We start from the raw sequence: 67,739 nt of genomic DNA, 5'->3' as shown, positions 1-67,739 counted from the left end.
TCTTATAAGATAGCTTTAAAAATGAGCAAAGCAGAAATTGACAGAACAAGAACTTGACATCAATCACCATTGTGGAAGATGCTAGCCCACTTCTCCCTATCATTGACAGACCAAGCAGAAAAAACATGCTATGAAATGAAGGCTATGAAATGTAGTTAGCAAGTATTATTGAATGTTAATTTATATAGTTTTTTGAACATGAATTGAAGAATACGCATTCATTTCAAGCTTCCATGGAACATTTGTGAAAATTAACCATATGCCACCAAGCAAGCCACAACAAATGTTAACGATTAAAATTATATAGATCACCTTCTATGGTTATATTGCTTAACTTATAAACAGACAACAGAAAAATGATGCATTATTAACATATTTGGAATTAAGATGCTTAACTTTCATATAACCTGAAAGTCAGAGATGAAATTATAACATTGAACTGAAAGGTAATATTAAATATCACACATTAAAATTTGCGACATGCAGTTAAAATAGTATTTAGAAGAAAATTTATAGCCCTAACTTCATACTTTGGAAAATAAGAAACTGAAATTAATGATTTGCTCATCTCAAGTTAATAAAAAGTGCAGCAAAATAAACCCAAAGAAAGAGAAGGAAGGAAATAATAAAGGGTAGAAATTAATGAGAGAACAAACATACAGTAGAAGATCTACAAAGACAACAAAACACTAGTTAACTCTTAATTACAGAGAAAAAACTGATGGTTACAGAGTAGGCGTGTGGTTTGGGGAAACAGGATGGGAATTAAGGAGCACACTTGTTGTGATGAGCACTGGGTGTTGTATGGAAGTGCTGAATCACAATATTGTACACCTGAAACTAATATAACACTGTACGTTAACCAACTGGAATTAAAATAATTTACATGAATTTAAAGTAAAACAAAATAAAATGCTAAGGAACTTGATAAATTTCTGCTGAGATTGATCAAGAGAAAGGAAAGGTACAAATAATATAATACCAAGAATGGAAGAAGGAGGATATAACTCCACAAGCTGCCAGATATCCATAAGATAGTGATGGGGTATTATAAACAAATTTATACCAACATATTTCAAATTTTATACTGGACAGATTCCTAGAAAAATATGTCTTACTAGTATTGACTCAAGAAGATATAGAAAACATGGATAGCCCTATAATCATTAAAGATGTTAAATGAGTAGTATATAAGTTGGGATCTACTCAGGGAATAAAAGCCACAGGTTATTTGAACCAAGAGAATTTAAAAGAAAGAGTTGTTAACCAGGTATAAAGTCATTAACAAAGTAACTGAAAGAGATCCTTTTAGATATGGAGGAAGTAACAATGCAGCTGCCACCCTAAAGTTGGGGAAACAAAGGGAAGAGGTTGGGGTTATTAAAATTCAGTGACTTAGAGGAGGGGCCTCATAAAGGTGAAACTCAGACCTCTCGCTAATGAGGAGGTACTGTTAGCCTGGAGCAGGTGTTACTCAGTTTGGAGGAAGAGCCCCCAGGGATGGAAACCAGACTTCCTAAGAGGAAGTCCAGGACTCCCTGAGAGGAGCCTGCTTCTGCCTCTGCCTATGTGTCTGCCTTTCTCTCCTCTCTCTCTCTCTCTCTCTCTCTCTCTCTCTCATGAATAAGTAAATACAATCTTAAAAAAAAAAAAAAAAAAAAAAGAGGGAGCCCAGGCTGGCTGGTGCTAGTGTCTTTGGGCTGTGTGTGAGGAGCATGAAGAAGGTGGTTCTGCAAGTGTTGGACACACTTCAAACTGGGCTCAGCTGTTGTTTTAGGAAGACCTGCTAGGTGACTCTCACAGGAAAAGCAAGCTGCTGGGAATCAAGTAAGAAGCAGATAAAAAGTAGCCAGCCCTTTTTGCCTCCCCTTGCCTCCTATTGCTCCCCTAGTGCCCCCTACTGCAGAACCTAACATGGCACCAGCTGACCAAGCTGCAATATGGAGTCCCAGGTCCCCCATCAAAGTAGAGTATAGGCGGGTGGGTTTAGAGCTGGGGAGACAATACTTTCTGTGGCATAGTCCTTCCCGTTGGCTTCTTGGTATTCACACTCACCATTACACCTACATTTGACTTTTAGGCAACAAGAAAATAACTCTATTTCCATCTAACATGATGCAACTATCTTTCACGCAAATAAAGACATTCTTAATTTCTCCCCAAAATGAGAAGATACAAAGTCTCAATGGTCTGTATTCGTGTCTGGTCAACTAATAACTTCTCAAATCCAATTACAGTCCCGCCTGAATATTCTGTTACCTAAATATGAAATTGGAAATTTAACTTCCACAAAAGTTACATAAAATAATAATGGGAAGGGAGGGACAGAGAAGAAGTGGTTAATGCACACACACACACACACACACACATTATAGAGCATGCAAGGAAGAAAATATTCACAGTTGATTCAGTCTGTTTCTGTGATTTGTCATGAGGCTGTGGTTGACATTTGTAATTTCTTCTTCCACTCTTCATTCTACATACTCTCTGTTCTCAACTAGCTAATGGTCTTTACCTCTGAGGTGCCCTAAATCTTCATTTCTGAAGTCTCTGAATTCTTAGTGGTCCTGCCTTTTGGAATGCTGTAGCTTTCCATTCATTTTTACAATGGGACATGGAAGTACTAAGAGGCATCCCAGAACATCCTCGGAGTTTCAGATAGAGTCCCCTCCACCTCCACTGTGTAGCAGCAAACAAATTTCACCTTGTAACCAAGATCAGTTACCTCGGGCGGTAGAGTAGCCCCTTTCTTCTCCTCTTGGTTTAGTGGAAGAAAGACTCAAAATGACTAGTAGCAGTCCCAACTTCCAATGTAATGGAACTATACTTGTGCCTTTTGGTAGAAGCATTCTTCTCTTAGGAAGCAAGACTTTCAAACCTACAGAGCTCGGAGTTGTGGGGAGGGAAGTGAAAATTCTGCAAGCAGGTTACTAGGTGTAATAGTGAGAGGACTCACTCCTATTTCTATCTCTTAATTCCTGGACTCATATATTCCAGTGATGAGAGAGAAAGTACCATATATAGGTTTTCAACCCAAAGCAAAAACTGCACCCTGTAAGATGAAACTCCATCCTTTAAAGCTCTTCTGCCTGGAAGCCTGGAAGATTTTCTTTTTATTCTCTAAGATCGTGCATTTTACCAGGATGTGCCCTCACATGTGACTTTCTCATCAATCCAGATAGAACTCAGCAAGCCTCTCAATCAGTTGATAGATATATTTTCCTCAGCTCAGGAAGATTTTCTTCTAGTATTCAATTAAGACTTTTCCCCCATCTGTTCATGCTTGTCTCCATCTGGAGCAGCTATTATATGTTCATTAGATCTCCTGGTTTTGTTCACTATGTCTCTTTTCCCTCATAAATTACATTTTTTAAAAAAACCTTTCTTCTCCATGTTTTTGAGGTATTTCCTGCATGTCATCTTTAGAGTCACTAATTGGGTCTCAGTAATCTTTAATTAACCTGCTGAAGTTTTTAGTTAAAAATCATGTTTTCTGCTCCAAGAAGTTGTGTGTGTGTGTGTGAGAGAGAGAGAGAGAGAGAGCATGTACATGCAGCACTTGAATTTTAGATTTCATTTTTAAACTCAGTAGTTCCATTTCACTAGGCATATTAATTCTCAACTGCTCGTATAAGAAATAACCACAAAGTGACCATAACACAACATGAATGTATTATCATACAGTTCTGGAGGTCAGAAGACCAAAATACATTTCACTGGGCTAAAATCAAGATGTCAGTTTCCTTCTGGGGGTTGCAAGGGGAGAATCCACTTCCTTGCCTTTTCTAGCTTCTGGAGACCACAAACATTCCTTGGCTCATGGCCCCTTTCTCTATGGTCAAGGCCTATCACTCTTAACTTCTGATGCTGTCATCCCATCTCTTTCTTCTGCCTCTGATTCTCTTGCCTCCGTCTTATAAAGACCCTTGTGACTACACCTGGCACTTCTGGATAATTCAGGATAATATTCCCATCTTAAAATCCTTAGCATAATCACATTTGCAAAGTCCCTTTGGCTACACCAGGCAACATATTCGAAGGTTCTGAGGCTGGGATGTGAACATCTTTGGAGGGGTGGGGCTTTATTCAGTCTGCTACATCAGCCATGTGTTCTAACTGTTCAATTTGATGTTCTTCCCTCTGGCTGCAGGGATGCCTCGTTAACTTCCTCAGTCAGCCTGTTGGGACTCAGGTCTGACTGTTGGAATACTCTTTTTCTTTTTCCTGTTGGAATACTCTTAAAGGCAGGAGTCCAGCAAGTGGTGAAAAGCAGAGGAGTTGTACACCCTGTGTGCCAGTGTTTCAAGGGTGGGGTCTGGCACTCAGCTCACCTCCCACAAATTCCAGGAGGAAGCCTCTTTACAAGTGTCTCCCAGCCATGAGTCAGAGCAGACATTCAGATCATTGAATATTCTCATATACTTCTTTAAAGTTATTGTAATATTGTCCTTTAAGATTGCTTAATCTGTAGTGACTTCATGCGTTGATTTTGCTGGCTTACTTCCTTAGCATTTGATTTCCTTGTAGGTTTTGGGAATTCTGGTTTACAGAGTTATTTTCAAAGGAAACTGTTCTGTTTTTGTATCTTCTTTTTTCCTTTCCTCTCCTCCCCCCCCCTCTGCCCCTGGCCCAATTGCTCTCTCTGGTCTTCATTTTTCAGTTGCTGGGTCTTTCAGGCCCTCCGTCTTGATCTCACTTCACAGAGGGTAGTTCAGGTGGTTACTGTTCTGCGGTTACATCAGGCTGTGACTGATCCAGTTATAGAGCAGCGGGAGGTTGGCATAGCTCCTGGTCTTTTATACTCCCTTACCCCCCAGGCTTCCCGATCTTCTTCTCACAGGCAGGGGGCAATCCATCCAAGACCCAAGACCTCAAACAGTGAGCCTGGGCTCTGTCTTCCATTTTGTGAGCAACCCCGGAGGCAAAACAGCTTGTTTCTTGGTTGAATTTCCTTCCAAGTATCTAAGCATCGCTGATTTTCTCTTCTCCATCTATTCTCGGTCTTTCAGATCTTTCTTTTCTATGACTTCTCTTCCTTTCTCTTCCTAATTATGGGTTCACTGATTTTTTATTTTTTACTATCATCTTGGAGGGATCTCTAGAGACAAACGGCTGGATGCATGTGGTCACCTCATCAACTTCAACTGGATGTCCAAACTATCATTTAAAACTTTATTCTTGGGGCAGCCCAGGTGGCTCAGCGGTTTAGCACCGCCTTCAGGCCAGGGCCTGATCCTGGAGACCCAGGATCGAGTCCCACGTCGGGCTCCCTGAATGGAGCCTGCTTCTCCCTCTGCCTCTGTGTGTGTGTGTGTGTGTGTGTGTGTGTGATGAATAAATAAAATCTTAAAAAAAAAACTTTATTCTTCAGGGGCTCCTGGGAGGCTCAGTAAGTTAGGCATCCAACTCTTGGTTTCAGCTCAGGTCATGACCTCAAGGTTGTGGGATGGAGCCCCCGTGTTTGCTTAGTGAGGGATCTGCTTGTGGATTATCTCCTTCTCCCTCTGTCCCTCCCTCCGCTTGTACACTCTCTCTAAAAACAAAAAAATCTTTATTAAAAAATAAAACCTTGGGGATCCCTGGGTGGCACAGCAGTTTAGCGCCTGCTTTTGGCCCAGGGCGTGATCCTGGAGACCCGGGATCGAGTCCCACGTTGGGCTCCCGGTGTATGGAGCCTGCTTCTCCCTTTGCCTGTGTCTCTGCCTCTCTCTCTCTCTCTCTCTCTGTGACTATCATAAATAAATAAAAATTAAAAAATTTTTAAAAAATAAAACCTCTATTCTTCAGCCTGCATATATTTTGGTTTAGAATATATTGGAAAAAAGGTTTCATTAGCAGATTTAACAAGGGATGGAGAGACAGGAAGAATTGCAGGTGATTCTACATTGCTAGCCTAAGGGACTAGAGTTTAAGAATCCAGGATAGTGGGACGCCTGGGTGGCTCAGCAGTTGAGTGTCTGCCTTTGGCTCAGGGCCTGATCCTGGATTCTTGGGATCAGGTCCCACATCAGGCTCCTTGCATGGAGCCTGCTTCTTATCCTTCTGCCTGTGTCTCTGCCTCTCTTTCTGTGTCTCTCATGAATAAATAAATAAAATCTTAAAAAAAAAAAAGAATCCAGGATAGTGAAACAGATTTTGGAGGAAAAGACAGGGAAGTGAGACTAGGAGCTTGAGACAGAAGGAAAGGAGGACACACACACACACACACAGATAGTAAATAGGGGTCCAGACTTCGTGTCGTTCAAGGCCTTTAGTGATGGGGTAGGAGGAAGAAGGAATGTCAATCGAGCAGTTTGCTATGAGAGGCATCGCTATAAAAACAGAGTTTCAAGAAAGGGAAGATCAACCCTTTCAAGTGCCACACATGGGCCCGCAGAAAAGGATCAGCCACATTTTGGATTCAGCTCTGGGCTTCTCTCACTAGGACATTCCTCTGTGAACTCTTGTGCTTGAAAGTCATTGACTGGCTTAAGAGGAGGCTCAAAGCAGAAAAGCACTGTGACTTGGCTTAGAAATTGCTCTTGGGCAAATCCACAAATGCTCAGTCCCTTTATATCTGCTTACTCCAGAAGCTGACAATTGGATTTTCCCTTTCTCTGTGCATTGGTCCAAATGGACAGTGTTCCTGGGTATTTTGGGTTTTCAGACTCATCTTCCAGCCCCAGTAGAGTGTTGTAATAGTTCACAACACAAGGTCTGGTGTAGATCAAGTTTCTCCAGCAGCAAGAGCCAAACCTACCAGGGGCAGGGAGACTGCCATCAGAATGGCTCCTATATTGGGGCAATAAGGCCACTGGCTAACAAGACACCTGTTTCTGGCCAGGAGCCAGATACCTGGTGCTGTTCATGGTCCTGAACTACATCTGCTGGTCTCTATTGCACAGTTATTCCACTTTCCACTGGGGCAGTGGTGACTCCTATTTAACTCACCCCAGGACTTGGGAATCAGGAGAGCAAGGAGTGAGAGAGAGAAGAGAAAAGGGCAGACCAAGTCCTTTGGAAAATCCTGCTGCTGAGACATTTCCAGAGAGAGGAAAATGGGATTTTTTTTCCCTTGCAATAATCATTTACAAAGTTTTACAGTCTCCAAGATCTCTGTTGGGAAGCATACAACCTCACCATTTCTCTCTGATGATAAGTTTATAGATGATGATGGAAACACAGGACTGTGAGCTCCTGGAGTTCAGATTCCATGTTGGATTCCCTTGCCAGTGATAGGGTAGGTGTACAGTAGGTGTTCAGTAAGCACTGGTTGAATTGAGAAAATGTTGGGTGTAAGAGACAGAGCCTAGACTAGGTACTCAAGTTTTGCTTTCATCCCTGCCCTGAAGGAGGGCAAAGGGGTTAACATTTTAGATTTACCTATGTCAGTCATTTTAAATTAGGTTCTTTAATTTAATCCCCATGGGAGACTTATCACGAATTTTTCAGTCAAGAATCAGGCTCACAGAGGCAAGCCTCCTGAGTGAGATCCCATTGCTCTTGTGGTGAGTCTAGCGCTCGAACTCAGATCTTGCTGACCCCAAAGGCCATATTTTCCCTACCACCATTGGCTATTTTCTTCTTGTGCAAAGAAAGACACAAACTTTACAAGGGAAAGATGGGCTTGCGATCTGTACGAGGATCTTGTTTAACGTCTGGAGATTGTGTCAAAGGTTAGAAAACGGATTTTGTGATGGTAACTATTGCTCATCAGGTTTTGGAAACAGAAGCTTAGGTCTAAGGTTAAGAAGGGGAAAGAGATGAGCTCAAACCTCAGCAGGACCCAGGATTTCTTCCCTATCTCAGTGCCTCATGTGTGTTCCAGCTTTGGTCAGCAAAAGTAGGGAGTAATTCCAAAGACAGAAGAAGTCATTAGGAGAGCCCATAAAGACACAACAGATCTGGTGTGGGAACAAGATACAGGTCAGGTGATGCAGTGTAAGGCTTGGTCTGACTTGCAGCTGAATGGTTTTCTTCAGGTCCTGGAAGAATCAGGTTGGCAGCCCTCCCACCCCCCGCCGGCTTTAATCAGATCCAGAGATGCAGCCAGCCCTCCCCTCATAGCACTGGGGAACAGAGTTTTTTCCAGTCAGCTGAGGGCTTATCCTGATTCCACACAATCTGCTTGAGTGTTGGTTTTTCACTCATTAGACAACATTGACCCGTCACCCTTAAGAACCGTTGTCTCATGAAAGGTATACTTCGAGGAAGATGTCAAGATGTCTTCCAAAGGACCTGTCAACTCTTTGAAGTACTTACTGAGCCAGGGTCCCCTTTTGCTGCCATCTCCCCTCCTCCCACACACTGGTGGGCTCCTCAGCCTCCCATGATTCATTGGACCAGGTGTGGACACCTGATGCAAGCTGCACCAATCAGAGTCTCTATTCTGGAGATTGAGTCATGTGAGGCAGTGGATCTTCTAGGTCAGCTTTGGCTACCAGACCTGGAAGGTCAGGGAGACCTGGGGCTGAGGGAGCCATTTAGGGACATGATAGGCCTTGTGCATAGACAACCATGACAGCCCTTGTGCAAACAGAGAAACCAGACCAATGAGGGGATGGAAGGAAGGAGCTGAAGAAGGAGAAACAAACAAGCAGCAGGAGGCAGGCAGAGGCGTTGTCATGGTGAGGGCAGCCTGCAGGGGACACTGACATCGTGGGGCTGGTGCTAGGTCAGCACAGACTGCAGAGCCACGGCATAGCAGAAGCTTCCAGCCCTCTCCCTGAGATTTACTGACCTCATTTATTCCGACAGGAACGGATGAAGGAGAGGGTGTTTTGTTTTGTTTTGTTTGCAACGAATGGGATCAGGTATTGGATACTTGAAGCATCCTCGTAGGCCGCAGTTCCTCAAAGTTTTCACAGCACAGATCACCAATTTGTACCCAAAAAGTGGAGTTTCATCAACGACTTTAAATGACAAGATAAGCCAGTGCTTTAAGCCTGAAGACCAGTTTCATATCAGTGAGGTCTGCCTCGCACCCTCCCGCTCTCCTCGCTCCAGCTCTGCAGGCCTTCAGCTACCAGGGCAGGGGCGGAGCAATCAGTGGGGCCACCCCCTACCACACCGTGATTGGCTCAGAAGTGGACATGTGACCAAAGTCCATCCAATCAGTGTGAATCTCAGGTCTTTGGCTGGGAATTTGGGGTTGGTCTGGATGGCGAGGGGTGAACGTGTGGGGTTTGGTCCTGCTGTAGCACTTTTCTACCACAAGGGAAGCTGCTCTGAAAAGAAGCCAACGCAAGGAGGAGGACAGAGCCAAGGCACCTGCAGCGAAATGGAGCCAGAGCCCTGACATCACAAATGATCTAATTAGTTCCATTTATTGCTTAATCCACTTGGAACTGGCTTCTATCATCCCTGGCTGAAAGCAGACTGACCTGTACACTACCTGCTTTTGCTCACAGCGGGCCAAAAAGATGTGCATTTAACTCTGCTAGGATTAGATGATATTCGTTATTTTTCTTATTACTTCCTTTAACCCCGAATCAAGGTCCCGATGCATTTTGTTGACCATCAACTCTTTTCTGTAGGTAAAGCAGTGCGTGGAGCAACCTCTTTTATTCACAGAACCGAGCCCTTCCTTGTGGCAGCCACGGCTCCTTCAGCTCTGGCACTGATCCCAAAGTACCATTTCTAGCGCATGACTCACAAAATAAATAACCTATAAATGAAAGGCCTCTTATCATACTTTGGCACGACAAACAAAATGCCAAGCCAGGCAGCATTTTTCCTTCACGTTTGAGCCCCATATGTGCCAAGGGCTTGCTTCATACCCCTCACATGAGGATTTTGGCTTTCTCCAAAGCCAAGCATCTACTAGCATGTGCATGCACTGATTGCTTTTCCACCATGTGTGTTCCTAATGTTGCATAATGTCCAACTGTGTTATCTGATAAGGGAGTTTTGTCAATAGGCCTCTTTGCTTTCTCTACATGCATAACCTTTATCATTATTTTTGCAGCTGGTTTACAGGCTTCTTGGTAATTGTACGACTGACTTTTCTGTGCATTTGTTAATAGGGCAGCAATTTAGAATGATGCCCCTGTAGCTCTGGCCTCCTCTGTATCTTTAGTAACAAGACCTTACATTAGAAAGCATTATTTTGGGTTTGTTCTGGGAAAACCGGACTGGTTGCTTTGGGGAGAGAGAACAGAAAACACTTTTTGTGGCTTCAGACTACTATTTATCCCAGTTTTAATGTTACTGGTAATATATTGAGGACTAGGGGCAGATACATTGCTGGTGCAATAAATGAAAATTTCCAAAATTTCCCATTGGACCTGTCCTCACAATTTTCATTTACAGCTACGTGCGTACAATCATTCCTCAAGAATTTGCTTGTCCTGAAATGCATGGTACCATATTTCTTCGATACACTGGAGAACTGCTTATTCATGATGTGTACTGTGTTCTTCTGAGGATTTATGTTGCCATTTTCATCATTAATTTACAATTGGAAGAACCTGTTTGGGCCATTGATTTGTTTTTGTGAACTGGAGATATAATGCAACAGAATAGTAACCGCAGGAATTCAAAAATAGCAAACATAACTTGCCAGCCAGAAGCCCTATGTCAGTCTGATCCGAGTTCAATTAGGAAAGGGCAATATGCCTCTCCCACTTGGTCATTTCTTAGGTTTATTTTTATTCCTAATTTTCTGAAACTTCACAATGGCGGTTTTGGGGTGTGTGTGTGTGTGTATGTGAGAGAGAGAGAGTAAGAGAGAGAGAGGTGAGTGGGGAGGGGGAGGTGAAAACAGATGAATAAGACCCGCAAGTCTGAAAAAATGTATCAGGCAGTGCCTGCTGGCTAAGTCCACTGAGTAACAGACCTGATTTCAGCTCAGGTTATGATCTCAGGATCACAAGACGGAGCCCCACGTGGGGCTCCATGCTCAATGGGGAGTCTACTTGTCTCTCTCCCTCCTCCTCGGCCCTTCCCCCCTCCTTCACACGCTCACTTTCTCTCTCTCTAAAGTGAATAAATCATTTAAAAAAGATTTTATTTATTTATTTGACACATACACACAGAGCGAGCACAAGCAGGCAGAGCAGCAGTTAGAGGGAGAGGGACAAGCAGGCTCCCCACTGAGCAAGGAGCCTGACATGGGGCTCAATCCCAGGACCCTGGAATCATAACCTGAGTTGAAGGCAGATGCTCAACCTACTGAGCTACCCAAGTCCCCTGAATGAATAAATCTTTAAAATATAAATAAATAAATAAATAAATAAATAAATAAATAAATAAATATATATAGAGAGAGAGAGAGAGAGAAAGAGAGAGAGGAGAGAGGGAAGGAAGGAGGGTAAGGTTGTGAGACCATTAATTATTTGTGTTCAACTCTTTCCCTCCGTTCTGGCTTTTTGCTTTTTCACGGCCAGGAGGAGGTGGTAGGTAAGGTGTGGAAGGAACATTCTAGGCAAATGGATGCTTTGTGCCTGAGCCAACTCATACCTGTGCTGAAGTAGGACACAGAAGTTCACTTCTGCGGGGTTGTGACCCTCTGTCCTCTTAAGTAGAGATAGGAGAGAAAAATAACCTAGAAATAATGACAAATGTTTCCTCTTTCCAATGATCACACCTCTGTCCTTTTCCTTCGCTGATTTATTGTCTCAGACCTTCACCAGGAAGCTGGCTTCGCCCCGGTGGTGAGAGATGTGAGGGCCATCCGTGCTGCTTGGGAACATTCTCGCTTTTCTTCTTCTGTCACTTGGCGGAGTTCCATTTCCCCACACCTTTGGTTTCAGGTGTGCGCGGGAGGTTTGCTTTGGCCAATGAAATGTGAGCAAAAATGACGCATCTCTTCCAGGTGGAAGCTTGAGGAGCCGGGGAGCCATGTGCTGCGTCCCTGCCAAGTTGTTGAGCAGTGTTCGACTCAGCACCCCTATCTCCACGAGGACTAGGGGACAGAGTGTCCCCCACCGCCCACCGCGGGCAGTTAACATGAACAGGAAAAAGAATTCGTTGTTTCAAGCCACTGAGACCTTAAGGATTGTAGTTCCTGCGGTGTAGACCGAACCTGGGGAGGGTGGGGTGGAGTGCACGTATAGGTAGAGAGACCGTGGATCCCTTGGCCAGATTTGCTTCCAGAAGGCTGACCCTGATGGGCAGCGCTCCAAAGCCCTCTTTTTTTTTTTTTTTTTTTTTTTTTTTTTTTTTTTTTTTACAGAGGACACCCGTATATTTTCAAGGCCAGTCGCCTTCCTTGCATCTTCTGTTTGCCAGTCACACACCAAGAATCTGGAACATTCTCAGTAGACGGCTTTATTGGTATGGGTTTTCAACAAACAGAAATAAGCCCAACAGCGTTTAAAACAAAACAAAACTGAACAGAATAGTGGCCTCCGGTCCCCCGCGGTACTGAAAAGACAAAGATCTTCACTTCGAGAGGTTTCCGGTGCGCGGCGCCGCTGCGCGCCCGCCCAGCCCCCGACCCCGCCGCGCCCGCCGCCGCCGGGGGCCCGGGCTCGGCGCGCACTGCGGGGTCCCGGGGGCGCGCGGAGGGCGGCGGGCGGGGCGGGGCGGGGAGCGGACACGCCCACCGGCACGCGCGCCCCCGCCTCGCCATCGCCCCCTGCCGGCGGCGGCCGGAGCCGGCTGCGCGGTGCGGGGGCGGGGCAGGCTGACCGCGCGGCCCGCGTCCAAGGCCGGTTCGGAGGCGCCCGGGCCGATCCGAGCCGAACCGAGACTGCGCGTTGTTAGCCTTTAACGAATGCGACAGCTATGAAAAATTGAGGGCTGTTGCACTCTTTTGAAAACGAGATGCCTCGCAGGCAGGACACACGGACGCCCTTACCGTCACTGGGACATTAGAAGGGAGGCGAGGTTCTGTGGATGGGACAAGGCAGAGAATGAGTCCCCGGAGAAGGAGCGATCACAGCTCTCCAGGGTAAACCTGAACACGCAGAGGATCTGGAAAATGAAAGCGGGGTTGCTCTCCGAGCTGTGCCAAGCCCCTTCCCTGCAGACCACTAGTTTGTCACCCTGCGCAAGGAGCTCTGGGTTGCAGGAGTGTCGAGGCAGGGGAAGGACCTGACACCCAGAACGATCCGCGGAGAGAAGCGGCTTTATTGGCCTTGGCAACCAACCAGCTGAGTGGGGTTTTCAGGCTGAATGTGTCATGCAGGGTTTTCAAACAATTTGCATGTTTTCCAGCTGCTTTCAATCGCCCCCCAACCCTCCTGCTCATTAAATAGTGGAAAACATTTTAATAGGCCCAAACCATGTGGGTTTAATTTTTTTTTCTTACAAGCCTCAACTGTGCTCCCTCCACCTTGTGTTTTTGGTTGTCCTTTTTTTTGTTGTTTTGTTTTCAAAGCGTTTAAACATTTTTGTCCATTTGACATCAGTTTAATGGCTTATTTTCTAGTAGCGGCTTCTAAAAATCAGATCCACTTAAACTTGTGCGCACATCTCTTCCTTGTTTCCTCTTTCACAGCATCAAAATACTTCACGACTCCTTCTGATGTGGGAATTGGTGAAAATGATCATTCTTGGGGCCTAAGGAAATCTGACATCTCGGAAACTTGTTTCATAGGTTCGCAATTTTCGTTTCATTTCATTCCATTCAAATTTCAGATTTGGGCTAGTTTCATCTTGCCCAGTATTTCTTTTGGCAAATGATTCAATTTGCTCTTTTCAGGAATTTGTAAACTCCTTTGCCAATTTTCACAACTAGTAGTTTGTCACCAGCATTCTGCTATGATTATGTCCCCTACTAACTTGAGAGTTTTAACACAAAGTATAGTTCGACAGAGCTGGGGACATTTAGGGAGGCATTGCTAACAAAATGCAGTTTTCATCATAAGATATATTTACTACTGGCCATCAGTGTTGTTTGCTTGACAACTTGACTAAGTGACATTCTTAAGATTAAGTTCTCATTTTTCCCTTGTTACAGATTCTAATATTGCACATGTAGGGACCTCAGAATGCCTCACCCCCTATAGGTTCTTGAGAGATACCACTTCTCACATGGCATGGCTAATTTTCGGGGCACTGTAATGTACTGTGAACTCATGATTGTTTTGTCTTAGATTTGCCTTCATACTCACTTGAAATCCAGAATCCCATCCAAAATACATAAGTACTTGGGTAGCCCGGGTGGCTCAGCGGTTTAGCACCTGCCTTCCGCCCAGGACGTGATCCTGGATCGAGTCCCACATCGGGCTCCCTGCATGGAGCCTGCTTCTCCCTCCGCCTGTGTCTCTGCCTCTCTCTCTCTCTGTCTCTCATGAATAAATAAATAAAATTTTTAAATAAAAAAAGTAGTGAGATGGGAGAATGAGAATGATCCCCCTGGAGGTAGATTATTCTTCCTTTTAATATTATAGCTGTTAATAGTAGAAAGTACAAAGTAAATATAGTTAAAACATTTTGTTCTACAAGTTGTTAGCCTCTTAAAAATACAACGGCTACTAAAAATTGAGTACCATGTATGCTTAAGGAACATTGGTGCCACTGTTTTGGAAATGAGATATTGTACCATAAATGCAACTGAACTAGATCTTAGTTCACAAGTGAATGTGGTTAACAAACGAGTAAAGTAAACAATAGCTTTTTACCAAAAACATGATTTCATTCTGAATAATGCAATGTGATCAAATCTGGTCATCCAGAAATCTGTTATTTTTCTTTATACAGAAAGTATGTAGTCTGGATTTTTAAATTGTTTTAATTTGTTATTTTTTAAAAGATTTTATTTATTTATTCATGAGAGACACACAGAGAGAGGCAGAGACACAGGCAGAGGGAGAAGCAGGCTCCTCGCAGGGAGCCCGATATGGGACTCCATCCCAGGACCCCAGGATTGCGACCTGAGCCGAAGGCAGATGCTCAACTGCTGAGCCACCCAGGTGTGGATTTTTTAAAAAATGAGTTTGATGCCCTTCATTCAAGGGAAACTAATCCACAGTGCCTCTGAAGTGATGGAGGAGTCTGCCCTGAGATGTTTTTTAAAAAGCAGACATTTTAAGTCCTACATGTCTTTGCTGTCAATCTCTAGTGGACAAAATTTTTTTTTCCAGCAATCTCTTGGGTTTCTTTAAGATATATTACCTAAGCAGTGGAGAAACCATATTGCTTTTGTCTATAAGACTGCTTCTAGGGCAGCCCGGGTGGCTTGGCGGTTTAGCGCCGCCTTCGGCCCAGGGCATGATCCTGGAGACCGCAGGGAGCCTGCTTCTCCCTCTGCCTGTGTCTCTGCCTCTCTCTCTCTCTCTGTGTGTCTCATGAATAAAAAAAATAATAATAAAATAAAATAAATAAAAAATAAAAATCTTAAAAAAAAAAGACTGCTTCTACCTATCAGGGTTTATCTTGTACATGATACTCTGAGAAGTAGGAATGTATGGTCCTATTTTGTATACTTTTAAATTATTAATATGACATATATAATATGCGTAGTATCGATGTTTACCATCTCCCAAAAGTAAAAATATGTTACAAAATGTTCTTTGATCATTTGGACTAAGTAGTGGCACTTGGGTCAGGATTACTTTTTCAATTCCATTTAACAGACAGCCTATCTTTAATCAGTACAACTTGCAAAATTTCCAAGTCTATTTGTGTATGCAACAGAATACTCTATAATTGTCACACTCTGAATTTATGGTTCTTGCTCCCTATGTGTCTGAGAAGAAAGACCCAAAAGGGATTTATTTTTCTTAGGAGAATGAGTCAGAAATTTTGGGCTAAAAGAGTTGAAACTACTGTTAGATAACAGTGCCTACTATCCTATTCTTCCAAAATTTGCGATAGTGGGACTGACTTTTGTATATTTTGCATGGTGGCTGAATAAAATTGGGTAGCTAATTCTACAATCCTACATGCCTTCTAAATATATTTTTAAAAATAGAATGGAATTCATTATTGTAAATTTAGACTTGCAGACACGAAGTAGAAACTGTCCTGCAGGTTTCCTTAACAGGTGACATTTTGCCAGGGGCTGAGGAGAGGAAGAAGGGAGAGTCAGTTTGTAATGGGCCAGAGTTTCGGTTTGGGATGATGAAAAGGATCTGGAGACAGTGGTGATGGTTGCACAGCCAACCATGTGAATGTGCTTAAAGCCATTGAATTGTCCTATTCAGAATGAGATATTTTGTGTGTTTTTTTTTAAAACACACACACACACACACACACACACACACAAGACCTTCTGTGTCCTGGCTTCCATGCCAGGACAGCCTCATCTCCACCCCTCTTGGCCCCAAGGTCACCTACCAGCAGCATCCGGGATTCCTGGCCACTGGCTCCCACACCCTGCTTCTGCCTGCTTCCCCATCTTTGCTCTACTCTGCTTCTGGTCTGCAAGGCCCTCCTCTCCCTTTTCATCTGGCTCGTCCCCCACCTTTCTGAATTAGGAAGTGGACAGCTGGGAGTCACATGGCTTTTGAAAATCAGCTTTGGGAATCCATCTGGAATTGAGTCCTCCCCCTCTGCTCTTGTTATCCTCAATTCAGTAGATACCTGGGTAGGTTCTGGGGACCCTGGAATTCTTGCTTGGGGGTGGGGGGCAGACACTGTGATGCCAGCTTCCCCCTTGTTCAGAAGCCCCTCCCGGGTGCCTCACCATCCCCCACTTTCAGTGGAGAGAGAACAAGGCTCAAATCTGTCCGGGTGTCAGGGTCCTGAGAAGTCTCAGTGATCATGGGGGAAAACTACCAACTGAATCTTTGTGTCCCCCTAAAATTCATATGTTGAAATCCTATACCTGCCCCCATGTGATGGTACCAGGAAGGTGAGGCTCTGGGAGGTTTTAAGATTAGATGAGGTCATGAGCGTAGAGTCCTCATCATCGATAGAATCAGTGTCCTCATAAGAATCACAGAGAGCTTACTTCCTCTTTCTGCTGTCTGCCAGGTAAGGGCATGGAAGAGGGTCCCCACTAGAACCCAACCATGCTGGCATCCTGATCTCAAACTTCCAGCCTCCAGAACCATGAGAAATACATTTCTGTTGTTTATAAGCCACTCAGTCTGTGGTGCTTTCTTACAGCAGCCCAAACTGATGAAGACAAGAGGGGAAAATAATGCAATCTTAGCATAATGGAATTTAAAGAATTTGCAATCATGAGCATGGACTCAGTGCTAAGCCAGGCCCATCTTTCTCCTGGATCCTTCAAAACTGAGGTCTGGATGACACCTGGCTTTGAAGGGATCAGCACCAGCAAGGCTGGCCTGACATCAACCTGTGGTCACTGTAGCCCGAAGCACATGTGGGTAATGCTCTCTCTGTTCATGGACCTGGAAGCGTTTAAAGTAGAAGCAAAACTATTTTTGATCCAAAAGATCCAAGGAGACAGAAAAATGGTAGCACATTCTGTCTAGGTGAATGTGGCTTCTGTTCATCAATTTCTGGCTCCCATGGCTGGGGCCACCAGGCTCTAAGGAGGAGCCCCAGAACCCCCATCTTCTGGGGTGCTGACTGGAGTGCAGAATCCTTGACCTCTTGCTTCTGTGGGAGGTGCCACCTGGAGCTAGGGCAGCACTTGCCAGAGGGTTGCTCCCCACATTTGCAGCAGCTCTTGTAGACTGAAGGGTGGCTCACAGTGGTTGGGGGGGCCTATTTCTAAGATTGTACTTGTAACGGGTTCTATCACCGGTGAGATCCTGCGAGGAAATGGGGACTTCAGGAGATTTTTCTTTTTTTTTAAAGATTCAAAAATTTATTTGTTCATAAGAGACACACACACACACAGAGAGAGAGAGACAGAGACAGAGATACAGGCAGAGGGAGAAGCAGGCTCCATGCAGGGAGCCCAATGTGGGACTCGATCACGGGACTCCAGGATCACAGCTGGGCTGAAGGCAGGCACTAAACTGCTGAGCCACCTGGGCTGCCTGAGATTTTTCTTTCTTCCTGACTTCCACGACTGTGAGAACAACAGTCACTCCTTGTGGTCAATTTGAAGAGCAGACATAAGTTGTAACAGAAAACGCTCCATATTAGCTCCTACAGAGAGCGAACATTTTAATTTAATTTTTTTATTTGTTTAAATGTTTTATTTTATGCCGAACTTACAGAAAGTTGTATATAAAGAGTATCCATATGCTCCTCATGCAAATTTGCATATTGTGAACATGTTCCCCATTGGCTTTAGCCTTGGTGTACTCTTTCCTTATCTGTTTCCTACCGTCTATGTATCTCCTTATCTATCCAACTATCTACTTCTCTGTCATTTACTCCTCATTTAGATGAAAGATTTGTATGTTGCGGTATTCAGGTGGAGCCCCATCCCTTGCCACAATACTCCTTACCAGAATATCTCTGTGAGAGAAGGGGCATGGCCACTGCTGTAGCTGGGGCGCCAGAACGCTACAGACATGATCCCAGTCCATAATGGGACAAGTGATGATCATGCACTGGGGACCACCCCACAGCCAAGTTGAGATTGGGCGGCCAGCTGGCTCAGGTGAGTCTGTGTGGGGGCTACAGCAGGTTGCCCAGAAATGCCTAGAAAGGCCATGCGGTCTCTGCAGAGGAGCAGGCACCATTACATCACTATCTCTGTCTTTTCTCTATAATTTTATGAAATAATACATTATCTGCTATGAAATTGCAGATAGCAGTGATAGGGAACATAAGGGACATGAAGGAAATGTGGTTTAAATAGACCTGGGGATCATGTGGCAAGGTACAAAGGCCAACTCTGGTCAACCAGAGGCTCCTCCTCACTCCCTATTCCCCACTCTACCGCCAGCCTGGCCTGGGAAAGGCACACAAGGGAGGGAGGGAGACAAGGCAGGGACTAGGGACTGGAAACAGCAGAGCTAAGCCAAAGGGAGAACAGGGGCCAGAAAAAGGCAGGAGAGGCCTGATGAGGGAAAATATACACAAGGGAGGGTCAGCCCCAAAGGGAGGAAGGCCCAGTAACAGGTAGGATGGGAAAGAGAGGAGCAGAGGGGCCAAGAGCATCCTCACCCCGGGGCTCTCCCAGCACCTGTGCACAGGTGGCACCAGGGCTCCCGGCCTCCCTGGGGTGCCTGCGTCCTCCCACATCCTGGGAGCTCTGTGGTGGGAGAGGAGACAGTCAGCTTCCCTGTAGGACAGAGAAGCCGCCCTACCACACGTGCCCCTGTCTGCCTCCTCGCCCTCCAGGGACTCTGAAGTTGTCCCCAGGGTCACCTACCCAGGATCCTGACCTCACGCTCAGCACAGGCTGGAATCCTCCCTCTGGGAGCTAGCTGGACACCCCCGCCGCCCCTATAGGACCACTGACCCCTGGCAACCTCCGCCTGTGCCCAGTCCCAGCTCCTGCCCATCTGCTGGGAAGACTGGAGGGGGTCTTGGCTACAAAGGGCTCAGGCAGGGAGCTCTGTGCTCAAGTCACCTTCAGAGCCAGGGCTCCGGGAACCTGCCAGGGCCCCGGCAGTGCCTGTGTGCTTCTGGCTTTGCCAGACTGTTCTCCAAGAAGGTATGCCACATTTCCACATGGTGATACTCCCACCCACAGGGAAGACAAGGCTGGTTCAGTCCTTCCCTGTGTCCCTCGGCCATCCAGCAGCACCCAGGAGCACCTACTCGGGGTCCCACCCCGGCAGGAACCTGGCATGCAAGGATGTGCTAGGTACTGTCCTGCCCTCGAGGAGATGGCAGCCTAGAGGAGACAGGAGAGGACCCAGGTGACCCCATATCTTCGTCCCACGGACCCACCCCTGCTCTGCCTGTGGACCCCAGCTGAAGGGATGCCTCAGGACCCGGCTTCCACCTTTGGTGTCCGCAGCCACCTGCTTGCTGCCAGGACCTTCACAGTCCACGCGCTGGGAGGACAGGTGTATGATTGAGAAAGGCCCACCGACGGCTTTACTCTTGTCCCTGCATGTCAGGCTGTCTGGGCCTGTCCCCGCCTGGGACCTGGCTGTGCGGGAAGTCATCGTGAAACAAGGAGGCATCACTGGCCTGTTGCACCACATGGTAACATAGGGAAGGCTTGTTGCCACCCGTCACCTATCCCTGGAAGATAAAGTCTTCTGGGGGCATCAGGTTCCTGGAGGCCCGGGGGGACGGTGGTGGGTGAAAAAAAGGAAGGTCCAGAGGGCTTTTCGGGGTCCAGGCAGGGGCTTTTTCATCTTTGTGTCTCCAGCCACGTGGAACCAGCCCGGGAAGCTTTTGTTGCCTTCGCCGGTGGCCGCTGGGCAGCCCTGCCCCGAATTCGGCTGGTCCATGTGGTCACATCTCATGCTTTTCTCTGTTGCAGTTGGGAACACGGTCACCCCTTGAGACCCAGGGGCTGCCCCTTCCATCCCTCAGGCCCTCTACGTGATGACTGTCCCCAGGCCCCGTTCCCAGGACACTGATCCTCTGTCCCCACGCCCTCTGGGCTTCTCCTCAGCCCAGGACATCAACCCCATGGGTCCAACCTGAACCCCTTCTCCTTGAGGGAGCAGCTCTAGGTGGCCAACAAGGGAGCCTCGACCTGGGTGACTCTGCTGAGCCCAGCTGTGGAAGGAGGGGCGTTCATCCAGAGTGACGTGAGCTCAGCAACTCAGGGATTGTGTACCAGAATAGTGGCCGGGATATGGCTTGGGGCTGACCTCCTCCCAAGCCGCTGGGTGGTCCTGTTCTTCCCCTGCCAGGACGCCCCAAATGCAGGAGAGCCGGGGCGGGGGTGTCACCAGGCGCCTCTCACGGCCTCAGTGGGAGAGGGCTCCAAGCAGGGTGTCAAGGGAAATCTGTCGAGGCGAACCAGAGCCTCAGCTTGCAATGCTTTGGGGATTTCCAACGACCATCTGTCCAGAATGCCAGAGCGTTTGTAAAACTCAGCGCCAGGGCTTTCTTGAGAATAGCAAACATTTGGAAAGACCCGAAGTGTGCTCCGCTAGGGGACTGGCTGGATCAAGTGGATCAGGGCTCGTGCACACGCAGAATCTCACGGGCCCTTGTGAATATTGATGGCGCCTCTCGGGATTTGAGGAGCTCGCCTTCCTCCTCTGACATACTGAGACCTGGGGGGCTGTGTAGGCCCGGCATCCGGGCGGAGGGGGGCAGGCCTCCAGGTGTGGGTCCCGCCTGGATTCCAGGGCAGGACAGGACGGCCACCACCTGCAGACCAGAGGCCGGCCCCCTCCCAGGCCCTGCCCCGACCCTCCCTTAATCCCTCGCCCCTCCTGAGCCCCGAGCTGGAGGTCAGGGGACACCCATTTTCCCGAACCTCCCAGCGGGCAGGAAACGGGGGCCCGGGGCCCAGTCGGCCAGTCTTGTGTCTATTTCTTAAGTCGGGGCGCGGGCACTGGGGGCTCACTTGCGTCACGTCAATCCTCATGTAAGGAAACTTCTAGGAAAGCATGTGAAGGGTGGGCTGATTGATCATTTGACACGGGAGTGACTGAGAGTGTGTGGTGAGTTGTCTGAAAACACAGGACAAGTGGGCTTCCTCTCTGAAAAGTAATTGTTTCCTTGGGAGCCTGTATGACTTCCTCTTCCCCTGAAGGGAGCTCCCTCCTATTTTCTTCTCATCATTGTGTCTGAGATTCGGCTATTGCTTGTGGGATCGCGTAAACCTCCACGCTTACAGAGACATCTTGGTGCCCCATTTCGGACGTTCCTCAGCTTGCCAGGCTCTGAGTTGGGGCGCATGGGCCGAGCATGGAGAGCACGAGGGTCACCTCCCGGCTCTGGCTGTGACCTCTCCCCAGAGGCTGTGTCCTCCCCTGTGGGGGGACCTGAGAGGACCCGTCCTCACTGCTGGGCGGGGTGGGAGGGTTCAAAGAGCCACTCCCAGTCCTATGAGGCATGAGGAACAGACCCTGGTGGCCAGTCAGGCTCGCTCCTGCCTGCCTCAGATCCAGTCCTTAAAGTGTATCACGCTGGGCGTGGGGGAGACCCGCTGTCAGCTCCCAGGTCACACGGTGGGTCACACTCCAGGACCCAGAACACTGGAGGCAGAAACAGCAAGAACGTGGAGGAGAGGCCCAGAGAGTCAAGGTGACCGTGGGCGTCCAGCTCCGGGGAGTACAGGGGTCCAGCTGGCTGCGGTCCTCCGACAGGAAGAGGGTACGAAGCCCAGGGTCTATGTAGGCAGGTCGGACACCTTTGTCCCTTTTTTCCCTCTTTCTCTCTTTTGATCCTTTTTTTAAAAAAAGATTTTATTTATTTGTTCATAAGAGACACACAGAGAGAAGCAGAGACACAGGCAGAGGGAGAAGAGGCTCCCTGCGGGAAGCCCGAGGTGGGACTCGATCCCAGGACCCCGGGATTACGACCCGTGCCAGTGGCAGATGCTCACCCACCGAGGCCCCCAGGCATCCCTCTTTTGATCCATTTTTAAATGTAATTTCCAAATTTTATTTGAATTATATAGATGAAATTCAACTCAATTATGTTGATAAAAAGGGTCACTAAAAATCCCACCCCTGGGGCGCCAGGGTGCCTAGTGGGTTAGGGCTCCCCCTTTGGCTCAGGGCATGGTCGCAGAGTTGGGATCGAGCCCCAGGGCGGGCTCCCTGCTCGCTGTGGAGTCTGCTTCTCCCTCTCCCTCTGCCTCTCACGCCTGCTCCTGCTCTCTCTCTATCAGATAACTTTAAAAAAAATCTTAAAAAAAATGCCAACCCAGCCCAGATGGCCAGTGACTTCAGAATACAGGTGGGGGCCGCGCTGGTTCCCGCCCGCCAGCCCCGCTGGGTGAAGAGGGCACAGCCGAGGGCCCACGACCCCACCTGGAGTCCGGACTCATGACCACTGAGACCAGGAGAGGCGTCAAGCGTCAGCTTAGCCCAGAGAGGAGAGCTGTCAGAGCGGGATAATGGAGACGGTGGAGGGGCATCGTCCAGAGGCGCACGAGGAGAGCGGGTCCCGGAGCAGACGAACGTCCAGCCAGCGCCCGGCGGGTCACCCGGCCCGGGCTCGGGGCACACGCGGGGCCTGCCGGGCCGCCCACCTGATGACAGGAGAACCTGGGGCCGCAGGGGCTGGGAGCTGCCGGGCCTGCAGGAGCTGCGGGTGCCCGACCCCCCGAGGGGCAGTGCCCGTCTCCCAGCCTGTCCAGTAGGAGGCTACGCTCCCCGAGGGCCCGGCGCGACCTCACATCCCACTGGTCCCTCGAGTCCTTGCCACCTGCAGCCCAGGGCGAGTCCCACAGACATGCTTCCCGGTGGCCCCGACCGCCTGCCGCCTAGAGCCGGCCCTGCTGGATCCGGTGCTGGATCCGGGGGGCCAGGGCTCCATGGGGACCACGGGGAGGAGCGGGCTTCCGTCTCAGCCCCGGCCTGGCCCCCGTCCCTCCCGGTCCCCCTGGTGGCCTCGCGCTGCTCCAGCCCCTCCAGCCCGGGACACGTTGGCCCTGTCACCGGCCACCACACGCTACCCGGGTCCCCCCTCTTACCGTGGAACCCCACTAGCATTCCTGCAGGTGCGACACACGGGACCTGCGAGGTCGCCTGTTACATTTATATATCGCCTGAGTTCGGTTCGTTTCCTGTCACACTGGCTACAAAGCATCATCCAGAGCCTGCGTCCCTGTGGGGAAGGAAACGGAAGGGTACCGGTGTGACGACAGACGCCTGACAAATCACGGCGACAGACAAACCCAAGCCCAAACCCAAAGTTCTGTCTGTGTCCTTGCCGCCCCCGGAGCTGGACACACCAGCCCTGAGCCCGTCCCTCTGCGCTCCTGTGGTCTGTGCCCAGGTCACCCCCTGGCTTGGAGTTCCCGGCCGTCACCCAGCACCTTTGCCACCGCCCACGATGCTGAGAGTCCACCCCTGGGCCCCCCTCCCGTCCTCCCAGACTTTGAAGGGACATCGCTGGTCCCAGCCTCAGCTCGTCCCCTCTCCGGCTGAAGGTGCACCTCCCCTCCAGTCAACCGCCCACGGCCTCCCCGGCCTGCCCTCTGACAGAGGAGGACCCCGGCTCCCTGCTGTCTCCCAGCTCCCCACCCCCAGGCCTCCCCTCGGAGCCTCGGCTTTGCCTTCGACATTCGGAACCACAAGCTGAACCCCCAGCACCTTCTGCAGTTGCAATGACCAGCGATGCAGATAGTCTGTCCCAAGGAGCAAGCAGAGATCACCCTCCTTGGGGGCTGTTGCCGAGTCACGTGTGTGTTTCCAAGACGCCCCCGAGAGTTCAAGGTCAGTGCCACCCGCTCCTGATACTCGGCAGCAGGCTCGCCCTGTGAGCCTGACTCCTCTTTGGAGCATTCCAGAAACCATCCAGGGAGCACGACAGGGTGCTGGGGAAGGGGCTCGGGTTGGGGTCAGAGACATGGTCTGGGGCCAAGGACCCTGAGGCCTGCTCATCTTGTCACTCTGGGACCTGAATGGAGCCTCCTGGGAGTGTGTCCTACACAAAGTCAGACAGACTGAGCAAATGACAGTATAGGACAGCAGTTCCTGGGAGTACGGGGTTCTCCAGTAGGTTCCAAATCACTTGTTGTCCTGCGGAAACTCAAAGTTCACAGGCTGCTGGCCTGCAGCCTTCTCTGGGTCACTGTGCTCCCCCAGGTCCTCCCCTTTGGGGTGCTGCCCCTGCCTGAGCCCCTCCCTCCCGCTCCACCGTGGTCATCTAGGTCTGACTCTCTGTCCCTCCGGATCTCAACCTACAGGGTGCCTCTCCCAGCCCCTTACAGTCTCCGTGTGCGGCTGGTGCTCCCTTGAGGCCCTGACAGGGAGGGGAGGAATCTGGGAGGGGGCCCCCCGGGACTGTCCTGCGATCTAGGAGGGACTTGTGCAGGCTCACCAGCTGCCAGGGCTCCACTTGGGGGGGGCGGGTGGAGTCCACAGAGGCCAGCGGGAGAGCGATGGCCGGCCTGTGGGGGGTCCTGCCTGGGTGCCTGTCCCTTGGGGTCTGTCTGGGTGCCCTGTGTCAGGAGGGGCGGAGCTCAGCTTCTGTGCAGGGAAGCCCTTCCCTCTGGCTCCCTCCAGGGTAGGGCATTACAGGGGTTGGGGCTGGACTCCCCCCGCCCCTCTGCCCTGCCTCCACCCAATATGGAGACTCATTTTGCTTTAAGATTTTATTTATTAATTCATCAGAGAGAGAGGCAGAGACACAGGCTCCATGCAGGGAGCCCGACGGGAGACTCGATCCCGGGTCTCCAGGATCAGGCCTGGACTGAAGGTGGCGCTAAACCGCTGAGCCCCCCCCGGGCTGCCCAGACTCCTTTTTATTCTCTTACAAGGTGCCTGCATTCCCACCAGTGCTGCTGACAATAGGATAGGCTGGCAGTGGGGAGGTTTCTATTTCAAATCCCTCCCCCCCCACCCCTCCCCTACCGCTAGGCTTAGTGATTATGACTTGCAATAGAGGGAATTCGTGTGACACTTCCCTCCTTGAGGGCCCACTACACACTGAGAGGCATTTGCAGGTTTGCAAGGGGTTGCAAGCCTTTATTTAGCTCTCTGGACATCGTGACACATTTACAGAGAAACAGTTGGTAGAAGATCCTTAATATTTCCCTGCATGGCTCTGCATCGAAAATCAATTAAAGTAATTACTTCTCTAAAAATTGAAAACTCCTCCGCGGCGTTGACTGTAATCTTAATGATGTATGTTTGGAACCTAGGACAGATTTTTCAATGAAAGGAAATCTACTCAGATTTTTTTTTTTAAAGACACTTTCTTCCGGGCCCATTGCCTTAAGCTGGTTTCCTTGGGTCAAGCTGAAGATGTTGGTGGAGGGCAAGTGGGCATTTCCTGGGAGGAAGTGTTTCCTTCTGCTGTTCACAGACGCCTCCTGAGGTCTATAGGCAGACTGAGGTCCATCCTTCAGGCTCCTTCTGCAGGTGGAGACAGGGGGGCAGAGGGGAGGTGCAACAGCCACAGGGATGGGGAAGGGAGGGGGCACCAGGAGGTGAGGGTCAGAGGAGTGTGGCCAGGGCGGGCAGGAGTGGAGCTGGCGCCCCGGAGGGAGCAGGTGACCCAGGGGAGGCTGTGAGAGGGGCCGGGAAAGACCAGGGAGACGACAGGAGGGAGAAGGGCAGCGGAGGCAGCAGGAGGGAGGGAGGACCTCACCTGGAGAATGGCCCGAAGTTGCTGAGACAATTGCTGACTCCTCCTGTCCAGATCAGCCCAGGGCTGGAAGGGTGAGTCCTGGTGGTCCACGAAGGTCTGCCAGCAGTACTCAAAGTCTGCATGGAGGCGGGGGAGGGAGGTGAGCTGGGCTCTGGGGAGGGCCAGGGGCCTCAGGGTGTCTGATCTCCGGGACAGGCTGAGCCCCTCCCCACTGCACATCTGCTGTGTCCCCTCCCCGGGGCTCCCCTCACCCCGCGGGACTCTTTCTTCAGCCTGGAACCTCAGCCACCTGACTTGTCTCCTTTCTGGAGTCTCCGTGGCACGGCCACCCACGATTCTCCCTCCCCTTCTGGACACCGGTCGCCCCTGACCTGCAGGCCCATGGCCCTCCTGTCCTGTGCCCTGCGGGCTCTGCCCACCCCCCCCCCCCGCAGGCAGCCAACAGGGGCCACCGCCAAGCATACTACTCCTGCCCACCCCTCTGTAGCACCCCCAGGCCTCTCCCTGCCCTCCGTCCCCCCAGGAGGCCCACGCTGACCTCTGAAGGTCATGATGGAGATGTGGACCCCAGCGTCGTACAGTTCGCGCAGCCCCTTCACATAGGGTCCCATGGTGTAGATGCGGGAGGCCAAGATGCTCAGGCTCACGTGTCTGTTCTTGGCCAGAAACCGAATAATCTCCTTGGCACATTTTTCGCAGGGGGTCCAGGAGAGAAAGCACGTGACCTTGTAGCTGAGCTTCTGGTCCAGGTTCCTGGAGCGGATGTGCTCCAGGAGGAACCACTCGGCATGTTGTCCCCCGCCACCCTGACACAGAAGAGGCACGGAAGGGTTCCTGCATTGGCAGTCAATACGGGGGGGGGGGGGCGGGGGGGGCGGGAGGTCCTGGCCTCAGGGAGGCCCCGCTCAGGTCCTGACCCTGGGATGTCAACGCACTATTCCCAGGATCCAGGGTCACCAGGACGGGTGGACAAGCGCAGGAGGGCAATTTCCCAGGGGCCTGGTGGGCGGTGCTCGGGACCCCCATTCTGCCTCTGCTCACTATGGCTCCGCACCTGCCTGTACCTGACGGGTGTCCCTTCAGGTGCTTGCGGTCCCACTGATCAGGGGTTTGCAGGATTTCTGGCTTTTACACCACCGCATTCAAATATGATCCAACTTGACTACTGAGTTCCAGGAGCCCCGCTAAGCTTGTGCCCAAGGGAAGGGTCTTCGGGACCCTCACGACTGGGGCCCTGCAGGCAGAGGCAGCAGAGCCACAGACAAGGGAGAGAGGAGGCCAGGTGAGCACCCAGGTCAGTGACCTGATGCCGTGGGAGTGGGTGCTTCCTCCAGGGAGGGGTCCAGCCCTGTCTGCATCCACCCACTCACCCACTCCACGCGGGTGTCGCTACCTCCACGAGCCCCAGCGCCAAGCCCTCGGCAGATACACAAGGGCTCGCTGGGGGGGGCGGGGCAGGGCTGGGCAGGGGCGCCCGGGGGGAGGTGCCTGGCTCATGGGATGAAAGTCACTGTTGGGGTCATAGGACTGCGACATGAGTCCAACCAGTCCAGGGGAGGGATTGTCTAGCAAGGACCCGGAGCAAGTCAGGTGAGCGGTAGCAGCGCAGAGATCTGGGCGGAGCGTGATGGGGACACGGGGACCGAATGGACATTCGGGGGGATGCTGGTGTGGGCAGCAGTGCCTTGGCAGGATCCCCAAGAGTGGGCGAGGGTCCCTCCAGTCCCTCTCGCTTGTGGCCAGGGGGAGCGTCGAGAGCCCACACAACTCGGGCTCTCTGGCCAGGGGCCGCCCCGGGGAAGGGGCCAGGGAAAGCTGACCCCTTGCCTGGAAGCCTTCTCCTCTGTCCTAACTCTTCCTCGGAGGCACAGCAGAAGGGGAGAGGCTGAGCCCGGGGCTTCGGGTGACAGGGACTGACGGTGTCAGGCCTTGGGCCACTGGGACTGCTTCCCAATGTGTGGCTCCAAGCCAGTGACCACCACAGAAACGGTCCCCACCTGACTCCAGGCGAGCTGTGGCTGCTGGGCCGGGACCAAGCCTGAGAGGTGCGTGGGTCCAACCCCACACCTCATGTCCACCCAGAACCTTCTACCCCCTGATGGTCCCAGTATTGGGAGGCCCTGCACACTGCAGTCAGCCTGGGCCAGTCACCTCATTTTGAACGATGTCCTTATCCTGGTCCAGAAGGACCCCAGAGCTGCCATCGCTGAGCTCCACTTGGTAGCAGAGGTAGGTCTTGGATGGGTTATGATCATTCCGGAAGTTCTGGGTGAAGGTGTTCTCATCCAGTAGGTGTCTGTGGACACAGGAGTGGGGGAGAAGCTCAAAGACTCGGGGCTCCCTTTAGGGTATTGAGCATCATCTTGCTGATGTATGTTTAGAGTCGAAGAGAGATTTTACATAAAACGTACAGATACTTTGGGGTGCCTGGGTGGCTCACGGTTGAGCGTCTGCCTTTAGCTCTGGGCATGATCACAGGGTCCTGGGATCGAGTCCCGCTTCGGGCTCCCCCCAGAAAGCCTGCCTCTCTCTCTCTGCCTGTGTGTCTGCCCCCACCCCCCGTGTCCCTCATGAAGAAATAAATAACATCTTAAGAAAAAACCCAAAGAACAGCTAGTTTGATCTTTAGAACGCTAAAGTATTGCTTATGAGCTCATTGCGTTTTGCCAGATTCTTTGGATCCTCAGCGCACGCCCTTTACCCCGGCACCCCACATGCTGGCCAGACCCACAGAGGACAGGCTTCCACTCGCTTGCTGGTGCCACCCCGCCTCCCTCTGCGACCCCTTCCGAGGGCCCCCGGGGAGGCCAGGCCAGTCCTCTGCCCGGTGCCCCACAGGAGCAGCCCGGGGCGCTCAGACCTCGCCGGGGCCTCTCCCTCTCCCCGGGCAGGCTGGCATCCCATGTCCTGGTCTCACCAGCCCATCCCCGTCCTGCCGACCCTCTCCCTGTGGTGGAGGGACACCCTGGGGATTCCCCCCTTGACGTCAAGGCCAGCCCGAGCCACACGCTGTGTCGGGGCCCGACACATGCCCACTCGGGACCATTGCCGAAAACACAACACCAGAGCCTACTCTCCTCAGATAATCACGGGATTTTCTATAAGGATGAAAATACCACGTGCCCTTTCCAAACCAAAATCCTACAGCTGGGAGGGACCTCCTGGCCCAAGGCTCACAAGTGATCCCCAGGCCCAATTCCACCTGGAATTCCAGGATCGGAGGGAGTGAGGATCGGGACCATCAGGGATGAGTCCCGGAGCCCAAGGGAAGCCGGCGGGACATCAGAGCCGGACGGGCCAGCAGGAGGGAGGCAAAGACGTGGAGGAGCCCTGGGGTCCAGGAGGAGCCCCTGGGGGTGGCGGTGCCCCATCAGGCCGCCCTGGGCAGGGGCTCAGCAGCAGGTGATGCAGGAGGCGGGGTACCTGTCCCAGTCCTCCGGGCCAGCCTCCATGTCCGCGGCCCTTCACCGCCTCTGGCTCTGTGCCGGCTGCTCCTCCACCTGGTCGCACCTGTGCTCCCCCGTCGAGGTGCTCCCCGCGGACCCAGGAGCCTTATATACCATCAGCGCTCCTGGCAGCTGCTGAGCTGGCATTACCGCGCCACACCCCTTCTCGACTTGGGCTACTACTCATGCCACCCTCATGGGTGTCGACATAGGAGGAAGTTGTCTGGGAAGTGTCCTACCCGAAGTCCCCAGGGTCAGGTTTTGGTTTCTCTGCTCTGACGGAGGCCCTACCTGGAAGCCTCAAGGAGTGACCAAGGGCAGATGAGGTCCGAGGGGGGTGCGGTCCCTCTCAGATTGAGGGACCAGCAAGGCGGGAGGCCTTGGGACCTGGACAGGCGTCGGGACCCTGGAGGGCGGCCCGGGCACAGACACAGCCCCAGAGGGCAGGCTCCTGGGCGGTGTCCCCACCCCACCCCCCAGGAGTCTCCCTTAGCAGCCAGCAGGGCCTTGGCCTGACCTGGGCTCCCCGGGGCCCTCAGGGTGAGACACCTGTGCACCTGCACACAACCTTGTCCCGGGATGGCCGGAGCGTCCGGTCTGAGAAACGGCAGCCGGACCTTCCTCCCGGGTCCTCTCCAGGCGGGAGGACAAACTCCGGCTGAGCTCTCCTTCGGAGCCCACTCCCTAGGCGCCCACCACCCACTGGATGATTGAGACATTCAGCCCCATTACCACCGCAGCAGAAATGAAAGGCTCCAGAGGGACTGGGACTTGGCCAGGGCCCCACAGGGGTCAGAAGGATGGGTGCAGGGATGCAGGGATGCGGGGACGCAGCCCTCCTCCTGGGCGGCCACCTGTGCTCTTCTGTCCACCTCCAGGCCTGGAGCGATGAAGGGGAATTTGTGTTCCGGTCCCGAGGGGACCCGGGGCCCTACCCTCGTCCCCGTGGGGCTGCCCCTCTGGCCCACTGACTCCCCCATCCTGGCTTCCCTACCCACTCCACCCCGCATCCTGGCCCAGCCTCCCTCCCTCCCTCCCTGGGGCTGTGTCTGTCCCAGGGGCCAGCGGGGCCAACCCGGGCCTGAGTCACACCTGGCTGCCTCCACCGAGAGTCGCGGGGCTGATCCCCCTCCCCGCTGTCTAGTCACATCTGAGAGTGGAAACCTTAGCACAGTGTCCCTTCCTCCTGGGGAGGACAGACAGAACGGTGACCTCCCGGGGCCTGTGTTGAGGCCCCTCCCTCATCCCTCAGCCTCTAGACCCGGTCCTCTCTAGCCCTGACCCTGGCCCCTGGGGGCCCAGGTGGTCTCTGCGGTGTCCTGCCTGGTGCCCACACTTTCCACTCACAGCCTCTGCACCCAACGGACCGCACACACCCACAGTCTCTAGCCCTCCTGAGCTGGAGCCCCCATCCCTCCCTGGACGGGGGCTGCGGAGGCCAGGCCTGGGTCCCTGAGGATTTCCCCCACCCAGTCCCCAGCTCTTGCCTTCCAGGGGGGAGGATGCGGCCCTGATGCAGGCCAAGCTCTCTTCCAGGACCCCCAGAGTTTCCTGGTCACTCACCCCCTCGAGGCAGCGCTGCTGGTCCCCCCATACCCATTGTTTCCGAGGGAGGGACCCCTATGTGTGCACGCAGCCCTGTGCTGGGGCAGGCAGTGGGTCCAGGAGCGAGAGGTCCTGCTGTATAAGCCCTGGCCCTGGAGGCCCACTGAGGGCAGCAGCCCCCCCACACACACACACACATCTGTCCCCTGCCTTCCAGGTGGCTCCTGCAGCCAGGACACCCGCATCTCAATGGGCTCAGCCTGCGGCACTGGCTCTCCTGAGCAGAGGTGCCCCTTCAACCGTCCTGGAGCGTCTGTGGGGAGACCAACGGGGCCTCCTTTACAGGAGGGTGCTTTGCTCCCACTTTCCCGGGACAGTCTCCCTAGCACTCCAGCTCCTCTGCCAGCAGCTCTGAGGTCTCAGGTTCTGGAATGTTTATCAGCACCCCGTCCTTCCCGGCTCCCCTACCCCTGCACTGTCTGCTCCGTGCCTCCGCCTGCCTGCCCCCTCTACTGCAGACGAGACTGGCTCTGCGTGTCTCCACGTCTGGAAGACCGATTTGCAGTGAGTGACCAGAGTACAGGCGGTGAGAGCATCCTCGTCCCGGGAAGACCAGAGGGCACATCCCGGCCAACAAGGTCTTGCCCTTCTCCCCAAGGTTACCTCTTGACTCACCTGTGTGAGTCTCAGATGAGGGGCAGGAGCATGAGGCCCCGCCAGCTGGGACCTGGGAGGGGGGCCTCACCTCAATGTTCTCGTCCCCCTGGTCCTTCCCGAAGGACCCCAGCCCCGCATCCTCACCCATGGCCCCCGCCCCATGTTCTCTGAAGTCTGACTTCACACAGACTTCACAGCACAGGCCCAGGGACTAGCATGCTCCCTGTCCCTGTCTCCCTGAGACATGCTCCTGAAAAGGTGGCTGTAGAGCCTGCGTGGTGACCTCTGGGTCCAGGGGAAGCGCTCGACACGACCCGTGTGGCCATGACCAAGAAGCACACAGGCAGCCAGCTGGAGGAGGGAGATCCTGTCCTCTCCGGGGAAGGACAGCCCCTCCCCCCCGAGTCAGCTCCGGAACAGAGTGAAGATGTGAAAAGATCCTTACTGGGGTTCCGCCAGAGAGAGTTCCTAGCAAAGCGTGCCAGGGTCCGAGGAGGGAAGGGAAGGGAGGGCCCGGGTCCCCGTGAGAGCTCATGTCTGCACCCCTACCTCGGGAGCCGGTGCAGGCCAGGCCAGGACTGGTCTCTGTTCTCCCGTCAGGAAAACTGGGAACAGGCTGGGCTGCCCAGGGCGGGGGACGGGGGACAGACTGGTGGTGCCAGAGAGACAGACTGGAGCCAAAGTAGCCCAGGAGGGTGCACACACGGCCCCTCGGCCTGAGTCTCTCCACCGCTCAGGCAGCAGAAGGTCCCGTTAGCATCCTGACTCCAGGCCAGGTGGCTCTGGATGAGCTCCCAGCCCTGCCCCCCTGCAGGTGGCCTCCCCTCCCTGGAGCCAGGGGACAGGACAGGCTGCCTGTGCCCAGCCCTGGGGCGAGTAGTGCTCCCTGGCTGTGTCGTGTCCCCTGTCCAGCACCTCATGGTGGTCTCTGGCTCATGGGCAGAGCTTCAACACTGGGCTCCTGGAGAGACAGGGCCCTGGGAGATAGGGGGCAGGTCTTCCTGGACCCCACCCTCTGGAAACTGTAACTGTGGGGAACCTACTCCTCCTGTCGGGACCACCAGTCCTCTTCCTGGGTTGCCCCCTATCCCCTGTGTCACTGTACCATGGATTTTTTGGTGACTTGCTTCCTGGGCCAGAGGTAGGGATGTTGTCAGAGTCCAGAATCAAAACCAAAGGTGTGATTTGATGATGCTTTTCTTCCAACAGTCACCATTTGGGGAGTTTCAACCGCTGACGTTGGTCTGAGTTCAGATATTCACTTGGATGAGTCCTTTAACCCTGGGTGGTTCCTTTTTGTCATGTCCCTGCTTGTCGAGTAGCTGTGCGGGGTGTCTAGGTCATAAAGTGGCTGGGCTCGTTTGCTCAGGCACGTGTATAGGACGGCAGATGCTTGTCTATATGTGTGTCCTGAGGTCCCAGGGATATCCTGAGTAGGGAACCACCTCTTCTAATCCACCCCTAAGGCTCACAGTCCTGAGATAGACGCAAGATGTACGGTCACCTCAGCCCTGGAGGACAAAGTAGGCTGGTCTGAGCCACAGGCTGGTGTCCCTCTCTCTTTTCCCCACAGCACATTCTCTCTGCTCAGAATCCTCCTGCTTCTGGCCCTGGCTACCAGGGTTTGCTCCAAGCCTCCTCCTGGGCTGGGCTCAGGTCCTAATTCTGCTCTGCCTGGCGATCCTCAGTACGGAAGAACAGGGCTCAATCGACTCGTGTTATTGCTCTCGTTCACTTTACCAGTGGGTACCTGCTTCAGAGAGATGCAGATACTCAAGCAGGTGAAGGCTGTGGGTGGGTCCAGTACACCCAGTTTCTTCTACTCCCAAGACAAACAACATTGTTGGGCACTCCCATACTGACCTCTGAGGAAAGTATCTGGGGGCTGTTTCTGTTTCAGGCTCTGACAACCTGATGTGATGCCAGAAAATCTGTGGCTGTCACCTGTAGTGAGCAAGAGGGGGTGCAGCTCTGTTCTCTGACAGTCCCTCCTCCTGGGGACAGAGAACAAGGCCTTGGCTGGAGGAGCTCCTGTATCCGTTCCTGGATCCATCCCACCTCCCTTTCCAGGCCCTACATTTGTACTCCATATGTGTGCAGACTTCGGAGGGGGGGACGTAAGGGTCCATGTTGGGAATCAGGGATTGGGCCTCCGTCCTGGGCTCTCAGCGGGGGGGAATCACCTGAATGTAACAAACAAAGCGTCTGGGCTTTGCCAGCCTTCACTCTGGGCTGAGCGAGCTCTCAGGCGCTCCTGGCAGTTCCTCGCCGCAGCACAGAGCTGTCCGTGTTACACACTCAGGGAAGCTGCCAGAACTCCCCAGCTCGGCTCTTCGTGTTTGTCTTCTGCTATTCTCCTCGGCGACCAGAGGGCTGCCCCCCTCCAGGCACAGGGTCTCAGCCCAGGGAGCAAGACGGCCGCACAAACCTAACACCCCAGAGATCACACGTCCTTCTGCTGGGTCACAGTGGTTACCGAGTGTGATGATGGCCCAGCAGGGACCCATCGTTTACGGTTCCTGTTGGTGTTTCCTTTGGAGACCCCGCTTGTCCTGTTGCTCTCTGAGCCTTCCTTCTCACCGACCCCTTCCTCTGGGTGGCCCGCACCCCAGCCCTTGCCCTGCTCTCTCTCTAGGCCCTTCGTTCTGGCTCTGGTCCTGCTCTGGCCACACCCCCTCACCTCTCTGCTGATGCTCATTATGTGCAACCCTGTCCTATCGCACCTGGGTGGACCCTCCCTCATGTGCTCCCCCTTGGCTCCTCCGGCATCCCCAGTGTCTGAGCTCCAGCCAGAGGCTTCCCTGCGATGTCTCAGTGGGCCTCCAGGGCCAGGGCTTATACAGCAGGACCTCTCGCTCCTGGACCCACTGCCTGCCCCAGCACAGGGCTGCGTGCACACATAGGGGTCCCTCCCTCGGAAACAATGGGTATGGGGGGACCAGCAGCGCTGCCTCGAGGGGGTGAGTGACCAGGAAACTCTGGGGGTCCTGGAAGAGAGCTTGGCCTGCATCAGGGCCGCATCCTCCCCCCTGGAAGGCAAGAGCTGGGGACTGGGTGGGGGAAATCCTCAGGGACCCAGGCCTGGCCTCCGCAGCCCCCGTCCAGGGAGGGATGGGGGCTCCAGCTCAGGAGGGCTAGAGACTGTGGGTGTGTGCGGTCCGTTGGGTGCAGAGGCTGTGAGTGGAAAGTGTGGGCACCAGGCAGGACACCGCAGAGACCACCTGGGCCCCCAGGGGCCAGGGTCAGGGCTAGAGAGGACCGGGTCTAGAGGCTGAGGGATGAGGGAGGGGCCTCAACACAGGCCCCGGGAGGTCACCGTTCTGTCTGTCCTCCCCAGGAGGAAGGGACACTGTGCTAAGGTTTCCACTCTCAGATGTGACTAGACAGCGGGGAGGGGGATCAGCCCCGCGACTCTCGGTGGAGGCAGCCAGGTGTGACTCAGGCCCGGGTTGGCCCCGCTGGCCCCTGGGACAGACACAGCCCCAGGGAGGGAGGGAGGGAGGCTGGGCCAGGATGCGGGGTGGAGTGGGTAGGGAAGCCAGGATGGGGGAGTCAGTGGGCCAGAGGGGCAGCCCCACGGGGACGAGGGTAGGGCCCCGGGTCCCCTCGGGACCGGAACACAAATTCCCCTTCATCGCTCCAGGCCTGGAGGTGGACAGAAGAGCACAGGTGGCCGCCCAGGAGGAGGGCTGCGTCCCCGCATCCCTGCATCCCTGCACCCATCCTTCTGACCCCTGTGGGGCCCTGGCCAAGTCCCAGTCCCTCTGGAGCCTTTCATTTCTGCTGCGGTGGTAATGGGGCTGAATGTCTCAATCATCCAGTGGGTGGTGGGCGCCTAGGGAGTGGGCTCCGAAGGAGAGCTCAGCCGGAGTTTGTCCTCCCGCCTGGAGAGGACCCGGGAGGAAGGTCCGGCTGCCGTTTCTCAGACCGGACGCTCCGGCCATCCCGGGACAAGGTTGTGTGCAGGTGCACAGGTGTCTCACCCTGAGGGCCCCGGGGAGCCCAGGTCAGGCCAAGGCCCTGCTGGCTGCTAAGGGAGACTCCTGGGGGGTGGGGTGGGGACACCGCCCAGGAGCCTGCCCTCTGGGGCTGTGTCTGTGCCCGGGCCGCCCTCCAGGGTCCCGACGCCTGTCCAGGTCCCAAGGCCTCCCGCCTTGCTGGTCCCTCAATCTGAGAGGGACCGCACCCCCCTCGGACCTCATCTGCCCTTGGTCACTCCTTGAGGCTTCCAGGTAGGGCCTCCGTCAGAGCAGAGAAACCAAAACCTGACCCTGGGGACTTCGGGTAGGACACTTCCCAGACAACTTCCTCCTATGTCGACACCCATGAGGGTGGCATGAGTAGTAGCCCAAGTCGAGAAGGGGTGTGGCGCGGTAATGCCAGCTCAGCAGCTGCCAGGAGCGCTGATGGTATATAAGGCTCCTGGGTCCGCGGGGAGCACCTCGACGGGGGAGCACAGGTGCGACCAGGTGGAGGAGCAGCCGGCACAGAGCCAGAGGCGGTGAAGGGCCGCGGACATGGAGGCTGGCCCGGAGGACTGGGACAGGTACCCCGCCTCCTGCATCACCTGCTGCTGAGCCCCTGCCCAGGGCGGCCTGATGGGGCACCGCCACCCCCAGGGGCTCCTCCTGGACCCCAGGGCTCCTCCACGTCTTTGCCTCCCTCCTGCTGGCCCGTCCGGCTCTGATGTCCCGCCGGCTTCCCTTGGGCTCCGGGACTCATCCCTGATGGTCCCGATCCTCACTCCCTCCGATCCTGGAATTCCAGGTGGAATTGGGCCTGGGGATCACTTGTGAGCCTTGGGCCAGGAGGTCCCTCCCAGCTGTAGGATTTTGGTTTGGAAAGGGCACGTGGTATTTTCATCCTTATAGAAAATCCCGTGATTATCTGAGGAGAGTAGGCTCTGGTGTTGTGTTTTCGGCAATGGTCCCGAGTGGGCATGTGTCGGGCCCCGACACAGCGTGTGGCTCGGGCTGGCCTTGACGTCAAGGGGGGAATCCCCAGGGTGTCCCTCCACCACAGGGAGAGGGTCGGCAGGACGGGGATGGGCTGGTGAGACCAGGACATGGGATGCCAGCCTGCCCGGGGAGAGGGAGAGGCCCCGGCGAGGTCTGAGCGCCCCGGGCTGCTCCTGTGGGGCACCGGGCAGAGGACTGGCCTGGCCTCCCCGGGGGCCCTCGGAAGGGGTCGCAGAGGGAGGCGGGGTGGCACCAGCAAGCGAGTGGAAGCCTGTCCTCTGTGGGTCTGGCCAGCATGTGGGGTGCCGGGGTAAAGGGCGTGCGCTGAGGATCCAAAGAATCTGGCAAAACGCAATGAGCTCATAAGCAATACTTTAGCGTTCTAAAGATCAAACTAGCTGTTCTTTGGGTTTTTTCTTAAGATGTTATTTATTTCTTCATGAGGGACACGGGGGGTGGGGGCAGACACACAGGCAGAGAGAGAGAGGCAGGCTTTCTGGGGGGAGCCCGAAGCGGGACTCGATCCCAGGACCCTGTGATCATGCCCAGAGCTAAAGGCAGACGCTCAACCGTGAGCCACCCAGGCGCCCCAAAGTATCTGTACGTTTTATGTAAAATCTCTCTTCGACTCTAAACATACATCAGCAAGATGATGCTCAATACCCTAAAGGGAGCCCCGAGTCTTTGAGCTTCTCCCCCACTCCTGTGTCCACAGACACCTACTGGATGAGAACACCTTCACCCAGAACTTCCGGAATGATCATAACCCATCCAAGACCTACCTCTGCTACCAAGTGGAGCTCAGCGATGGCAGCTCTGGGGTCCTTCTGGACCAGGATAAGGACATCGTTCAAAATGAGGTGACTGGCCCAGGCTGACTGCAGTGTGCAGGGCCTCCCAATACTGGGACCATCAGGGGGTAGAAGGTTCTGGGTGGACATGAGGTGTGGGGTTGGACCCACGCACCTCTCAGGCTTGGTCCCGGCCCAGCAGCCACAGCTCGCCTGGAGTCAGGTGGGGACCGTTTCTGTGGTGGTCACTGGCTTGGAGCCACACATTGGGAAGCAGTCCCAGTGGCCCAAGGCCTGACACCGTCAGTCCCTGTCACCCGAAGCCCCGGGCTCAGCCTCTCCCCTTCTGCTGTGCCTCCGAGGAAGAGTTAGGACAGAGGAGAAGGCTTCCAGGCAAGGGGTCAGCTTTCCCTGGCCCCTTCCCCGGGGCGGCCCCTGGCCAGAGAGCCCGAGTTGTGTGGGCTCTCGACGCTCCCCCTGGCCACAAGCGAGAGGGACTGGAGGGACCCTCGCCCACTCTTGGGGATCCTGCCAAGGCACTGCTGCCCACACCAGCATCCCCCCGAATGTCCATTCGGTCCCCGTGTCCCCATCACGCTCCGCCCAGATCTCTGCGCTGCTACCGCTCACCTGACTTGCTCCGGGTCCTTGCTAGACAATCCCTCCCCTGGACTGGTTGGACTCATGTCGCAGTCCTATGACCCCAACAGTGACTTTCATCCCATGAGCCAGGCACCTCCCCCCGGGCGCCCCTGCCCAGCCCTGCCCCGCCCCCCCCAGCGAGCCCTTGTGTATCTGCCGAGGGCTTGGCGCTGGGGCTCGTGGAGGTAGCGACACCCGCGTGGAGTGGGTGAGTGGGTGGATGCAGACAGGGCTGGACCCCTCCCTGGAGGAAGCACCCACTCCCACGGCATCAGGTCACTGACCTGGGTGCTCACCTGGCCTCCTCTCTCCCTTGTCTGTGGCTCTGCTGCCTCTGCCTGCAGGGCCCCAGTCGTGAGGGTCCCGAAGACCCTTCCCTTGGGCACAAGCTTAGCGGGGCTCCTGGAACTCAGTAGTCAAGTTGGATCATATTTGAATGCGGTGGTGTAAAAGCCAGAAATCCTGCAAACCCCTGATCAGTGGGACCGCAAGCACCTGAAGGGACACCCGTCAGGTACAGGCAGGTGCGGAGCCATAGTGAGCAGAGGCAGAATGGGGGTCCCGAGCACCGCCCACCAGGCCCCTGGGAAATTGCCCTCCTGCGCTTGTCCACCCGTCCTGGTGACCCTGGATCCTGGGAATAGTGCGTTGACATCCCAGGGTCAGGACCTGAGCGGGGCCTCCCTGAGGCCAGGACCTCCCGCCCCCCCCGCCCCCCCCCCCCCCGTATTGACTGCCAATGCAGGAACCCTTCCGTGCCTCTTCTGTGTCAGGGTGGCGGGGGACAACATGCCGAGTGGTTCCTCCTGGAGCACATCCGCTCCAGGAACCTGGACCAGAAGCTCAGCTACAAGGTCACGTGCTTTCTCTCCTGGACCCCCTGCGAAAAATGTGCCGAGGAGATTATTCGGTTTCTGGCCAAGAACAGACACGTGAGCCTGAGCATCTTGGCCTCCCGCATCTACACCATGGGACCCTATGTGAAGGGGCTGCGCGAACTGTACGACGCTGGGGTCCACATCTCCATCATGACCTTCAGAGGTCAGCGTGGGCCTCCTGGGGGGACGGAGGGCAGGGAGAGGCCTGGGGGTGCTACAGAGGGGTGGGCAGGAGTAGTATGCTTGGCGGTGGCCCCTGTTGGCTGCCTGCGGGGGGGGGGGGTGGGCAGAGCCCGCAGGGCACAGGACAGGAGGGCCATGGGCCTGCAGGTCAGGGGCGACCGGTGTCCAGAAGGGGAGGGAGAATCGTGGGTGGCCGTGCCACGGAGACTCCAGAAAGGAGACAAGTCAGGTGGCTGAGGTTCCAGGCTGAAGAAAGAGTCCCGCGGGGTGAGGGGAGCCCCGGGGAGGGGACACAGCAGATGTGCAGTGGGGAGGGGCTCAGCCTGTCCCGGAGATCAGACACCCTGAGGCCCCTGGCCCTCCCCAGAGCCCAGCTCACCTCCCTCCCCCGCCTCCATGCAGACTTTGAGTACTGCTGGCAGACCTTCGTGGACCACCAGGACTCACCCTTCCAGCCCTGGGCTGATCTGGACAGGAGGAGTCAGCAATTGTCTCAGCAACTTCGGGCCATTCTCCAGGTGAGGTCCTCCCTCCCTCCTGCTGCCTCCGCTGCCCTTCTCCCTCCTGTCGTCTCCCTGGTCTTTCCCGGCCCCTCTCACAGCCTCCCCTGGGTCACCTGCTCCCTCCGGGGCGCCAGCTCCACTCCTGCCCGCCCTGGCCACACTCCTCTGACCCTCACCTCCTGGTGCCCCCTCCCTTCCCCATCCCTGTGGCTGTTGCACCTCCCCTCTGCCCCCCTGTCTCCACCTGCAGAAGGAGCCTGAAGGATGGACCTCAGTCTGCCTATAGACCTCAGGAGGCGTCTGTGAACAGCAGAAGGAAACACTTCCTCCCAGGAAATGCCCACTTGCCCTCCACCAACATCTTCAGCTTGACCCAAGGAAACCAGCTTAAGGCAATGGGCCCGGAAGAAAGTGTCTTTAAAAAAAAAAAATCTGAGTAGATTTCCTTTCATTGAAAAATCTGTCCTAGGTTCCAAACATACATCATTAAGATTACAGTCAACGCCGCGGAGGAGTTTTCAATTTTTAGAGAAGTAATTACTTTAATTGATTTTCGATGCAGAGCCATGCAGGGAAATATTAAGGATCTTCTACCAACTGTTTCTCTGTAAATGTGTCACGATGTCCAGAGAGCTAAATAAAGGCTTGCAACCCCTTGCAAACCTGCAAATGCCTCTCAGTGTGTAGTGGGCCCTCAAGGAGGGAAGTGTCACACGAATTCCCTCTATTGCAAGTCATAATCACTAAGCCTAGCGGTAGGGGAGGGGTGGGGGGGGAGGGATTTGAAATAGAAACCTCCCCACTGCCAGCCTATCCTATTGTCAGCAGCACTGGTGGGAATGCAGGCACCTTGTAAGAGAATAAAAAGGAGTCTGGGCAGCCCGGGGGGGGGGCTCAGCGGTTTAGCGCCACCTTCAGTCCAGGCCTGATCCTGGAGACCCGGGATCGAGTCTCCCGTCGGGCTCCCTGCATGGAGCCTGTGTCTCTGCCTCTCTCTCTGATGAATTAATAAATAAAATCTTAAAGCAAAATGAGTCTCCATATTGGGTGGAGGCAGGGCAGAGGGGCGGGGGGAGTCCAGCCCCAACCCCTGTAATGCCCTACCCTGGAGGGAGCCAGAGGGAAGGGCTTCCCTGCACAGAAGCTGAGCTCCGCCCCTCCTGACACAGGGCACCCAGACAGACCCCAAGGGACAGGCACCCAGGCAGGACCCCCCACAGGCCGGCCATCGCTCTCCCGCTGGCCTCTGTGGACTCCACCCGCCCCCCCCAAGTGGAGCCCTGGCAGCTGGTGAGCCTGCACAAGTCCCTCCTAGATCGCAGGACAGTCCCGGGGGGCCCCCTCCCAGATTCCTCCCCTCCCTGTCAGGGCCTCAAGGGAGCACCAGCCGCACACGGAGACTGTAAGGGGCTGGGAGAGGCACCCTGTAGGTTGAGATCCGGAGGGACAGAGAGTCAGACCTAGATGACCACGGTGGAGCGGGAGGGAGGGGCTCAGGCAGGGGCAGCACCCCAAAGGGGAGGACCTGGGGGAGCACAGTGACCCAGAGAAGGCTGCAGGCCAGCAGCCTGTGAACTTTGAGTTTCCGCAGGACAACAAGTGATTTGGAACCTACTGGAGAACCCCGTACTCCCAGGAACTGCTGTCCTATACTGTCATTTGCTCAGTCTGTCTGACTTTGTGTAGGACACACTCCCAGGAGGCTCCATTCAGGTCCCAGAGTGACAAGATGAGCAGGCCTCAGGGTCCTTGGCCCCAGACCATGTCTCTGACCCCAACCCGAGCCCCTTCCCCAGCACCCTGTCGTGCTCCCTGGATGGTTTCTGGAATGCTCCAAAGAGGAGTCAGGCTCACAGGGCGAGCCTGCTGCCGAGTATCAGGAGCGGGTGGCACTGACCTTGAACTCTCGGGGGCGTCTTGGAAACACACACGTGACTCGGCAACAGCCCCCAAGGAGGGTGATCTCTGCTTGCTCCTTGGGACAGACTATCTGCATCGCTGGTCATTGCAACTGCAGAAGGTGCTGGGGGTTCAGCTTGTGGTTCCGAATGTCGAAGGCAAAGCCGAGGCTCCGAGGGGAGGCCTGGGGGTGGGGAGCTGGGAGACAGCAGGGAGCCGGGGTCCTCCTCTGTCAGAGGGCAGGCCGGGGAGGCCGTGGGCGGTTGACTGGAGGGGAGGTGCACCTTCAGCCGGAGAGGGGACGAGCTGAGGCTGGGACCAGCGATGTCCCTTCAAAGTCTGGGAGGACGGGAGGGGGGCCCAGGGGTGGACTCTCAGCATCGTGGGCGGTGGCAAAGGTGCTGGGTGACGGCCGGGAACTCCAAGCCAGGGGGTGACCTGGGCACAGACCACAGGAGCGCAGAGGGACGGGCTCAGGGCTGGTGTGTCCAGCTCCGGGGGCGGCAAGGACACAGACAGAACTTTGGGTTTGGGCTTGGGTTTGTCTGTCGCCGTGATTTGTCAGGCGTCTGTCGTCACACCGGTACCCTTCCGTTTCCTTCCCCACAGGGACGCAGGCTCTGGATGATGCTTTGTAGCCAGTGTGACAGGAAACGAACCGAACTCAGGCGATATATAAATGTAACAGGCGACCTCGCAGGTCCCGTGTGTCGCACCTGCAGGAATGCTAGTGGGGTTCCACGGTAAGAGGGGGGACCCGGGTAGCGTGTGGTGGCCGGTGACAGGGCCAACGTGTCCCGGGCTGGAGGGGCTGGAGCAGCGCGAGGCCACCAGGGGGACCGGGAGGGACGGGGGCCAGGCCGGGGCTGAGACGGAAGCCCGCTCCTCCCCGTGGTCCCCATGGAGCCCTGGCCCCCCGGATCCAGCACCGGATCCAGCAGGGCCGGCTCTAGGCGGCAGGCGGTCGGGGCCACCGGGAAGCATGTCTGTGGGACTCGCCCTGGGCTGCAGGTGGCAAGGACTCGAGGGACCAGTGGGATGTGAGGTCGCGCCGGGCCCTCGGGGAGCGTAGCCTCCTACTGGACAGGCTGGGAGACGGGCACTGCCCCTCGGGGGGTCGGGCACCCGCAGCTCCTGCAGGCCCGGCAGCTCCCAGCCCCTGCGGCCCCAGGTTCTCCTGTCATCAGGTGGGCGGCCCGGCAGGCCCCGCGTGTGCCCCGAGCCCGGGCCGGGTGACCCGCCGGGCGCTGGCTGGACGTTCGTCTGCTCCGGGACCCGCTCTCCTCGTGCGCCTCTGGACGATGCCCCTCCACCGTCTCCATTATCCCGCTCTGACAGCTCTCCTCTCTGGGCTAAGCTGACGCTTGACGCCTCTCCTGGTCTCAGTGGTCATGAGTCCGGACTCCAGGTGGGGTCGTGGGCCCTCGGCTGTGCCCTCTTCACCCAGCGGGGCTGGCGGGCGGGAACCAGCGCGGCCCCCACCTGTATTCTGAAGTCACTGGCCATCTGGGCTGGGTTGGCATTTTTTTTAAGATTTTTTTTAAAGTTATCTGATAGAGAGAGAGCAGGAGCAGGCGTGAGAGGCAGAGGGAGAGGGAGAAGCAGACTCCACAGCGAGCAGGGAGCCCGCCCTGGGGCTCGATCCCAACTCTGCGACCATGCCCTGAGCCAAAGGGGGAGCCCTAACCCACTAGGCACCCTGGCGCCCCAGGGGTGGGATTTTTAGTGACCCTTTTTATCAACATAATTGAGTTGAATTTCATCTATATAATTCAAATAAAATTTGGAAATTACATTTAAAAATGGATCAAAAGAGGGATGCCTGGGGGCCTCGGTGGGTGAGCATCTGCCACTGGCACGGGTCGTAATCCCGGGGTCCTGGGATCGAGTCCCACCTCGGGCTTCCCGCAGGGAGCCTCTTCTCCCTCTGCCTGTGTCTCTGCTTCTCTCTGTGTGTCTCTTATGAACAAATAAATAAAATCTTTTTTTAAAAAAAGGATCAAAAGAGAGAAAGAGGGAAAAAAGGGACAAAGGTGTCCGACCTGCCTACATAGACCCTGGGCTTCGTACCCTCTTCCTGTCGGAGGACCGCAGCCAGCTGGACCCCTGTACTCCCCGGAGCTGGACGCCCACGGTCACCTTGACTCTCTGGGCCTCTCCTCCACGTTCTTGCTGTTTCTGCCTCCAGTGTTCTGGGTCCTGGAGTGTGACCCACCGTGTGACCTGGGAGCTGACAGCGGGTCTCCCCCACGCCCAGCGTGATACACTTTAAGGACTGGATCTGAGGCAGGCAGGAGCGAGCCTGACTGGCCACCAGGGTCTGTTCCTCATGCCTCATAGGACTGGGAGTGGCTCTTTGAACCCTCCCACCCCGCCCAGCAGTGAGGACGGGTCCTCTCAGGTCCCCCCACAGGGGAGGACACAGCCTCTGGGGGAGAGGTCACAGCCAGAGCCGGGAGGTGACCCTCGTGCTCTCCATGCTCGGCCCATGCGCCCCAACTCAGAGCCTGGCAAGCTGAGGAACGTCCGAAATGGGGCACCAAGATGTCTCTGTAAGCGTGGAGGTTTACGCGATCCCACAAGCAATAGCCGAATCTCAGACACAATGATGAGAAGAAAATAGGAGGGAGCTCCCTTCAGGGGAAGAGGAAGTCATACAGGCTCCCAAGGAAACAATTACTTTTCAGAGAGGAAGCCCACTTGTCCTGTGTTTTCAGACAACTCACCACACACTCTCAGTCACTCCCGTGTCAAATGATCAATCAGCCCACCCTTCACATGCTTTCCTAGAAGTTTCCTTACATGAGGATTGACGTGACGCAAGTGAGCCCCCAGTGCCCGCGCCCCGACTTAAGAAATAGACACAAGACTGGCCGACTGGGCCCCGGGCCCCCGTTTCCTGCCCGCTGGGAGGTTCGGGAAAATGGGTGTCCCCTGACCTCCAGCTCGGGGCTCAGGAGGGGCGAGGGATTAAGGGAGGGTCGGGGCAGGGCCTGGGAGGGGGCCGGCCTCTGGTCTGCAGGTGGTGGCCGTCCTGTCCTGCCCTGGAATCCAGGCGGGACCCACACCTGGAGGCCTGCCCCCCTCCGCCCGGATGCCGGGCCTACACAGCCCCCCAGGTCTCAGTATGTCAGAGGAGGAAGGCGAGCTCCTCAAATCCCGAGAGGCGCCATCAATATTCACAAGGGCCCGTGAGATTCTGCGTGTGCACGAGCCCTGATCCACTTGATCCAGCCAGTCCCCTAGCGGAGCACACTTCGGGTCTTTCCAAATGTTTGCTATTCTCAAGAAAGCCCTGGCGCTGAGTTTTACAAACGCTCTGGCATTCTGGACAGATGGTCGTTGGAAATCCCCAAAGCATTGCAAGCTGAGGCTCTGGTTCGCCTCGACAGATTTCCCTTGACACCCTGCTTGGAGCCCTCTCCCACTGAGGCCGTGAGAGGCGCCTGGTGACACCCCCGCCCCGGCTCTCCTGCATTTGGGGCGTCCTGGCAGGGGAAGAACAGGACCACCCAGCGGCTTGGGAGGAGGTCAGCCCCAAGCCATATCCCGGCCACTATTCTGGTACACAATCCCTGAGTTGCTGAGCTCACGTCACTCTGGATGAACGCCCCTCCTTCCACAGCTGGGCTCAGCAGAGTCACCCAGGTCGAGGCTCCCTTGTTGGCCACCTAGAGCTGCTCCCTCAAGGAGAAGGGGTTCAGGTTGGACCCATGGGGTTGATGTCCTGGGCTGAGGAGAAGCCCAGAGGGCGTGGGGACAGAGGATCAGTGTCCTGGGAACGGGGCCTGGGGACAGTCATCACGTAGAGGGCCTGAGGGATGGAAGGGGCAGCCCCTGGGTCTCAAGGGGTGACCGTGTTCCCAACTGCAACAGAGAAAAGCATGAGATGTGACCACATGGACCAGCCGAATTCGGGGCAGGGCTGCCCAGCGGCCACCGGCGAAGGCAACAAAAGCTTCCCGGGCTGGTTCCACGTGGCTGGAGACACAAAGATGAAAAAGCCCCTGCCTGGACCCCGAAAAGCCCTCTGGACCTTCCTTTTTTTCACCCACCACCGTCCCCCTGGGCCTCCAGGAACCTGATGCCCCCAGAAGACTTTATCTTCCAGGGATAGGTGACGGGTGGCAACAAGCCTTCCCTATGTTACCATGTGGTGCAACAGGCCAGTGATGCCTCCTTGTTTCACGATGACTTCCCGCACAGCCAGGTCCCAGGCGGGGACAGGCCCAGACAGCCTGACATGCAGGGACAAGAGTGAAGCCGTCGGTGGGCCTTTCTCAATCATACACCTGTCCTCCCAGCGCGTGGACTGTGAAGGTCCTGGCAGCAAGCAGGTGGCTGCGGACACCAAAGGTGGAAGCCGGGTCCTGAGGCATCCCTTCAGCTGGGGTCCACAGGCAGAGCAGGGGTGGGTCCGTGGGACGAAGATATGGGGTCACCTGGGTCCTCTCCTGTCTCCTCTAGGCTGCCATCTCCTCGAGGGCAGGACAGTACCTAGCACATCCTTGCATGCCAGGTTCCTGCCGGGGTGGGACCCCGAGTAGGTGCTCCTGGGTGCTGCTGGATGGCCGAGGGACACAGGGAAGGACTGAACCAGCCTTGCCTTCCCTGTGGGTGGGAGTATCACCATGTGGAAATGTGGCATACCTTCTTGGAGAACAGTCTGGCAAAGCCAGAAGCACACAGGCACTGCCGGGGCCCTGGCAGGTTCCCGGAGCCCTGGCTCTGAAGGTGACTTGAGCACAGAGCTCCCTGCCTGAGCCCTTTGTAGCCAAGACCCCCTCCAGTCTTCCCAGCAGATGGGCAGGAGCTGGGACTGGGCACAGGCGGAGGTTGCCAGGGGTCAGTGGTCCTATAGGGGCGGCGGGGGTGTCCAGCTAGCTCCCAGAGGGAGGATTCCAGCCTGTGCTGAGCGTGAGGTCAGGATCCTGGGTAGGTGACCCTGGGGACAACTTCAGAGTCCCTGGAGGGCGAGGAGGCAGACAGGGGCACGTGTGGTAGGGCGGCTTCTCTGTCCTACAGGGAAGCTGACTGTCTCCTCTCCCACCACAGAGCTCCCAGGATGTGGGAGGACACAGGCACCCCAGGGAGGCCGGGAGTCCTGGTGCCACCTGTGCACAGGTGCTGGGAGAGCCCCGGGGTGAGGATGCCCTTGGCCCCTCTGCTCCTCTCTTTCCCATCCTACCTGTTACTGGGCCTTCCTCCCTTTGGGGCTGACCCTCCCTTGTGTATATTTTCCCTCTCCCCAGGCCTCTCCTGGCCTCTTTCTGACCCTTGTGCTCCCCTCAGCCTAGCTCTGCTGTCCCCAGTCAGTCCCCTTTCTTTCTGTCTCTCCCTCCCTGTTTCGGTGTTCCCTACCTCCTTCCCTCCCTCTTTCCCCCAATCCCATTTTTCTTGGGTTGGATCCTTTGGTTCTCTCATCTGCCCAGTGTGCTTTATCTTTCCCTTTGATTATGAATTTTCCCTCTACTCCACTTTTCTCCTCTTCTCCCTCATTGCTGCCTCTTTCCTTCCCTTGAAGTTTTACCTCTGACTACTGGACCTGATTTTTCTTTGTCTCTCTTAGATCCAGCATGAATTACAGGCTTTCATTCCTCCTTTGACTCTCTGGGACTTTCCTCTCCAAGATGACCTGGAATGATGATAGAACCTATTCTTGTAGAAGGAGAGAGAAAATCTCTGTTCCCAATCCTCCTGCCCATCCCATCCAGCTGTCCTGTTCCTTGTAGTTGTGGATCTTTGGTTCTCCTGGCTGCAGGGTATTCCATCTAGGGAGCACACTGTTCTTCCTTTATCAGCCCTGCTCTCATGGGCACTCACGACTGTGAGGTCTTTACTTTAGACTCTTTCCAAGGGAAATCCTGTCCACCTTTTTTTTTTTTTTTTTTTTTTTTTTTTAATTTTATTTATTTATGATAGTCACATAGAGAGAGAGAGAGAGAGGCAGAGACACAGGCAGAGGGAGAAGCAGGCTCCATGCACCGGGAGCCCGATGTGGGATTCGATCCCGGGTCTCCAGGATCGCGCCCTGGGCCAAAGGCAGGCGCCAAACCGCTGCGCCACCCAGGGATCCCCCTGTCCACCTTTTTACCTCTCTTTATTTTTCTAAGATTTGACTCTACCAGGCTTCTATTGGCTTTCCTGCTAACTAATGATGTTTCATAGCCTCACTCTAAAAAATCTGCAAATCTTTATAAATACTGAAAACATAAGGTAGAGATGAAAATGTCCCTCCCTCCCACCACAACAATTGAGGGAGAGAGATCTCATTGTGTCATAAAATTAGTTAAGCAACGAGTTCAATGAATCTGAATATAGATTAAAATCTCACATTCTCAGAGCACCAATCTTGATTTTCTGTTCTATTGTGTGAACACCAGCAGCTATTACCCAATAGTATAGAGTACTGGTGGGAGGAAGGACTTTGGAACCAGTTGCCTGAGTTGCAATCCTGCCCCTATCATTTACTGGATTATGATGTCTGGCAAATTCTTTAGCCAGATTATAGGCATACAAATGGGAGATAATAATGGAACTTTCACCTACTTGGTTGTGAGGCTTAAATGAACTTGTTTATATTTATATCTACATATATTATGAAGAGGGCCTGACTTATAGTAAACATGATGAAAAGATTTGCTATTACCTATTACTAGAAATCTGTCTCTGAAAACTGCACTAAAAATTATCTTGCAAAAGTGTCTAAGACCCATATAATGAGAACTACAAAACATTACTAAGAGAAAGCAAAGGAGATGTGAAAAACGGAGAGATATACCATGTTCGTGGATCAGAAGTCTCCATATTGTTAAAATGTCAATTCTAGAGATACCATGTAATCTCAAACAAGTTCTCAAGATTCTGCCCTCCTGTGGCAGCTCTGATACAAGGATTTGGCTAAGCTGACCCACATTTGCCCGAATAATTCCATTTACAGTAGTCTTAGATAGGGATGGGCCACAAGAGATGTTAGTATGACCACTTGAGTGGGAAGCTGTGAGGAAGCCGTCTTTTATAACATGGTCCCCTGTTGAGGTACTGATTTGACTCACCTCCTTGGTGTGCAACCACAACTGCAAGAACCTCCTCCACATCCTCCTTGAGCTTCTCCCACCCTTGAGTGAGGTGTGTTTGCTAGCTCTTTGGTGAAGGGAATCTTAAGAAAGAAAAAACAAATACAAATTGAATCATTTGCTTCCCGTGACAGCAAGCCAAGACTTAATTACTGGTTCAATCTATCCTAAGAATGCGACTTTTTAAGTCAACCTGAAGTTTTGTAATCAAAACTCACCAGCACTGGTGAGGTCATCTGCTTGATAAAAACAGAACATCTGCTACTCTCTTCCCTCCACCACAAGAAGACATTCTGACCTGAAACAGCCCTCTTTTTTGTTTTGCTAACAAGTTCCTAGCTCCATCCCCTGCATATGAAAACCTTCACTGGTGCAACTGGCCTCAGAGCATCTCTACTTGCTAGGTGGAATGTTGCCCAATTCATAAAGCATTTAATGAAGCCAAATAGATCTTCAAATTTACTCAGTTGAAGTTTGTTGTTGTTGTTATTGTTTTTAAATATTTTATTTATTTATTTATTCATGAGAGATACAAAGAGAGAGAGAGGCAGAGACACAGGCAGAGGGAGAAGCAGGATCCATGCAGGGAGCCCGACGTGGGACTCGATCCTGGGTCTCCAGGATCATACCCTGGGCTGAAGGCGGCGCTAAACCGCTGAGCCACCTGGGCTGCCTCGAAGTTTGTCTTTAACAGGACCTCACAGGACACCTAGAACTAAAGTCAGGGACAAGAACAAGACATGGATTTTTGCCCACCCTCACATGCTCTACAGCTCATTCTTGTAGGCTCCAGTTCATCCTTGCTTTCCCACACCCTACCTCTATCACCTCATCACACAACGCTTGTCCCATGGACTTCACGTCTGCTGCACAGCAGACATGAAGATGACAACTTACTGACATTGCTTAACCTTCTCCTAAAATGGCATAGAGTCAGAGTCCCATAAGAAGTACTTGTGCATCCCATATGATCCAGCAATTCTACCTCTGGGTGTGTAGAGCAAGATAGCTCTGTAGAGAGCAAGATAAAATCACTTGTGTCAAGCAGTAAGTGATTCATTCAGGTGGTAATGTGAGCAGCCAAGGGTGTTGCAAGTCAGACCAGATATCCCCTAAATGGCACAGGCTGGCAATACCCAGCACGGGTAACTAGCAGAACCAAAGCGCAAAGGCTCAAGGCTGATTAAACTCCAAAGGAACTTCAAGAGGAGCTGCAGCAAACTGTCCAACTCTCCAGATGCTGACCCTTTTACATCTGACTGCATTGAAAGGGCAACTGAAGCCAGAGGCTCTGCCCAATTGGTCTCTGAACATAATACAGATCCTCCACTGCTTGAATATAATAAGCAGCAAGTGCCAAGAGCTGACCTGGACTGGGTGGAAACCTCATCTCACCTGTGTGTCCACAGACTGACTTTGAGTGTGTTCATTAATTTCTTGACTCTTGTATCTTGTTTGTTGTGTGATTTTGTTTTGTGCTTTGCTTAGTGTGACATATATGAAGCCAAGTTAAATGCATATGAAATGTCATCAAATTTGGAATCCTGACTCTGCTTTACAGTGTGATTAACCCTGCTTTATGACTCGATAAGGCTGGCATTTCGGAAAGACAACTCATGTGTGCACCTTCATAGTGTGCTTGTAACAATATCCAAAGGAAACAAAATCAATATTTTGAAGAGCTAGTTGCACCTCTGTGTTCATTGCAGTATTATTCACAATAGCCAGGATATGGAAACAACTTATATGTCCAACTGATTGATGAACAGATAAAGATGTGGGAGATTAAAAAAAAAGATGTGGGAGATTTTATATATATGTATGTGTGAAAAGGAAATAACAAAAGCATCAAAATCGAAACCTAGTACTTTGAAAAAAATAATTGAGAGAAAGCAAAAATAAAATTATGAGTAAAAAATGGGATCATCTTTTTTTAAGATTTTATTTTTAATTTTTATTTATTTGAGATAGAGAGTGAGAGAGAACATGAGGGGGTGGAGGAGGGCAGAGAGAGAGGGAGAAGCAGGCTTCCTGCTGAGCAGAGAGCTTGATGTGGAGCTTGATCCCAGGACCCTGGGATCATGACCCAAGCCAAAGGCAGATGCTTAGCCAACCGAGCCATCTAAGGGCCCTCATCTTTTGTTTAAGATTTTAAAGTAATCTATACTCAACATAGAGCTCGAACCCACAACCTGGAGACCAAGAGTCACATGCTCCACTGACTGAGGCAGCCAGGGACCCCTGGGGTTGTCTTTTATAGAGCTGTAGAAAGTCTGAAGAGAATACTATGAACACACACCAATCAGTTTGAAAAATGAGGCTGAATGGACAACTTCCAAAAAAAATATGATAAAAATGATACCCAAAGAAATGCAACACCTGCATTAACCATAAACCATTAAAGAAATGAAATTTTTACTTAAAATGACCACATAAACCAGTTACCAGCTCCAGATATTTTATGGTAAGTTCAATCAACCATGTAAAGATTAGAATTGAACTTTCCTAAGCAATTAGAAAAAAAAAGTTAAACTCCCCAGTTGATTTTGGGCAGATATAATAATCTTGATTCAAAACTACATAAGAAGGGATCCCTGGGTGGCGCAGCGGTTTGGCGCCTGCCTTTGGCCCAGGGCGCGATCCTGGAGACCCGGGATCAAATCCCACGTTGGGCTCCCGGTGCATGGAGCCTGCTTCTCCCTCTGCCTATGTCTCTGCCTCTCTCTCTCCCTGTGTGACTATCATAAATAAATTAAAAAAAAAAAAAACTACATAAGAAGAAGAAAAAAAAAGACTACATAAGAAGAGGGTGCCTGGCTGGCTCAGTCAGTGGAGAATGTGACTCGTCTCAGGGTTGTGGGTTCGAGCCCCATGTTGGAGAGATTACTTAAAAATAAAAAAAATAATAAAACTAAATAAGAAGATGAGTGAGAAAAATTATAGCCATATTTATTTATAAATATAGATGCAAAAATCATAGTTAAACTGTTAGCAAACAAATATCAAGCCAAGAAAGATTGAAAGAATATAGGATTTCAACTATACTCAAAAAGATTATTAAAAAAAAGATAAAGAATATGGGACTTAAAATTTTCTATTTCCCTCTTAGAAGAATTTCTCTTAAAATGGAAGGACAGAAAAAAAAAATAGAAGGACAGAAAAGTCTCCTTTATGAGTGCCATTGTTCAAGTGCTTTTGTTCAAGCCAGTGTCCCAGGAGCCTCAATAAAGGACAAGAGCTGTGGGGGTTGCAAAAGAACAGAAACTAAAAGAAATAGTAAGCAAATTCTCAGTGAGGTTGGTAGATCCAACTTTAATTTAGGAAAATTAATAGTGGGGCAGCCCCGGTGGCTCAGCGGTTTAGCGCGCCTTAAGTCCAGGCCTGATCCTGGACACCTGGGATCGAGTCCCACTTCAGGCTCCCTGCGTGGAGCCTGCTTCTCCCTTTGCCTGTGTCTCTGCCTCTCTCTCTCTCTGTGTGTCTCTCATGAATTAATAAATAAAATCTTGGGGAAAAAAAAGGAAAATTAATAGTGTTCCCAGATACTAGCAACAAAAAGTGTAAAGGTAGTTGAAAGCTACAATAGCTCCCAAAAAGTTTACAAGAAGTGAATCTAGCAAAATGTATGAGACCTTTATGAAAAAGTACAAGACTCATTAAAAACATAAAAAGAGGGATGCCTGAGTAGCTGCCTTTGGCCCAGGGTGTGATCCTGGGGTCCTGGGATCAAGTCCCACATCAGGCTTCCCTCGGGAAGCCTGCTTCTTCTCCCTCTGCCTGTGTCTCTGCCTCTCTCTGTGTGTCTCTCATGAAAAAATAAATAAAATCTTAATTAAAAAAAGAAAAAGAAGACTTATATAAATTCAGGTATATACCATGTTAATGAATAAAGACCCTCAGTGCCAGGAAGATGTCCATGCTTCCCAAAATTAATCTGCACGTTGATAGTAGGATTTGTCATGAAAAAGCTTGCCCATAAATTCATGTTGATCTAAAAGGGCCAATTTCAGACATTTTGGGGTTTATTCAGTGCTCTCTCTTTTTTGATTTATTGAGGTGAAACTCGCATAACACAAAAAAAGCCTGGGCAGGTGGACATGACACTGCACTCGTGACCGGATCTCCTGTTCTCTACTCCTGGATTCTGACTGTTCAGCAGGGACCTGCCTCACCTGAGCCGACCCTCGGAGCTGACCTTGACCTAGAGGCCACACAGCCAGTGACAGGGGACAGGGATTGGGGGTTCCCCAGCTGTGAATCAAAACAGACACATGGGCTCTGCTTCTGCTCCTGACACCAGCAGCCCGCTGCACCCTCCCTGTGCCTCTTGTGGTTCCTTCCAGAGTCCTGCCTTTCCATTCTAGTTTCCTTGGCTCATGCAAGCACCAGTGCTCCTGAGAAGGGCCGGCGGTGCTCCGAGGGAACAGCTGAGTCTCTGGGAACCAGAGATTGACTGGAAATGCAGAAAAACACCCAGGGTGAGGGTGGGGAGACAGGCCAAGTGCAGCCAAGTTCTTCATGGGACCCTCAGAGAGCCACGTGTTGATTTTACCCTCAGTTCACCTGGATGGGGCATTGGCCTTCACCTCTCTCTCTCTCTCTCTCTCTCTCTCTCTCTCAAAGCTGAGACAGAGCCCAAGGGGATCTATCTCCATGATGATTTGGAAATGCACCTTGTCAAGGCTGGACCTCGTAATAAAGGGTAATGAAGCAGCCAAGGGAAACTGCATAGCCAAAGAGCCCAGGTAGGGGAGGCAGGAGGAGGCAGCCAGTTCCCAACAACCCTTTGTCGGGATTACACACAGGGCAGAGGGTGAAGACTCCCTACAGTCTCCACCTGAGACACCAGCTTCAGAGACAACTCCTTGATTTGCCTTCGCTATGCATCTCCTTCCCAGCCAACACGTCTTTGCTTCTTTTATTCCCACCAGGAAATCTCCATCACCCTGGGGACAGCACTGGCCCAGCTACCATCACTAATATTCTGGGTATCCGGGGAGGTAGCAATGACCTCCGACCTCCAACCTCTGACCTCCATCCAGAAAGGCCACCACAGAGCCTGGAGACTCAGCTCTGTGTGAGACAGCACTCACCCCTTGCTGAGGTCAATCATCCTGTCCCTCAGCCAACGAAAGGAACCCTGTCAGTCACAAGTGTCATGGGCTGACTGTCTGTGTCTCCTGAACTCATATGTTGAAGCCCTAACCCCCGGGACGCCTGGATGGCTCAGTGGTTAAGCATCTGCCTTTGGCCCAGGGTGTGATCCGGGAGCCCCAGGATCGAGTCCCACGTCGGGCTCCCTGCATGGAGCCTGCTTCTCCCTCTGCCTGTGTCTCTGCCTCTCCTCTCTCTCTCTCTGTCTCTCATGAATAAAAAAATAAAATCTTAAAAAAAAAAATGAAGTCCTAACCCCCAGTGTGATAGGGTTCGGGGTAGGGGTGGGGGTCTCTGAGGTGATTTGGTTTAGACGACAGCATGAGGTGGGCCCCATGAGGGGATTTGTGTCCCTCTAAGAAGATGAAGAGAAAGTAAAACTGTCCCTCCTTCTCCCTCCGTCTCCTTCTCCATTTGTCCCTCTATCTGCTCTGCCAAGTGAAGGCGGAGGGGGCCTTCAGCAGAGGACCAGCCACAGAATTAGGAACTCGAAGCCCGAAGCCCGTTTGCTGTGGAGTCAGGAGAAAACACGGGGTAGGGGGCCTGACAAAAGATCTGCACTCCTTCTTCTCCCCTGTTCACTCCAGAGGCATGTGGAGGGAGGCCCTTGGCCCGCCTGGGGAGCACAGAGGTGATGAGGACAGGGCTCCCCACTCCTCAGAGAGCCTTGGTCCTCCCAGGAGCCAGCCCTGGTCCTGCTCTCTGCAGCCAGTCTGCCCCAGGCCCCGGGGGCATCCTACTTTCTCTTTCTCTTTGCAATAACTTGGGTCCTGCCGGGCGCACAGCGGGGCCTGTCTCCATCTGAGGGGAGGACAGCTGAGCCTGAGGAAGCGCCACCAGCTGAGGGCCCTCCCACCCCGAGGCCAAAGCAGGAAGGAGGTGGGGCCTCCGTGGAGGCGGCCTGGGAGGTATCAGATCGGGGGCTTTCCTAAAGCGAGGCCAATGAGAGGAATGGAGCCCTGGCGCCTCGGTGGCCACCACCCAAGGTACAGCTGCTCACTCTGTCCCCCTCCCCACCCCACGCTGGGCCCCCTCCAGCAGCCCCTCCTTCCTGGTGGCCCACCCGGGTCCCAATGAATGAATCTCGGCTTCCCTTCTCTCCCTCTCTGGCCTCCAAGTTCTCCACGGGGCCCACTCCTACCTGGGTCCTGGCCCTATTCTGGGGATGCTCCCACTGTTGCCTCCGAACATGCCCCGCGCGCACCTCCACCCAGCCCTGCGGTCCTCCAGGCCAGCGCCTCTGGGTCTGAAAGTCTGTTGGGCATGTCGGTTCCTGCCTGGGCCCCGGTGATGCCACCCTTGGAGGCTTCTGGAAGTTCCTGTGCTCTGTTAACACTCAGAATTGAACTGGAGGATGGGCAAAGGGGTTGGTGGTTTGAGTTTAAAGCATTCTGGTCTATTTTCTCTTTGATATTGGAACCATTATGAACACGGTGTGAGGCTAGCTTCTTCAGAGGTGAGAAAGAACTCGCCTGTTCCAGGGCTCGCCCAGCCGCGGGCAGACAGGTAGATGCAGCCTGTTCTCAACCTCACCCACAACCTAGGTCACCGAGCTTCACGCTTTCTTCATGTTTGTAACTACCCCAGAGTGCAAATGGGAGAAGGATGTCAAGATGAGGAGAAATGCACATATTTAAAATGAAGTAGGAAAAAAAGGCACTTCTAGGATTGCACTCTGAGGCCACAGCAGTCATGGGAGGACCTTGCTGGAAATGGCCCGCCTGGGGACAGGGACAGCAGCCCCATCACTTACTAACCCTGGGCTAGGCTAGGCTGCTCCACTTCAGCTGGCCTGGCTTCCTTTCCTCTAGGGTGGAGGGTGGCTCCCAAGAGATCTGGGGAGGACTCTGAGTTCCGAAATTTAAAGCTCTTAGAACAGTAGCCTGAATCCCTGAATTTATGCATTAACCTGATACTTTTTTAAAAAAAGAATGTGTAGGTAAAAAATCAGGAATGAATTGAAGTATTAGAAAAGCTGCTCCCTGGGGAGGGAGGGTTCCTATTTCTCTTTGCTATTTTTCTAACAGGTTGTGGGATGAGTGTGCTGAAAGGAGCAGTCCTGCAGGGGCTCCTTGAGAGAAGCCCCCACACCACCCCATCCTTGTCCCCCCTGGAAAAGCAGCAGGCAATGCTTGGGGGCAGGGAGTCCCCATGCCCCGAGGGAGGCCAGCAGCCAGGGACAATCCCAAGAAAACTCATCGAATTCTGTTTCCTGTCTTTCCCCCACTAGAAGCCCAATGGACAGGATAGGTCCTGAAACCTTCTTCTTCCACTTTCCAAGCCTCCTCTATGCCTCTGGGCGGAATCTCTGCTACCTCTGCTTCCAAGTGGAAAGAAAGAGGTATCCCTGGCATAACTATGAGTACTGGAACTCAGGCGTCTTTCAAAACAAGGTAAGGCCTGTTAAGGCAGGAGCTGCGTCAGTTGGGAAGGTGGAAAAGGATGGAATAAGATGCCAGATGGGGAATCTCAGTGATGCGTGCTCTTTCCCACTACATTGTCCCAAGACGTTGGCCCATGAACTCCTTGCTTGACAGTCCTGGAACTGGATACAGCATGGCATTTGATTATCCTATGAGCCTTGTTCAGAGAGCTGACTGGTATTTGTCTCCAAGTCTTGTCATGGAGCTTGACCCCAGCAGTCTTTTTTTTTTTTTTTTTTTTTTATTTATGATAGTCACAGAGAGAGAGAGAGGCGCAGAGACACAGGCAGAGGGAGAAGCAGGCTCCATGCACCGGGAGCCCGATGTGGGATTCGATCCCGGGTCTCCAGGATCGCGCCCTGGGCCAAAGGCAGGCGCCAAACCGCTGCGCCACCCAGGGATCCCAACCCCAGCAGTCTTTGATGAAAGAGTACCTTTAGAAAGTCCAGGCCTATTGGACACCAGAACACCAGGCCCTGGTTATGGTCCTGCCAGTCAAGTCGTCCCCCTGCCACACCACTGACTCTTCTGTGCCCAGGACCTGTGATCCCTTCAGGGGAGAACCCACATCCCTCGTCTGCCTGCCCCTGGCCTCCTCCCAGCCACAGTCCAGGCGTCCCTGGAAGGCTGCCACGGCACCAGTGACCAGCTTCAGCAGTTGCTGGAGCCAGGCCACCCCCCTGCAGCCCTGCCCCCTAACCACACACCACTGCTGAGAGATATCCCACCCCACGCCTGCCCTCTCCTCTCCCCTGACATTGCAGACTTTTCAGAGCCTGTTTGCAAGAGAGAGCCATATGGGCTGGGTTGGGGTATGCACTAGTGGTACTAACCATCGAAACATCATTGGAGTCACATATGTCACTTAACTTTTCCTGGTAGCCAGTGTTCAAGGAGTAAAAAAAGGGAGGGTGAAATTAGTATTGATAATGTATTGGATGATATATCTAAGAGATTATTTCAAGTTATAGTTAATATAAAAATTCTTCATGAGGTTACCTACATTCTTTTTTCCTATGCTGTTGGAATGAGATGTGCATGTTACACTTGCCCCACATCTCAATTCAGACAAGCCACACATTAAGTGCTCTGGAGACACGTGCGGCTAGTGGTTTCCCTGCAGGGCAGCATGGCTGTGTGACCCTCCCCAGCAGACAGCACCCACGAAACTAGCCTGGATTCAGAGGGCTTAGCCTGGGGCCAGTAGGATGCCTGTAGGATGGATGGATGGATGGACGGATGGGTGGACGGATGGATGGATAGATGGATGGATAGATGGAGACTAGATGTTGGATGGATGGAGAGTGGAAGTTGGAATTGATGGATGGTTGAGGACTGTGGGAAGGGATGGCTCAGTGAAAAAAAGAGAGTGGGGAGAGATGGAATGGGGGGATAAATCAATGGACAGCATGGCCCCGGGACTCCTGCGCCCTTGCCCGTCCTCCCATGGCACCTGGCCCTGCCATACTCCCTGCTCTGCCAGCCAAGAGTATCCTCTTCTCTTCTCCTCTCTCGCAGGTCTATCCTCAGGCTCGCTGCCATGCAGAATCCTGCTTCCTTTCTTGGTTCCGTGACTGGAATCTGTTCTCTTACAAGCATAAGTACCATGTCACCTGGTATTTATCCTGGAGCCCCTGCCCCAACTGTGCAAAGGAGATACTTAGTTTCCTACAGGAATACAAGAACGTGACGTTGAGCATCTTCACCGCCCGCCTCTACTACTTCTGGCACTCAGATTTCCAGGTTGGGCTTCAGAGGCTATGCCGTGCAGGGGTCCGGGTGGACATCATGTGCTTTGAAGGTAAGAGCAGAAGGAGCTGGGGACAGGACTGTGGGAGGGAGTAGGACCAGGGTGGGGATAGGGGAGGATCTAGAATGTCCCTAGGGAGAGTGAGTGGGAAGACAGCCTGGGAAACTGAGGCAGGACTGGTGGCATCTGGTAGGGAGGGTATGAGAGATTCAGGAGAAGAAGGCCTCCCAGGGCCCACCTAACTGCTCTCTTCCGTCTTCACCTCAGATTATAAATACTGCTGGAAAAACTTTGTGGACCACCAGGGGATGCCCTTCCAGAGGCGGAATCTACTAAAACATTATCGTCATCTGGCCAGAGAGCTTGGCAAAATTCTTGGGTGAGGGAGTCCTCAACCTCCCTTCCTCTCCCCGCTATTGTTGCTCCTCCTCCTGGGCTCCAGCCACCTTCACCTCCCTCTCCAGCCCCTCAGCACTGCCACCCCCCCACCCCCCACCCCCCACCCCATGCCTGCACTTTCCTCCTGAGCATCCTCTCTCCTCCCTGGAGGCCTCCCTCCCCACCCCATGAGCCCCCCCAACCTGGCTCTTCCCATCTCACCACATTAACCAAACCTTGTTAATAAACTGAAGGTAAACAGGCATGAATATGTCTAAGGGTGAAAGTCAGAAGATGGGAGGAACATCCTTCCCCAGGATGTGACTTACCAGAAAACAAGGGTCGTTGGTGAGAGCACGGTCTTGTGCGAGGGCTTCCGTGCTCTTGCTCCGTGAGCCCTTGGTGACCCTGTGTCCCCTGCTCCTAACAGCAGCAGGCAGACTGGATTCCGTCCCACCCTAAGGATTTCATCTTAACAACCATCTTTTAAAAGTCTTTGCCTCAAATATAGTCGCATCCTGAGGCAGTAGGGGTTGGGACTTTGGCTGATGGATGTGGGGGGCACATGGTTCAACCCACACAATGACCCAGGGCCTTCTTGAGCTGAAGAAGTGGGCAAAAGCGAGATCCTTATTCTGCGTCTCTGTCTCCTGGGTTATGCCTGACTTGCCCCTGGCTCACCCTCGCACTGCCTCTTCAGGTGCTCGCCACACCTGCTCTCACTCCCCCGTCCCTTATTCCCCTCCCCACGTTGCTGCCAAAGGGGAAGCTCTGGACAGGTTGCAGCCTGGGGATAGCAACAGGGAGTGGGCAAGACAGTAATTATGTAGTTTACAAGTAAATAAGGTGGGTTTGTTTGTTTTTTTAATGTAGGATTGGATATGGGAGGACGGGGATCATCAGAACTTTTCCCAAAAAGCAGAATAAAATGTGGCAGGTGGCTGAGAATCAAGTCGGGGAGACAGGGAAGCGCAAGCAGAAGAGGTAAAACAGAGGGCCTGTGATTCCTGGACCACAGAGCCCCATGTGCACACACTGGGGAGAAAGCCGATGGCAGGGCCCCCACCTGGTGGCCTGGCCCAGGGCGTGGCGAAAAGGAGCCAGAGACCATCCTGAGCCGGTGGCATTCTGGGCAGGTGGCGGCTGAGGAAGGGACAGCAAGCGGGCAGGTGTTCGGTTTGGAACACATCCCTAAAATCATTGTGGAGAACGTCTTGGGTCCCATACAGACCGGACCGGCTGTTTCTCCCTCTGGTCTTGGCTGGCCAGGGTGGATTGTTGGTGGCCGCAGACACCTGCCCCTTCCTTCCCCCTCCGTCTATACTGCTGCCTGGGGGCCGAGAGCTGTGGCTGCCCAGCCTCCAAGTGGAGAGGTACACGCATGGACGACACCCCTCTGGACTGTCTGGGTCGTCAAAATGGGCCTAAGGGGTCAGCTCAAAATATCTCCTTCTTCTAGAGGAGAAAGAACAAAGCAGAAGGCCAGTCCTAGAGATCCCTGGAGGCTTCTGGGACTTCTCCTCCACAACAGTCCCCTTCCCGCTCTCGCACATCCCTGCTCTCAGCCCAGAGTCTCAGCCAGCTAGCAGGAATTCCCCAGGCTGAGCAGCGGGAGTGCTGTCATTAGGGAAAGGCCAGTGGAGGGTGTCAGCCGTCCTGTCCACCCTTCCTGCTTCTCAGGCCAGAGGCGCCTTAGCTGTCAATTTGACCAACACCTGAGTATGCAGATCTGATCACTCTCTTGGAAGAGCCTGGGCCCAGCTCATTCTGGAATCTTCTTCCATTGGCTGGGGCCTCTGGACATTAGAACAGATGGCAGTGGAGGGGACGCCATTCCCTTGGATCCTCCAACTCTTGCCCATGCTCTTGTTACCCCCTTGAGGGCATCCCAGGGCCTGTAGGGCAAAATGAGGTGGGTTGGGGGGGTGCCCACCAACTGGGAGAAGTTCTCTGGGGACTCACGTGTGTATGTGGTCTGGACTGGGGGTGACAGGTGGCTGCTCTAAGACCTCCTCTCTAGGATTTGAGTTCTCCAGTTGCTCTTTCTTTTTCCATCTGGGGATCTTGGCAGACATGTGACAAGACAAGCAGATAGCTTTCAGGAAATACACTTCAGGTCCAGGTCCCTGATTCCTGACCTGGGAAGCCTCTGGGGGCAACAAGGCCCTGCTCTTGTGCCCCACTCCCCAACTCCTATTCACAGAATAATGAGGAAGTGGGAGAAGCCAGGCCTCACCCCTGGGCAGGCATTCCAGCTCCGCCATTTGTTTGCTGGGTGGCTCCAGAGAGTATCTTAGCCTCTCTGTGCTGGGACCTCATCTGAGATGTCAGGATCACGATAGGCCCTTACTGAAGCTATCAGAGGCTGTGGTAGAGGATGGAGTACAGGATCTGCTCAACACACTTGCCTTCTCCAAGGTTGGAGTTGAAGATCTGACCCACAGACCTCAGTTTCCAGATTCCCAGAGTCATGACAGATACTGAATGACTCTTAAGGGCAACACAGAGGTGATGAGGACAGGGCTCCCCACTCCTCAGAGAGCCTACCTCTCCTGGGAGCCAGCCCCGGTCCTGCTCTCCGCAGCCAGTCTGCCCCAGGCCCCCAGGGGCATCCTACTTTCTCTTTCTCTTTCTCTTTGCAATAACTTGGGTTCTGCCCGGGCACACAGCGGGGCCTGTCTCCATCTGAGAGGAGGGCAGCTGAGCCCGAGGAAGTGCCACCATCCGAGGGCCCTCCCCACCCCGAGGCCAAAGCAGGAAGGAGGTGGGGCTTCCGTGGTGGCCTGGGAGGTTACTCCAGATTGGGACTTTCTGAAAGCAAGACTGGTAAGAAAGGGCTGGTGCCCAACAAAGGGCAGAGCTGGGACAAGCTCGCTGAGGAGAGGCAGCTGGGTAGGGACTCCCAGGGTCAGATAAGTCGGGAGGGAAGAAGGCAGGATGGAAGCCAAAAGAAGCAAGATCAGACAAGGGGCCTCTCACCCCAGGTTTTGTCTGGCAGGAAGGGGAGGGAGGACACTCACAGATGAAGGGCTTTCCCAAGGCCAAGAACAGCCTTGGGAGAGGGAAGTGGGCTGCAGAGCCCAGGGCCCAGGCTGGGGTGGGATGAGCCTGCTAAGGAGCCCGGGATGGGGCTGCAAGGACCAGATACCACTGCTTGCTGTGCTCTGTGCCTCCTTCCTGCTCCCAGTGCGACTTGTCTCCCTCTCTAACACCCTGTCTGCAGGGTCTGCTCCTGCCTCTGGCCTGTGGGCACTGCCTGGGCAGGTGCCCATCGCCCCATGCCCCACCCCCACCCCCTTGGCCTCCAGCTGCTGGTCTCTGCCTCCCTGGCCACATCCTATAGGCGTGGCCACCGGGTCTTCCTCAAGTGGCTTGTTTAAGCTTGGCTATTATAGACTTTAGATTCAAGGATGATTGAGACATTGGGGTTGGCTATAAAAGCATATTTGTAAGTTTTATTTTAAAGACGTGCACAATTTTGCAAAGAATGTTCTAATTTCTATAACTGCCTCAAACAACGGTTCATTTGGCTGACGCTCAGGAAGTCAATAAAAAACCGACACTGGGTTTCCGTGGTGAAGAGATAGACTAGTTATGGATACGGTGCCACCCAGGAGAGCGGGGAGCTGATGCTGGAACTCCCTGATGGTGTTTAAGGGCAAAAATGAAGGGTAAGGGGTCCAGGGTCGTGGATTCTTCTGATCGAGTGGAGATTAGGTAAACTTCAAGATTGATTAATTTGTCTTTCTGGTATCAAATGGTCTGGCTTCATCCAGATTGTGGTCAGTGGTCATACTTGCTTCCCTGGTCCAGGTCTGAAAACCACCTCAGCAACGTCCCATCAGTGATGCTGGCTTTGTTAACGGAGGCAGAACCCAAGCGCTTAGTGGCTATGAGGACTGTGTAGACTATATTCCCTGGGTAATGTCCATCCTTTTAAGCAAAGCATCCTCTGAGTTCCCTCCCAGCTTTTTCCCCAGCAATCTTGAAACTGTGGGCGGCATGCCTTTCTGCAGACTTAATTCTGTGGATGGTCTCATTTCTGTTCTGTGGAGGGAAAACCCATCTCCAAGATAAGAAGATAAATCGTTTCCCATGAAGACACTATCAAGTGTGGAAAATTAAATTCGCCTTTAAATACTTCTGTTTTTTTTTTTTTTTTGCCTTTAAATACTTCTTATGAGTTGTTTCTGTCATGCCTAAATTTTAGCGATTCAAGTTTCGTGCTAATAAAATAGTGCATTTATCTAAAATTTGAAATATTTCAGCCCTGAGTGTCTGGGTTTGCCAGGGTCTGGGGAGTTTCCCAGAACGTGGGAACTTCAGTACTAAAATCAGGACGCTGCAGGGCCCTTGGTTGTGCTATGAATGGAAGTTTTCATTCTAATCCTTGGGCTGAGGGCAGCCAGTTGCCCTGAGAGTAGCAGCTTCGGGTGAGGTCACTGGCAGGTAATCCAAGGCCACGATCCAGAGATGGCGTTTTCAGTGACAGTTATCCAAATGCACCCGAAGTTTTACTAGGGCATAAGGGGTATCAGAGATGGGTTTCCGTTGATGAGATTAGTGGCTTTGTTAATTAGCATAACAGATGACTGACATGGTTTTTTGTTGGTGGAATCAGGGGTGTTTCGAGGAGTTGGCTGGAAATATGGGGAAGGCATTTCTGGTCTTGCAGGAGCATGGTATGGAAATCACCTGCACCCCATAGTCTGTGCCCTGAGGAATGGCACCTTTGGCTTGATTCCTGTGTCGGGTTCCAAGTGTCTGTGGTCCCCTAAGCCAGACTCAGTGGCCATCCCGGTCACATCAGCTTTGGGTGGAGTGTCCAGAGGAGAATGGCCTGGGGCTCCATCAGGCTTCCCCAGTTCGTTCAGACTGTTTGGCATCTGCTAGGTCAGCAATATCTACACACAGTGGGGCTCTGCCAGACGGAGCTTTCTTTTTATTTTTGTGGTTTTTAAAAGATTTTATTTATTTGAGACAAAGAGAGTGAGAAAGAGCACGAGCAGGATGAGGGATAGAGAGAGAAGCAGACTTCCCTGCTGAGGAGGGAGCCAGACATGGGGCTTGACCCTGGGGCTCCAGGATCATGACTTGAGCTGAAGGCAGACGCTGAACAGACTGAATGACCCAGGTGCCCCCAGATGGGGCTTTCATGCCCCTCTCTGGGTGCCGGCAGGAAGGCTCCTAGTTCTGTTCACCTACTTGTATGTTTGCGGAGCCAACAGCATTTATCAGAAAGAACCTGTACACGCATACCCGCATGAGCCAGGTCACTCTGGAACTGAAAAAAAAAGCGAGTATACACTACACTTGTAGTGTATACTCTACACTCTGTAGAGTATAATCACAACCAGGGGTGGAAAAGCTATGTGAGTCCTTTAGCCAAAGTCTGTCACAACAATCCCTGGTGACAGCAGATTTTCCTGTTCACCAGCCTGTCTGCACTTTGAACAGACAAAATTTTGATACCCACGCCTAAGCAAAAGAGCACAGAGTTAAAAGAAGTACCAGAGTTAAAAGAAGTCCCCTCCATCCCCAAAGAAAAGGGTTCTGGAATGGGACATGCCAGGGTTGAGATGCCTGTGGGGACCTGAACAGAGGGGTCTTGGGGCACAGGACAAAGATGGGTGAGCCAAAGGACACATGACGTCTAGTTTTCCCCACCCAACCCAAGGCGTCCTGCCTGCGGTGGCCTAAACCTGGGGGTGGTGGGTGCTCCACCAGACTGGCGATGGGGCTGTGTGCAGGTGGGAGAGCTCCCCCTTTTCCTTCTCCTGCCCAGCCCTCCTGGCCGACAAAGAAAGAGGAGAATGTCCTTTCCCTCCTCACCCCAAGGGCCCAAATGGACTCAAGGAGTTGGGTTCAGACAGACCCTGGGGTGACACCAGAAGGTGCCCTCTGCATCTTTGGTTTTCTTCTTCTTGCCCAGAACCACGATGAATCCACTACAAGAAGAAACATTCTACCAGCAGTTCAGCAACCAACGGGTCCCAAAGCCAACCTACCAGAGGAGGACCTACCTGTGCTACCAGCTGAAGCCACATGAAGGCTCCGTCATTGCCAAAGTCTGCCTTCAAAATCAGGTGTCACGCGGGCCGTCTGGACACGAGGCCGTGGGAGAAATCCCGAGGCTTACATAAGTCTCAGCCCTGCTTCCTGGGAGCTCTGCACCTCCGCAGAAGCCGGTCCCTCCAGGAGAATGCTCTTCCCGCCCCTCTTAGAGAATATGTTACTTGTCCTCCGGACGTCAGCTCTGTCGCTGCTTCTGAGAAGCTAAGCTGTCTTCCAAGGACCAAACACTCAACTCCACCTGCACCAACTCCCTCATACACTTGCCCTCTGCTTTTCTGCCCGCCTTCCCACCTGCCCTGCCCCACCTCCTTCTCATTCTGACCTGCTCCTGGGGAACCCCATGTTCGAACATCTCCAGATATCCAATAGGTGGGGTCTGCGGAGCATCTGGGACGGTGCCGTGGGGGTGTCTGTTTGCCAACCCGTCTCCTCTCGGGGACCTGGTCTGATTCTGACCAAGTTGCCGATGCTTTGGGGTGCTGAACTAATGGATGAGTGAGAGAATGCAGGGAGGGAGGTTCTTTCCCCGTCCTAGGCAAGTTCACAGGGCGGAGCCCCTTCTCCCCAGTGGTGCCCATAGCATGGGACCTCTGGCCTCTGCCCGGTAACCAAGCCTTTCTTCTCTCCGTCTGGGACCCTCTCTAGGAAAAGCGCCATGCAGAAATTTGCTTTATTGACGATATAAAGTCACGACAACTAGACCCATCCCAGAAATTCGAAATCACCTGCTATGTCACATGGAGCCCCTGCCCCACCTGTGCCAAGAAACTGATTGCGTTTGTCAATGATCACCCCCACATCAGCCTGAGGCTCTTTGCCTCCCGCCTGTACTTCCACTGGCGCCAGAAGTATAAGCGGGAGCTGAGGCACCTGCAGGAATCTGAGATCTCCCTGGCTGTCATGAGCTACCTGGGTAGGGAGAAAGCAGAGCTGCCAGGGGATGGGAAGGTTTGCAGCTCCAAGAGAGAAGAGCTCCTGGGGGAAGGGAGTGGGGTGGTTGGATGGAAGGGTGGTGGCCCAGCTAAGGCCCAGGCTGTGATACCCCCAGGAAGGGCAAAGGAAGGAGGAGTCCCTGGGCCCACAGAGGGCAGGCTTGCTGCTGTCCCGCACCCCGGAACCTGAATACCTTCTCTCTGTCATCTCAGAGTTTAAGGACTGCTGGGAGAAGTTTGTAGACCACAAGGGCAGGCCTTTCCAGCCCTGGAACAAGCTGAAGCAGTACAGTGAAAGCATAGGCCGTCGGCTCCAGAGGATCGTCCAGGTGAGAAGCTGTTCTCGCTGCAGGTGCGGGTCCCCACTTCCCCCAATACCTTTCTCTCCCCGCCTACACGCTTCCCCTCACCCCATCCAGGACTCCCTTTTCTTAGGATTCTTATCCTTAGTTCCTTTATCTCCCTTTTCTTAGAATCTTGCCAGTTTTCTGTTTCCCTTGAGACATCCCTGCCTCTTCTCATCCCCTCTCCTTGGCTTGCACTCCACACCCCTGGCTGCCAGTGACACTTCTAATTTTTCTCTTTCTCAACAGCCCCTGAACAATTTAGAGAATGACTTCAGAAATTTGAGACTTTAATGAGCATCGGGCCCCCCAACCCCATTCCTGAAGCATCTCAGCGGTTCATAAACTGCTGCCTCTGAGGAGCAGGTTGTGAGCTCTGCAGGCACATCTAACCCTCTCCTTTCCTCCTTCATTCTTTTGTTTCCTTTTATAAGTGGGTATATATTTTTATAATTGAGAAAATAAAGAGAATGTGTAAGTCTGTAGAAGTTGGATTACTTTCTAAAAGGGAAATCGGGATTTTCCCTCAGAAAAAAAAAAATGAGTATAAGGAAAGGCCTTTTTATTCTACTGCACCAAGAAAAAAAATGTATCTGAGAATTCCCTCTCAAGTCTGGAATAGTTGGATCATTTTGTCTTCCCCTCTATCCTCTGTTCCTTTCCAGTATCTCCTAGCCATCTAAATAAATGAGGTGAAACAGTTGGGCGCATGCAGTGGCTCATAGAATTGCCTGGAGGGATAAATAAAACCACTTGGAGCAGTGTTATTGGGTGCTCTTAGTTGGAGCAATAAGAGCCAACTCCGGCTGATGAAAACAGGAAAAGAAAAAAAAAAAAGATTTGTTAAAAAGATGTTGGGAGTCTCCTTGAAGCTCTAGGAAAGAGGGAAAGCTAGATTTGGAGGCTTCCAAACAGGAAGGAGCCCCCCCCCCAACTATGCTATAGAGCTGGTTTCATGAAGGTGGCGCTGCCAGTGGCAGCACGCTCCACCTGCATAAGCCCCACCTAGAAGCCAGGCGCTGACCCAGGGCCTCTGCTTGGCTGCCTCCACTGCCAACACCCACCCCACCCCCAGAATGGAGAAAAGGAAAGGAGAAGAAATGGGTGACAATAAATAATGAACACAGCAGGGGTGCCTGGGTGGCTCATGGGTTAGGTGTCAGACTCCTGATTTCCACTCAAGTCATGACCTCAGGGTAGCAAGATCGAATCCTGTGTCAGGCTGTGCACTGGGCATTGAATATGCTTGAGATTCTCTCTCTCCCTCTCCTTCCGCCCCTCCTGTCCACCCCCATTCCATCTGCCCCCCACTCACACATATGCACACTCAAAAAAATGAACACAACCTAAGATGAAAGAGTAAAATCAAATGTATAACACTAAATATGAACAGAATAAATTCTTCCATGCTGCTTCCAAGAAGCACTCTGAAAAAAAAAAAAAGAAGGAAACAGATTGAAAATGAAAGGAATGGGGAAGCCTGGGTGGCTCAGTGGTTGAGCATCTGCCTTCGGCTCAGGTCATGATCCCAGGGCCCTGGGATCGAGTCCCACATCGGGCTTCCCACAGGGAGCCTGCTTCTCCCTCTGCCTGTGTCTCTGCCTCTCTCTCTCTGTGTCTCTCTCATGCATAAATAAATACAATCTTAAAAAAAAAAAAAAAGGAAAATGGAAGAAATGAACAAAGAAACCAGGCAAACTAAAATTTAAGAAGAAAGCAATAGCACGATCACACAAGGTGCACTGAATGAATCAAACAGGTTGAGGACAGACTTAGCCTAATGGCACAGGGGAACAATGAAAGACAAAGTAATCATAGACTTGTACGTGCCAAACAACATAGCCACCAAATATATACATAAAGGAAAAATGATTAGAAACTATGTTTGGTTGGTGTGGCAATGCTTATAGCCCAGGGAAGGCATCAGGGTTGGCCCAAGTCTGTCATGTAATTCTATTCCCCTTTGCCACTTTTTAGCCTCTCTTAAAGCTAGGAGTAGCCATGTGATCCAGTTAGAACCCATCACACGTAAGAAAATAGCTACTGGGTTTGTTGTTGATTTATTTATTTATTTATTTATTTATTTATTTATTTATTTATGAGAAACACATAGATAGAGGCAGAGACACAGGCAGAGGGAGAAGCAGGCTTCCTATGGGGAGCCCGATGTGAGACT

At 53.2% G+C, this 67,739-nt stretch overlaps 2 protein-coding genes across 2 annotated transcripts; one reads left to right on the top strand and one right to left on the bottom strand.

Annotated features, from left to right (window-relative positions):
- Positions 1-25,283: 25,283 nt before the first annotated feature.
- On the bottom strand, positions 25,284-29,514 carry LOC112675198 (DNA dC->dU-editing enzyme APOBEC-3A-like). The gene is made up of 5 exons (XM_025471742.3): positions 29,353-29,514; positions 28,081-28,225; positions 26,468-26,735; positions 25,930-26,045; positions 25,284-25,694 (listed from the first exon to the last, which is right to left on the bottom strand). Exons 1-5 carry the CDS (start codon positions 29,379-29,381, stop codon positions 25,659-25,661), a joined length of 594 nt encoding a protein of 197 aa, XP_025327527.3. The 5' UTR covers positions 29,382-29,514; the 3' UTR covers positions 25,284-25,658.
- A 6,447-nt stretch (positions 29,515-35,961) lies between these two features.
- LOC112675192 (DNA dC->dU-editing enzyme APOBEC-3G-like) lies at positions 35,962-66,051 on the top strand. Its single transcript, XM_049115066.1, has 13 exons — positions 35,962-36,123; positions 37,251-37,395; positions 38,742-39,009; positions 39,432-39,547; positions 39,783-39,810; positions 54,425-54,647; positions 55,892-56,054; positions 57,603-57,885; positions 58,102-58,213; positions 64,145-64,298; positions 64,933-65,200; positions 65,433-65,548; positions 65,813-66,051. Exons 1-13 carry the CDS (start codon positions 36,095-36,097, stop codon positions 65,855-65,857), a joined length of 1,950 nt encoding a protein of 649 aa, XP_048971023.1. The 5' UTR covers positions 35,962-36,094; the 3' UTR covers positions 65,858-66,051.
- The last annotated feature ends 1,688 nt before the right edge of the window (positions 66,052-67,739 follow it).

The sequence above is a fragment of the Canis lupus genome, chromosome 10 (assembly GCF_003254725.2).
Source record: "Canis lupus dingo isolate Sandy chromosome 10, ASM325472v2, whole genome shotgun sequence".
NCBI classification, from domain to species: Eukaryota; Metazoa; Chordata; class Mammalia; order Carnivora; family Canidae; genus Canis; species Canis lupus.
The sequence above is the reverse complement of the archived record's forward strand: the minus strand, read 5'-3'. Positions and strand labels throughout refer to the sequence as shown.

Bases quoted from the DNA above. Each gene is read 5' to 3' on its own strand.
- LOC112675198 (XM_025471742.3), bottom strand. From the start codon at position 29,381: ATGGAGGCTGGCCCGGAGGACTGGGACAG. The intron at 28,226-29,352 runs GTACCCCGCCTC...CTGTGTCCACAG, and splicing joins GGCCCGGAGGACTGGGACAG to ACACCTACTGGATGAGAACA. The intron at 26,736-28,080 runs GTGACTGGCCCA...CTTCTGTGTCAG, and splicing joins AGGACATCGTTCAAAATGAG to GGTGGCGGGGGACAACATGC.
- LOC112675192 (XM_049115066.1), top strand. From the start codon at position 36,095: ATGGAGGCTGGCCCGGAGGACTGGGACAG. The intron at 37,396-38,741 runs GTGACTGGCCCA...CTTCTGTGTCAG, and splicing joins AGGACATCGTTCAAAATGAG to GGTGGCGGGGGACAACATGC. The intron at 64,299-64,932 runs GTGTCACGCGGG...GACCCTCTCTAG, and splicing joins AAGTCTGCCTTCAAAATCAG to GAAAAGCGCCATGCAGAAAT.